The sequence below is a fragment of the Lissotriton helveticus genome, chromosome 5_2, assembly GCF_964261635.1.
Source record: "Lissotriton helveticus chromosome 5_2, aLisHel1.1, whole genome shotgun sequence".
Classification (NCBI taxonomy): domain Eukaryota; kingdom Metazoa; phylum Chordata; class Amphibia; order Caudata; family Salamandridae; genus Lissotriton; species Lissotriton helveticus.
The window spans coordinates 1,517,801-1,573,422 of NC_136066.1; the positions used below are offsets into that span (position 1 = coordinate 1,517,801).

At 47.1% G+C, this 55,622-nt stretch overlaps 1 protein-coding gene across 1 annotated transcript; it reads left to right on the top strand.

Annotated features, from left to right (window-relative positions):
- Positions 1-372: 372 nt before the first annotated feature.
- Positions 373-35,539, top strand: ZDHHC12 (zDHHC palmitoyltransferase 12). Its single transcript, XM_078646572.1, has 5 exons — positions 373-521; positions 22,218-22,354; positions 25,365-25,454; positions 32,656-32,822; positions 34,571-35,539. Exons 1-5 carry the CDS (start codon positions 422-424, stop codon positions 34,884-34,886), a joined length of 810 nt encoding a protein of 269 aa, XP_078502698.1. The 5' UTR covers positions 373-421; the 3' UTR covers positions 34,887-35,539.
- Positions 35,540-55,622: the final 20,083 nt, after the last annotated feature.

Sequence of the window (55,622 nt, forward strand, 5' to 3'; positions counted from 1 at the left end):
GGGGACAAAACTTTTTTTATTCTCCCATCCAGCCTACGCAGGCCTCTACTTGCAAGATGGCGGCTGCCGCTTGCCCCTTGTTTATGAATTGTATTTACAGAGAGACATACTAGTATTTTCAAGACCTCCCTCTTCCGCCACAGGACTTACCAATAAACGAGGACAGATCAATGGACTCAGCCTATAAAATCACTTAACCAATCAGGGATTAGTCCTCCTCACCAACGACTACGCTTTTGAGCTAGAGCCCGCCTTTTCACCAATCAGTGCGCGGTCGGTCTCCTGGTTCACCAATGAGCGTTCTTTAAGGTCGAAGGGTGCACAGTTCCACCAATCAGCGCCGGGCGGAGAGGGGGCATGCGGAAGTGTCTGGGTCTCCCCGTGTTGTGGTGTTTCCGCCGCCGCCGCCCCCGCCCCCCGCATGAGCCCCCGCGGCCTCTGCCCCTCCGGGCTCCTGGTGCGGGGCGGGCACACGGCTCTGAGCTGGGGGGTCAGCCTGGTGCTGCTGCAGCACCGCACGGGTGAGGCCCGAGGGGCTGGGGGGGCCGGTCCATACCGAGGAGGCAAGGGGGGGCAGCCTGCTGCAGCCCTCACCGGCGAGGGTGGGGGCTGGGGGCCCAGAGGGTGCTGAGACCCGTGGGGGTGAAGGGAGAGAGGAGGGGTACGGCGGGGGGGTTCACACTGAGGATTGTAGGGGTGAGGTGAGATCACTGAGAGGGGGGCCTCGTGCTGCAGCACCCACCGGCGAGGGTGGGGCCCAGAGGGTGCCGAGACCCTTGGAGTGGTGGTAAAAGGAGAGATGAGGGGTACAGGGGGGCACTGAGGAGTACTGGGCTGAGGGGAGATCACTGAGAGGGGGGGCCTTGTATTTATTTTATTTTATTTATTATTATTTTATTTATTCGATTTTCTATAGCGCGGACTTTACCCGAAGGCGTCGGAGCGCTTCACAATAGGAACAGAAAATTACAAGTGAACAAATTACAAAAGCAAATATTAAGTTACATGAGGTAGAAGTGACAATAGTCAGTCCTGCCAAGCGTCACGCAACACATGTGACGCCCACGCATTTCAGTGCGGTGATCCGCATCACCGCACTGAAATGAAATGTCACGCATTTGGCACCTGCCAGGCGAGCCAACGGCGCCTGTCACTGTGCCCGTCACTCACTGTGGCTCTCTGCTGCTCGAGGTGCCGCCTGTGTCCCAAACAGTAAGTAGCATCCTGTGCAGCTCTCTGAGAGCCGGCGGCGGGCGCTACAAATGTATCGAGTTGCTCAAACAGAATGCGAGCACATGATGACACCGCAGGGGCCGGGCTGCCTCCATAGTGCAGCCAATCATGATCACCGACGTGTCACCAGGGGGCCGGGTCCTAAATCCGGATGTGCGGTACTCCCGCGTCACGTCGTCAGGCCGCCAACAGGAAGTTAGTACGGTCGGCGGGGGAATCTGAGAGTGAGCGTGCGGGCTTCCTCAGTTGCTCACTCTCACAGCCTCGCTGCCTGAGCCTGCGCATACAAAATGTAATATTATTATTTACCGCCCGGCCGCCTAAGTGGTTGGGTGGGACGAGACCCTAACGGAATCATCATCCATTGAGTAACCTACAGTGATTCACTGTGACTGTCCGACCTATGTGCAGATGATTGCGGCGGGTGTCGGCTCATGGCGGGAGCAGCCCTTGATTTTGGTCACCCGTCCTTAGTGAGGGAAAGACGGAGGTTTATTCTGGATGCCTCCCCACACCGGGCAGCTCGAGCTCGTTGCATTGAGGTGCGTGGTTGGACCACCCGAGAGTGTAGAACGGGAGCGGTGGTCGTCGGGTGGGTCCCCAAGCCCTCGAGGTGCTCCTTTTGATGGAATGCACCCGTCCAGCCTTCAAAATAAAGTACGTGTGCCTAAGCGCTTTACTGGCCATGCGCAACTTTTAACAGTTGAAAGATTCCTGTTTTCGGATATGTTGCCTGCCTCATTCCACAGGGCCTCTGACTCTGCAGCACGTGCGCCCTCACTTAGCAAGATACTTCAGCATGCAGCAGAGAGGTGCGCGTCCCGATGGTCTTTGTCGTTTCGGTTTGTAATGAAGGTTTGCTATGCCTTCTTGAATTAAAAGCTTAGTTTTGAAAGTTAAGTGTTATCCAGAAATGCTGTGCTGCCGCCAATAAAATATACTTTCTTCATCGGATGTCTGTTGTGGGAGAAAACGTATGAATGTTTTACCCATGCCTGGAATTTTCTTTGCATTCTAATGTTCGCTGTTATTTATCATACCAAAATGCAAAACAGCAAACCCAGACCAAGTCGAGACACAATGAATAAGTAGAACACACGTTACTCCCACCCATTACAAGGGCACTGGGTTAGTGCCTTTCCAATTGTAGTGCTTTGCAGATGTTTTAAGGTCTTCTTACGAGTTTTTTCGTTGCTCAAATGGGTGTCATTTCTGACATGTATGTTTGTCCCTTGTCTTCATTGCTTGATTTTGCATGTGAGAAAGTGTCACTCATAGTCAAATTATGAAAATGTCACACTTAGCAACCTGAAACCTTAGCAGCTATGGAAACCGTATGAATGTTTTACCCAGGCCTGGAATTTTCTATGCATTCTAATGTTCGCTGTTATTTATCATTCCAAAATGCAAAACAACAATCCCAGACCAAGTCGAGACACAATGAATAAGTAGAACACACGTTACTCCCACCCATTACAAGGGCACTGGGTTAGTGCCTTTCCAATTGCAGTGCTTTGCAGATGTTTTAAGGTCTTCTTACGAGTTTTTTTCCTTGCTCAAATGGGTGCAATTTCTGGCATGTATGTTTGTCCCTCGTCTTCATTGCTCGATTTCGCATGTGAGGAAGTGTCACTCATAGTCGTTGAATTGTCACTCATAATTGCACTGAAATTATGAAAATGTCACACTTCGCAATCTGCAACCTTGGCAGCTATGAATAGTGAGCAACCAAAAAACATGAGGTAGCAAACTGTGCATTACAGGAGGAAAGAGTGATGTGTGCAGGTTACAAAAGTGTACAAAGTACAAGTAGAGGTATGATACTGCAATAAATGGAGGACACTCCAGCACAAGAACAAACGTTACGTAGGCAATGGTGGCACTTGTGCAAGTATCTAAAGCAAAAAAAAAAAATGTGAGAGGTAGCAAACAGTGTGTTACAAGAGAAAAGTGACGTGTGCAAGTTACAAAAGGGTACCATACACAGGAAGAAAGATAATACTGCAATAAATACTCAAACTGCCAGAACACACTGGGAAGGCACTTCCATAGTCATGGACAATAGAATAGCACCCAGCAGTCAGGGGGGGGGGGGCAGAGGGTGCTGAGACACGGGGGAAGCTTGGGGTGCTGAGAGAGGTGAGGTAGAGAGGGGTGGGGGGCACTGAGAGGGCCTCATGCTGCAGCACCCACCGGCGAGGGGGGGCTGTGGGGCCCAGAGAGTGCTGAGACACAGGGTAAAGGGAAACGGGGGTATAGGGAGGTGGGGGTGTGTTTGGGTGAGGGGTGCCTTGTGCTGCAACAGCCCCTCAGTGATGGGGTGGAGTGATTGGAGAGCTGAGAGAGAAGCGGGGGCACCAGGGCACCCACAGAGGAATGGGGGGGTCAAGGAGGATAAGGCTATTATATACCTGGAAAGTACCAGATAGAAAAGAAAAACAAAAGATTAAGAAATCAATCACTGCATTTGTAAAGCGCGCTACTCACCCATGAGGGTCTTAAGGCGTTGGGGGGGCTGCTGCTACTGATCGAAGGACCAGTGTGAGAAGTTGGCCTGGTAGGGGATGTTTCCAATTCTGGAACCACCTACTACCTGACCAAACAATCCCTTATGGTGTCTGGTTGTAAGTCAACCTTATTAGACAAGCTATCCTAGGGGTAGCATGGACTAAGCAGCCTAAAGGCTTAACTTAAGAGGTCGTGTTAAGCGAGCTGTTTTACCACATACAATCCTGTAATACCAAATGAAAGGACACCACACAAGTATATATTATAAAAATATATGTGTTTATTACTAAAAACAATCCCCAGTATTCTTTATGAATAAAGGGGCACAAGCGTTAAATCAAAAGCACTGTTTAAACATACAAGTTGCACAATTATGGATGAGGGCGGGTGGCCACTCAAACCATATACTAAACAAGTGGTATAAGAGATGCCACTCGAGCAGTGGTTAGGCCTAGGGCCTAGGGAATCGCTGGGAGCAGTCAGGACAAGCAATGCTGAAGTCGGGAATGGCCCTCGGGATTCGGGAGGTGTGCGGAAAGCGCACGCATGCACCGATGTTAACCAATGGTGCGTAAAAGTCAAAGAGTTAAAGTTTAAGGACACTTCCGCTGAACCTAGAGGAACAAAACTTAACACACAGACCCTAGAGGTGTGCACCAGTGTGGGAACACCGGCGGAGCAAAGTTACCTCACCCACAGGAAGTGGGTGCACAGGGTCGAAGTGGCGTCGGGTTTTGACACGCAGGCTCTTGGTGCTTGAAGCTGAAAGGGCTGCAGGCGGGTTAAAGATGAAGTGTCCGGTGGAGTCCAAGGGTGGACTCAAGTTGTAGAGTACCTGAAAGCAGAGGGGACAGAGTCTGGGTCACTCAGCAGTGACCAGGGTGGAACCAGGACGGAACCAGGCAATGTCGGGCGCAATCAGGTGGTCGTCGAGGAGCTTCTCTCCGCTGTCACGTGGGCTCTGGGGCATCTGCGACGTCCAGGAGCAGGTCACGATCTGTCCCACGCAGGCTCTCACCGTCGGTGCAGTCGGCTTCAAGTTTGGAGCAAACAAGCCTTGGTAAGAGCAATCCACGCAGGATCGGAAGATTGCTTCTCACTCGGACCAGGAAGGTCAGAGTCGGGGCTCCTTTTCAGGGGAGCTGGTGTGGATCTGGAGCAACCAGAATCACAAGTCTTCTTAGGTAGTTCGTCGGCACAGGGACCACAAGCCAGCTGGCAAGTGACCGGGCCAACGCGTTGAGCCAAATCGTGCCAAAGGGCCCCACGCAACACTCGTCGAGTGTGGAGGGCTGAACTTCGGCTCAGGAGTAGCTCAGGGTGGGGGCTTCTCAAACCCCGGTGCACAGCTTCGAGGATCACTCGTGGGCTGCACGGTCAGCGTCTCGTGGTCACTTCAAGATGGCGTGCCCCACGCTTCCGGTCGCCTCCACGGGTCTCAGCTTTGCAGGGACTGTGGATCGGGCTGTTAGAAGCTGGGCAGGCTTGATCTCGTCGATCTCAGTCGCTCGAGTTCCGGCGGGAACTGCAACTAAGTAGACGTCGAGGGCTGGATGGTGCCTGCGGCTGCAGGGTGGTCACTCCTTGACCACAAGGGAGATTCTTCGGGCTTCCACGTTGAGATGGAGGGCGAAGGGTCCAGAATATCGTTTCAAATGTTTCTTCCAGGAAATCTGATGTGCATTGGCACTGCTCCCACTCTTATTCGAATCTGGTGGGCGTGATTACCTGCTAGGTCCCCTCCTATGGGTGGGACCCAGGAAGTGGGTGGATACACCCCCTTCCTTTGATCCAGGCCGCCCTGGCACGAGGGCTGGAGTGCCCCAGAACCGGTTTGGCCGGATTATGCAAGGGGCAGCCTTGTGCGCCCCAGGCAGTGTCTGGTTTCTTTCAAACCTCCATGCTACAATACACTATCTCCTGTCTGGAGGGCGGTGACACCCTCCTGTGACAGGAAACCCTTTGTCCAGGACCCCCTTGACTGAGTTTCGGTCAGCTCCAGGGGTCCAGACATTTGTCTGTGGCAGAGGCATCCATTTTGTGGATCTTAAGGCCTTTGGAGAAATCAACCGCATTAAAGTGAAGTAACATGTCTTACCCCTCTAGAGGGGTGGAATGCCATCCCCGTCGCCAGAACTGGCGAGGGGATGGTATTCCAAAGCGTATGACACCTTACACGACATGTTTTGATAAAGCTAAACCAAAGTTGCTAAATAACCGCGAGGATTATAAGGCACTTAATAGTATATGGTATGGCATTATCCTGAAACAGCTTAGGGATTTGTTCCCGACGGCTGCAGACAGGCTCAGCTCATGCTAGAGCTCCATCTCACATAAAACCATGCACCCAGCCTCCAGGATTGGTGAGGCCTGACTATAGGAGTGGCTCACAGGTTTACATGTGTCCAGATATAGGTTTAGACATAGGTATACTATATCTAAGCAAGGGGTGTGTACACCACCTTACCCCAGCTGAGTGATCAGCCAGTTGTGTCAATTTAAGAACCAGCCAGGGGTGGCAAAAGATATGCTGCAGCCCCTGGTAGGCCTTAGTGGCTCCTGTGCCCTGTGCACCTATAGTGCATTCTACAGGGGCTGACAAGGAGTCAATTTCCAATTGGTATGTGCCTATAGCACATGTGTCATTAATTTAGTGAGAGAACAGCAGGCTGGGGGTCTGATCAGCAGGCCCACAGCCTCAGTAGTCGAAAACCAGTGAAGCAAAAAGCAAAAATTTGGGGTGACCATAGGATAGCAGACCCTACTCTCCTACACAACCCCCCCCCCCCAAACGCAGGGACATTAAACTAACCTTGACCAGATAAGTCTTCATGTTCTAAGTGGAAGTACCTGGAGAGACCATCTGCATTACCATGGTCAGTCCCTGGGCGGTGCTCCACTGTAAAGTCCATCCCCTGTAGGGAAATGGACCACCTGAGTAGTTTGGGATTTTCACCCTTCATCTGATTAAGCCATAAGAGGGGCTTATGGTCTGTCTGCACCAGGAAGTGAGTTCCAAACAAGTAGGACCTCAACTTCTTTAATGCCCAAACCACAGCAAAGGCCTCCCTCTCAATGGCTGACCAACGTTTCTCTCTGGGAGTTAGCCTCCTGCTAATGAAAGCAATAGGCTGGTCTTGACCATCTTGATTAAGTTGTGAGAGCACAGCTCCCACCCCCAACTCAGAAGCATCTGTCTGAACAATGAACTGTTTGGAGTAGTCAGGACTCTTTAGGATAGGTGCAGAGCACATGGCCTTCTTCAGGTCTTCAAATGCCTTCTGACAGCTAACTGTCCACTGAACCTTTTTTGGCATCTTCTTGGATGTCAAGTCATTTAATGGTGTCACTATAGACCCATAGTTTTTCACAAACTTTCTGTAATACCCAGTCAGGCCCAAGAAGGCTCTGACTTGTGTCTGGGTAACTGGAGGAGCCCAGTCCTGTATGGCCTGGATTTTGCTTTCCAGTGGCTGAACTTGACCTCCACCTACTAGGTGGCCCAGGTATACAACCTTACTCTGCCCTATCTGGCACTTTGTGGCCTTGATAGTTAGGCCTGCCTTTTGCAGGGCCTCCAAAACTTTCTTCAGGTGGATCAGGTGATCCTCCCAGGTGGAGCTAAAGACAGCAATATCATCTAGATAAGCTGCACAAAAGTCATCCAACCCAGTAAGGACTTGGTTCACCAACCTTTGGAAAGTGGCAGGTGCATTCTTCAAACCAAAGGGCATTACCACAAACTGATAATGTCCACTAGGGGTAGAGAATGCTGTTTTGGCTTTTGACTCCTCAGCTAGTCTGATTTGCCAGTAGCCAGCTGTCAGATCAAATGTGCTCAGAAACTTGGCAGAAGCCAATCTGTCAATGAGCTCATCTGCTCTTGGAATGGGGTGAGCATCTGTCCTAGTGACAGCATTGAGACCCCTGTAATCCACGCAAAACCTCATTTCTCTCTTACCATCTTGGGTATGAGGTTTTGGCACCAGGACTACTGGGCTGGCCCATGGGCTCTCTGATGGCTCAATCACTCCAAGCTCCAACATCTTTTGCACCTCAGCCTTGATGCAATCCCTGACATGATCAGGTTGCCTGTAGATCTTATTCTTGACAGGCAGACTGTCACCAGTGTCCACAACATGGGTACACCAGTCAGTTTGGCTGGGTGTGAGTGAAAACATTTGCCTGTGAGCCTGCAAAACTTGTCTGCAGTCCCTCTGTTGTTGGTCAGTGAGGCTGCCTGCCAAGGCTACTCCATCAACTGAACCATCATCAGGGTTCTGAGAAAGCAGGTCTGGGAGAGGGTCACTCTCTTCCTCCTGTTCCCCATCTGTGGCCATGAGCAAGCTCATGTCCTCCCTGTCCACAAATGCTTTCAAGCGGTTCACATGGATTACCCTGTGAGGGCTCCTGGGTGTTCCAAAGTCTACCAAGTAGGTGACTTCCCCTTTCTTCTCAATAATAGGATAGGGTCCACTCCATTTGTCTTGGAGTGCTGCTGGAGCCACTGGCTCCAGTACCCACACCTTCTGTCCTGGTTGGAACTCTACCAGCACAGCCTTTTGGTCATGCCAAGCTTTCTGCAATTCTTGGCTGGCCTCCAGGTTTTTGGATGCTCTTTCCATGTACTCAGCCATCCTGGAGCGGAGACCAAGTACATAGTCCACTATGTCTAGTTTGGGCTTTTTGAGAGGTAACTCCCATCCTTCCTTCACCAAACACAATGGACCTCTCACAGGGTGGCCAAACAAAAGTTCAAAAGGGCTGTAGCCAACCCCCTTCTGTGGGACCTCTCTGTAAGCAAAGAGCAGGCAGGGTAAAAGAATGTCCCATTTCCGCCTGAGCTTCTCTGGTAATCCTTTTATCATGCCTTTAAGGGTCTTGTTAAATCTCTCCACAAGCCCATTGCATTGTGGATGATATGGGGTGGTAAACTTATAGTTTACTCCACATTCCTTCCACATTGCTTTTAGATAGCTGGACATAAAATTCGTCCCTCTATCTGATAGTACCTCCTTAGGAAAGCCCACTCTTGAGAAAACTGCAATGAGGGCTTTTGCCACCACAGGTGCTGTGGTGGTCCTTAGGGGAATAGCCTCTGGATACCTGGTGGCATGATCCACTACCACCAGTATGAATCTGTTCCCAGATGCTGTTTGGGGGTCCATTGGACCCACAATATCAATTCCAACTCTCTCAAAGGGGACCCCCACCACAGGTAGTGGTATTAGGGGGGCCTTTGTTGTGCCACCTGACTTACCACTGGCTTGGCAAGTGACACAGGAGCGACAAAACTCCTTGACATCCTCTGACATGTGAGGCCAGTGAAAGTGTGGAACAAGCCTGTCCCACGTCTTGTTCTGGCCTAAGTGTCCTGCAAGGGGAATATCATGGGCCAAGGTAAGAAGGAACCCCCTAAACTGCAGAGGTATGACCAACCTCCTGGTCATGCCAGGCTTGGGGTCTCTAGCCTCTGAGTAAAGGAGTCCCTCATCCCAATACACAGTATGGGTACCTTTAGCATCCCCAGCAGCCTCAGCAGCAGCCTGCTGTCTGAGGGGTTCAAGGGAAGGGCAATCTAATTGAGCCTGCCTCAGGTCTGCCCTTGAGGGTCCCCCTGTCCCCAGAAACTCAACCTGGTCAGGTTCAAGTTCCTCTGAGACAGTCTCCTCTTGGACTGCAGAATCAGTTTCCTCTGAAACTTGATCCTCAACCTGGGGCAAGGTGGAAGGCTGGGCCTTTCCTCTCTTTCTCCTTCTCTTGGGTTGTGGCTGGTCTATTGTCTCAAGATCCACCACTGGTCCAGGAAGGCACTTCTTAGCCTGAGCCCTTGTCATGGCAAGGACATGCTCTGAAATCCCTAGCATTTCTGCATGAGTCCTGTACTCCACTTCTGACCATGCTGAGCTTTCAAGGTCATTGCCTAACAGACAGTCTACTGGTAGGTCTGCACTCACCACAACTTTCTTTAGGCCATCAACCCCTCCCCAGGAGAAGTTCACAACTGCCACACTATGGGAGGTAGTGGAGTTGCTGGCGTTGGTTACTAGGTAGCTCTCTCCTAGTACAATCTGTCCAGGGTCCACAAAGTCAGGTGTCACCATGGTGACACTGGCACATGTGTCCCTGTATGCTTGAGCCAGTTTCTCATTAATTAAGGGAGTCTGCCTGTATTTGCCCAGGTTAGTGGGACTTACTGCAGTGGGCAACTCAATGTCCACATCATACAGGAGAACTGCCTGTGTAGGGACTCTGACTAGGCCAGATCCTACTTCAATACCCAGGGTCAACCCAGCTACACCCTTGGACTGTGTTCCACCACTGCTTACTGTACTTGGGTTTGCAGTTGCTTTAGGAGCTGTAGTGGTGGGAACTGGATTTGCCTTGGTGCACTCACTGCCCCAGTGTGAAACTGATTTGCAGGTATTACACCAAGGTGTCTTTGGACCTTTGTTCTTCTTCTTCTTGTTACCATTTTGGGAACCACCCTCCTTACTATTAGTTTGGGGGCCTGAAGACTTCTGGTCTTTTTCTTTATCTTTCTGATTCTGATTACCACCCTTCTGGTCTGTTTTCTTCTGGTCACCACCTTGGTTCTGGGGTTTCTGCTTAATCCTTGTTCTGACCCATTTGTCTGCCTTCTTTCCCAATTCTTGGGGAGAGGTCAGATCAGAGTCAATAAGGTATTGATGCAACAGCTGGTTTGTACAGTTATTAAGGATCTGTTCTCTCATCATAAGATTGTACAATCCTGTATAGTCTGAAACTTTACTTCCCTGTAACCAACCCTCCAAAGCCTTAGTGGCACACTCCACAAAATCAGTCCAGTCTTGAGTCTGTGCTTTCTGGGTGTCTCTGAACAACAACCTGTATTGCTCAGTGGTTAGGCCATACCCTTCAATGAGAGCACTCTTCAAAACAGAGTAGTTTTTGGCATCCTCAGGTCTAACTGTGAGGAGCCTGTCCCTCCCTTTCTCAGAAAAGGAGTACCACAAAATTGCAGCCCACTGATTCTCAGGAACCTGCTGTACCATGCAGGCTCTCTCAAGAGCAGTCATCCATTTGTGGATGTCATCCCCTTCTTTAAAGGGGGGCACAATCTTGGTCAGGTTTCTATTGTCATAGGCCCTGTCTTTTTCTCTTGGAAAATTGCTGCCACCAGTGACATCTAAGCCACTTAATTTCTGCTCTCTTGCCAAGGCAAGTTTAGCTTGAGCTAAGGTAAGCTTAGCTTGACTCAGGGCTACCTCCTCTCTATCTGGAGTCTGACAGCCCTCATTCTAGCCCTATGCTCAGCTTTCTGAGAAGCACTCATGCCTCTCTCTGATTCTCTGGAGGCACTAGAAAGATGAGAGTCCCCTGAGGGAGATCTCACTCTTCTGTTGCCTGGGAGAATCACATGTTGGGTTCTGGGGAGGTGCTGGCCCTCTCCATTCCCCAGTAGGTCCAAGTTGGCCTGGCTAAGCCTACCAACTGGAACCTGGCTACCCTGATCCTGTACTTCTAAGTCCTCAACATCTGAGTCCTCATCCAAGTCATCATCATCCTCCTCTTCAGGGGGATCAACTACAGGGGGGTTCTCTCCATTTCCTGTGTCTAGGGAAGCTGCTTTTGCTTTCTCTAAGTCATCCTGTTCTAGGATTTCCACCAGGATTAGGCAGGTGGGGCTTCTGCCCCTTTTTAACCCTCTTGCTTTGCACAAGGCAATCAAGTCTCTGCGGGTTAGTTTGTCATATCCAAAAGTTGCCTGGGTAGGGTCAACTGTCACAGGAGCAGACCCTGAGGCTTTTCCTGTGTCAGACATGGTTACTAGTGAGGTGTAAGTGGTGCACTTACCTACACTAAGTGTTTTCCTACTGTACCTTGCTAGTTAGTTGTAGTCAGGGTGTGCTAATCCCTTCAACCTACAACTACTAAGTTCAGTAGAACTTAATATGCTAAGCTTTTGATTTTATATGTACCTAGAGGTACTTGATGTGATCTTTCAATTTGATATAAAGATTGCAATGGTAAAACAACAGCAAGCTCAAATCCGCACCGCTGCTCACCAATGTGAGAAGTTGGCCTGGTAGGGGATGTTTCCAATTCTGGAACCACCTACTACCTGACCAAACAATCCCTTATGGTGTCTGGTTGTAAGTCAACCTTATTAGACAAGCTATCCTAGGGGTAGCATGGACTAAGCAGCCTAAAGGCTTAACTTAAGAGGTCGTGTTAAGCGAGCTGTTTTACCACATACAATCCTGTAATACCAAATGAAAGGACACCACACAAGTATATATTATAAAAATATATGTGTTTATTACTAAAAACAATCCCCAGTATTCTTTATGAATAAAGGGGCACAAGCGTTAAATCAAAAGCACTGTTTAAACATACAAGTTGCACAATTATGGATGAGGGCGGGTGGCCACTCAAACCATATACTAAACAAGTGGTATAAGAGATGCCACTCGAGCAGTGGTTAGGCCTAGGGCCTAGGGAATCGCTGGGAGCAGTCAGGACAAGCAATGCTGAAGTCGGGAATGGCCCTCGGGATTCGGGAGGTGTGCGGAAAGCGCACGCATGCACCAATGTTAACCAATGGTGCGTAAAAGTCAAAGAGTTAAAGTTTAAGGACACTTCCGCTGAACCTAGAGGAACAAAACTTAACACACAGACCCTAGAGGTGTGCACCAGTGTGGGAACACCGGCGGAGCAAAGTTACCTCACCCACAGGAAGTGGGTGCACAGGGTCGAAGTGGCGTCGGGTTTTGACACGCAGGCTCTTGGTGCTTGAAGCTGAAAGGGCTGCAGGCGGGTTAAAGATGAAGTGTCCGGTGGAGTCCAAGGGTGGACTCAAGTTGTAGAGTACCTGAAAGCAGAGGGGACAGAGTCTGGGTCACTCAGCAGTGACCAGGGTGGAACCAGGACGGAACCAGGCAATGTCGGGCGCAATCAGGTGGTCGTCGAGGAGCTTCTCTCCGCTGTCACGTGGGCTCTGGGGCATCTGCGACGTCCAGGAGCAGGTCACGATCTGTCCCACGCAGGCTCTCACCGTCGGTGCAGTCGGCTTCAAGTTTGGAGCAAACAAGCCTTGGTAAGAGCAATCCACGCAGGATCGGAAGATTGCTTCTCACTCGGACCAGGAAGGTCAGAGTCGGGGCTCCTTTTCAGGGGAGCTGGTGTGGATCTGGAGCAACCAGAATCACAAGTCTTCTTAGGTAGTTCGTCGGCACAGGGACCACAAGCCAGCTGGCAAGTGACCGGGCCAACGCGTTGAGCCAAATCGTGCCAAAGGGCCCCACGCAACACTCGTCGAGTGTGGAGGGCTGAACTTCGGCTCAGGAGTAGCTCAGGGTGGGGGCTTCTCAAACCCCGGTGCACAGCTTCGAGGATCACTCGTGGGCTGCACGGTCAGCGTCTCGTGGTCACTTCAAGATGGCGTGCCCCACGCTTCCGGTCGCCTCCACGGGTCTCAGCTTTGCAGGGACTGTGGATCGGGCTGTTAGAAGCTGGGCAGGCTTGATCTCGTCGATCTCAGTCGCTCGAGTTCCGGCGGGAACTGCAACTAAGTAGACGTCGAGGGCTGGATGGTGCCTGCGGCTGCAGGGTGGTCACTCCTTGACCACAAGGGAGATTCTTCGGGCTTCCACGTTGAGATGGAGGGCGAAGGGTCCAGAATATCGTTTCAAATGTTTCTTCCAGGAAATCTGATGTGCATTGGCACTACTCCCACTCTTATTCGAATCTGGTGGGCGTGATTACCTGCTAGGTCCCCTCCTATGGGTGGGACCCAGGAAGTGGGTGGATACACCCCCTTCCTTTGATCCAGGCCGCCCTGGCACGAGGGCTGGAGTGCCCCAGAACCGGTTTGGCCGGATTATGCAAGGGGCAGCCTTGTGCGCCCCAGGCAGTGTCTGGTTTCTTTCAAACCTCCCTGCTACAATACACTATCTCCTGTCTGGAGGGCGGTGACACCCTCCTGTGACAGGAAACCCTTTGTCCAGGACCCCCTTGACTGAGTTTCGGTCAGCTCCAGGGGTCCAGACATTTGTCTGTGGCAGAGGCATCCATTTTGTGGATCTTAAGGCCTTTGGAGAAATCAACCGCATTAAAGTGAAGTAACATGTCTTACCCCTCTAGAGGGGTGGAATGCCATCCCCGTCGCCAGAACTGGCGAGGGGATGGTATTCCAAAGCGTATGACACCTTACACGACATGTTTTGATAAAGCCAAACCAAAGTTGCTAAATAACCGCGAGGATTATAAGGCACTTAATAGTATATGGTATGGCATTATCCTGAAACAGCTTAGGGATTTGTTCCCGACGGCTGCAGACAGGCTCAGCTCATGCTAGAGCTCCATCTCACATAAAACCATGCACCCAGCCTCCAGGATTGGTGAGGCCTGACTATAGGAGTGGCTCACAGGTTTACATGTGTCCAGATATAGGTTTAGACATAGGTATACTATATCTAAGCAAGGGGTGTGTACACCACCTTACCCCAGCTGAGTGATCAGCCAGTTGTGTCAATTTAAGAACCAGCCAGGGGTGGCAAAAGATATGCTGCAGCCCCTGGTAGGCCTTAGTGGCTCCTGTGCCCTGTGCACCTATAGTGCATTCTACAGGGGCTGACAAGGAGTCCATTTCCAATTGGTATGTGCCTATAGCACATGTGTCATTAATTTAGTGAGAGAACAGCAGGCTGGGGGTCTGATCAGCAGGCCCACAGCCTCAGTAGTCGAAAACCAGTGAAGCAAAAAGCAAAAATTTGGGGTGACCATAGGATAGCAGACCCTACTTTCCTACAACCAGGTCTTGAGAAGTCTTCTGAAGGCCAGTAGGTCCTGGGTCCCTGTCGTAGGTGAGTAGGGAGAGCGTTCCAGGTCTTGGCGGCGAGGTAGGAACAGGATCTGCCGCCGGCAGTGGTTTTCTGGATGCGAGGGACTGTGGCGAGGGTGGCAGAGCGGAGGTTGCGGGAGGGGAAGTGGAAGCTGAGCCGGTTGTTGAGGTATGTGGGTCAATTGCAATCCAGACTTTGTGGTCTATTACTTAATATGCCCGTGTGGAAAAAAATATGTGAGCAGCACAGTCCATGTCGCTAACAAACGGGTCTTGGAGCACACCAGGGTGATCGGGAACAGGGACAACACCTGTCCAACAGCGAGACACTTCTCTGAACATCATCAAAGCAGGAGTGATAGATTAAGGTTTTTTGTATAGATCAAGTAACACACTTGCAGCGGGGCGGCCGCCGAGTGAGATTGTTGAGACAATTGGAGTCCAGGTATATAATTGAAATGGGAGCCAAGGTACCAATAGGGCTCAACAGTGAAGAGGAATTATAGGTACATAGAGGATGAATTCAGGCTGTGGTGAAAGTGAAATAAGTAACCATCAGGAGGTTATTCAGTAAAATATTAAATCCAGATATACATTTGTGATATATCAGGAATCAACAACAGAAACCGCGTTTATGGGGAAGAATCAAGAACAGGCATTTATAGAGAACAGATGGCATACCGTCTTTGACTGGATGGTGTCCATACTGATAGGAGGCTATGGCTGTTTTTCCTTATATTGGAAGTTTATGTTATACGCTTCATATTGCCTTATTGACCATTGGGATCCCTTTATCATGAGTTGGGAAGATCTTTAGCTTTATCAAATTGAATTTTTGAAGCCCTGAAGAAGCCAACTAATTTTGCGAAACACGTGTTGGCTGGCTTGGCTGTTTGTACCACTACTATGTGAAGATAACTTTGTAATCAAGCACATGATGTACTTTGAATGTGACGTCTACCAAAGTTGAAGGCAACTCGTCTCTTGTCTGAATAAGGACGGACAATAATAAAATAATTTTTGCATGGACACTTAAGATGTAAAGAGTGTGTTTTCTCAGTGCATAACCTAATACCGTCTTTTTACATACTCAGTTGTATAACCCTAGAGAAGAGGTATTCTTAGCCCATACAGGGAGTCATATCTAAACTTTCAATTAAAGCACTATTTGACATGGCCATCGCTAAGCCCATTCAGGGCCTTCTGGTTAATTTAATTTTTTATTTTTTTTTAAGTTTATGCACCAGACGGAGCTACAGCATAACCAAAAACAAACAAGAACCCTACATGTCTACGGGTGATATAAACAGTGCCTATAAGGGTCACTAAATAATTAGAACATCGCTAGGCTAATACATCAAACATTTTCCCAAAACAAAAATGGAAGGATTTATTTTACAAAATATATGAATGTTTTATTATTTTTAGCATTTATATAGCTTTGTCATAATTTGCAAAACAGTGACGGACATAAATATAATCGTGCAAACAAGACATACAAATATGGTCCCACATTCATACGCTCATAACAAGCACACATCCACAAATACATACATACTCAGACATTCAAACCACTCGGGAGCAATTTATCAATGAATAAAAAACAACATTTTACAACACTAAAGGGTCCTATACGAGAGATTAATGTTGACAAAAAGACTCTTGTGCGTTCTCTTGGTGGGAGGTTGTAGATAGATCAGGAGGCACAAGGTTATTCAGCGCCAGCGCGCGTTTCGGTGTCTAACCCAATGTGGGTCACAACTTCGTCAGGGCAACCAGATACAGATGTGGGACACAAGAGAAGAACCACCTTAATGGGGGGGGAATCCAATCAAATAAACGGAAAAATGACGGTAGGGTTGAGACCAGCTCAACAAAAGGTATCAAAACGAAAATGAGGGAGTGATGAATAAGTGGGCTCCTCAGGCTCCAGCAAATAGTAGATAAAAATCAACGGACACTCGGGTCCAAGGTCCGCGGGCGGGGTGCTCACATGCACAAAGTCAGATCAGTCCATTTCCATCTTTTCACGGAATAGCAGGCGCGGAGGCAAAAGTCCTTCAGGCAACGGGCGGGGCAGTCGGCTCCCAAAAAACAGACCATGTTCTTGCTCCCCTGCCAATCCTGTCTATTATTCGCTTTCAGGGGCCCTCTTTGTTAGTGGAGCTGCGGCATAAGACTTTTTTAAGATACCCAGAGTAATGTACTTCTCTCTCCTATACAATCCTCTTCATGATATGTGCTAAAACAATGAATTAGAAGGCATAATCAATGTGAATGATTGACAAGAAATTATATAGTATTTGTTTCAAGATTGCCACCGTGTTTACTATAGGACTGGCTGGCCCCTTTTTATTAGGTCTTGTGGCGTTAAACCGCGTGAAAGCTTGGTCTCGCCAGAGACCTATTGTGAGCGACTCAGCTTTCCAGGAGACAAGAGATGGCCACGCGCATGGGATCGGAGCGGGCCACGCGCGCGCGCTGTGGCCATCTCCTGTCTCCTGGGAAGCGCAAAGATACACAGGCACACCTCCCCCTGCTTACGCATGCGCACACACAGAGACACACACACGAACGCACATGCACGCACACATACAGAGACCCCCCCGCCGTCGCGCACACACACACACACAGGCTCACACACACACACAGTTTGTGTGTTCCGAAATAAATGCCTCCATGTTTCCCCGTTTGTGGTCTCTTCTTCTTTCTTGGGAGAAGTTTGTTGGACATATGTGTATATATATATATTCACTCACTCTGTCTCAAAGGCATCCTGTGGGGACTATTTCATAACGTAAATACATCAGTAGGGTAGCCAAGGGGTTAAAGACGCATCAGAAATGCTGACTCCTAATCAAAAGTAGCTACTGTGTAATATTTTGCTGCCCTTTAAGCTCACCAGTTAAAAACATCCTTCATCTTCTAACTTCTTCTTCAGATAACAGCTTCATTCTGCTAATGCAGTCTGTTAAACAAAGTGACCTGACTTCCAACCTCCGCATTGTTTTAGTCCAGTATGTTTTTTTCATTAACAGATTTTCTCTCTAGGGCAGCTGGGGCAAAGACACTCAAAAGAATCCACCTATTACTTAGCACGTCCCCTAACCAGAAGCCAGCCACTATGGCTATGTCAGTGCTTGGTTGTTCTTTCCTCCTCTCTTTTTAAGTATTCATTTAAGGTTTGGCCTAGCTACAGCCACCCTTGTTCAAAACTGAGACGCTGTTCCAAGAACGAAAATGTATTCTAGTGAGACTTTCTAGTGGTCGAGACTCACACCCAATGTGAAAAACTGTTCAGGAAAGGGGGAGACCTGCAGCTAATGTAGAATTCGCCCAAATGAGTGAAGTTGCGGTTCAAAAAGTGATTGTGAGTTTGTGTGACTCTGGTATTACATTTGTGAGGCTGTATTTCAAAGAGCCTGCTAGAGCTCATCTGAAGAAGTGCTGTGAAGCTTACAGTTGTTTTTGCGGTTTTATAAGGTTGGTCTTGGGTACCTGAAGTGGTTGGTCTTGGGTACCTGAAGTGGTTGGTCTTGGGTACTTGAGGTGGTAAAAATGCAGCATTGCTTAATTTAGACACTAAGGGCCATATGTAGGTAGCCTAATTGCACTCGCAAATGCTGAAATTCGCAGAATTTCAGCATTTGCGATCGCAATTAGGGCAGTGTGCTATGTAGCACACAAAAACCCACATGCAAAATAAGGAATCGCAAAATTAGCGATTACTTATTTTGCTATTGCATTTAAGGAATCGCAAATTGTGATTGCTTAACCACTTGAATGCTATGGGAATTCCCCTGCTGTGCTGGGATTCCGTGATCCTCATACATTCATGACGAGCTGGGCTCGTCATCAGTGTAGCAGCAGGCTACTTCATGACGAGCCCAGCTCGTCATGAGCGTGGAAGGGGTTAAATACAATGTAGGAAGCACCCAAGTTGTGTGAATATTGGCTTAAGGAATCGCAAAATACCACCAACTTCAGGTTGGTGGTATTTTGCGATTTCTTTGAAGAATGCACTTTTTGGCAGTTTTCAAAGTGCCATGTGGGTCACATACATGCTTAGGGCATGTATGTGGGCCACATGTGCACACATGTTAATTTCAGGGGTGCAAAGGGTGTCCTATTGACACCCTTACAACCCTGAAATTGCATTCTCACTTTGCGATTCTCTAATTGAGAATGTCTTCCCATTAATTCCTATGGGCCTCTAGCCCATAGGAATGAATGAAAAGTTATTCCTTATTTGCGAATCTCAATTTGCGATTCGCAAATAAGGATTAAGTGGGATTCGCAAAAAAAAATTTGCTAATCCTATCTATATTTCGTTTTGCGATTCTCTAATTGCAATTCCCTAAAAATCGCAATTTGAGAATCGCAAAACGAAAATTACCTACATATGCCCCAAAGTCCTGGGCATGGCTCTAAGTGAAGTGGCAGCAGAGGTCTGCACACATCGGGGCAGATTGTTTCCCATAGCATGTGTGAACATTGCCTGCCCACTTTTATACCGGGGATCCACAGTACCCCGAGAGCTGGCCTGACCTCTGCAGTGTTGTAATCTCTACAGAGCTCCTCATTCTCGTGCTTTGTATCTGTTCCTGGTCGGCTCGTCTCCAGCTGATCTGTGCTGTCCCTTGGTCTCCGCAGAGCTCCTGTTTTACATGCTTCGTCCTTGTTTGAGTTGGCTCTTCTCCAGAAGTTTTCTTCTGATCTTTGCTGTCCTTTTGTCTCTGCTGAGCACCTCTTTCTTGTGCTCTGTCTCTGTCCCTGGATGGCTCTTCTCCAGGTGGCCTCTTATCCTTGCTGTTCCCTGGCCTCTAGAGAGCTCCTTTTCCCTGTGCTTTGTCTCTGTTCCTGGAGGGCTCTTCTCCAGGTGGCCTCTTATCCTTGCTGTTCCCTGGCCTCTACAGAGCTCCCTTTTCCTGTGCTTTGTATCTGTTCCTGATCGGCTCTTTCCCATGTCTCATCGCTGTTCCTGGTCTGCTCTTCTTCAGCTGATTGTTGCTGTCCCTTTGGTGTCTGCAGAGCTCCTGTTGTGTGTGCTTTATCTTAGTTTGGGTTGTGTCTTCACGAGAAGTCCTTCTCTGATGTTTGCTGTCCCTTAGTCTCTGCCCAGAGCCTCTTTTCAGTGCTCTGTATCTGTTCCTGGACAGCTCTTCTCCACTTGATATCCTCTGATCTGTGCTGTCCTCCAGTCTCTGCTGAGCTCCTCTTTTCTGTGCGCGGTCTTTGCTCCTGGCTGGCTCTTCTCCAGGTGATGCCCTCTGATCTTTGCTGTCCTCTGGTCTTTGCAGAGCTCCTCTTGTCTGTGCTTTGTCTTTGCTCCTGGCTGGCTCTTCTACCCTCTGATCCTTCATATCCTCTGGTCTTTGCAGAGCTCCTCTTTTCTGTGCTTTGTCTTTGCTCCTGGCTGGCTCTTCTGCCCTCTGATCCTTGATATCCTCTGGTCTTTACAGAGCTCCTCCTTTCTATGCTTTGTCTTTGCTCCTGGCTGGCTCTTCTGCCCTCTGATCTCTGCTGAGCACCTCTTTTCTGTGCGTTGTCTTTGCTCCTGGCTGGCTCTTCTGCCCTCTGATCCTTGATATCCTCTGGTCTCTGCTGAGCTCCTCTTTTCTGTGCTTTGTCTTTGCTCCTGGCTGGCTCTTCTGCCCTCTGATCCTTGATATCCTCTGGTCTCTGCTGAGCTCCTCTTTTCTGTGCTTTTTCTTTGCTCCTGGCTGGCTCTTCTACCCTCTGATCCTTCATATCCTCTGGTCTTTGCAGAGCTCCTCTTGTCTGTGCTTTGTCTTTGCTCCTGGCTGGCTCTTCTGCCCTCTGATCTCTGCTGAGCACCTCTTTTCTGTGCTTTGTCTTTGCTCCTGGCTGGCTCTTCTGCCCTCTGATCCTTGATATCCTCTGGTCTCTGCTGAGCTCCTCTTTTCTGTGCTTTGTCTTTGCTCCTGGCTGGCTCTTCTACCCTCTGATCCTTCATATCCTCTGGTCTTTGCAGAGCTCCTCTTGTCTGTGCTTTGTCTTTGCTCCTGGCTGGCTCTTCTACCCTCTGATCCTTGATATCCTCTGGTCTCTGCTGAGCTCCTCTTTTCTGTGCTTTGTCTTTGCTCCTGGCTGGCTCTTCTGCCCTCTGATCCTTGATATCCTCTGGTCTCTGCTGAGCTCCTCTTTTCTGTGCTTTGTCTTTGCTCCTGGCTGGCTCTTCTACCCTCGGATCCTTCATATCCTCTGGTCTTTGCAGAGCTCCTCTTGTCTGTGCTTTGTCTTTGCTCCTGGCTGGCTCTTCTGCCCTCTGATCTCTGCTGAGCACCTCTTTTCTGTGCTTTGTCTTTGCTCCTGGCTGGCTCTTCTGCCCTCTGATCCTTGATATCCTCTGGTCTCTGCTGAGCTCCTCTTTTCTGTGCTTTGTCTTTGCTCCTGGCTGGCTCTTCTACCCTCTGATCCTTCATATCCTCTGGTCTTTGCAGAGCTCCTCTTGTCTGTGCTTTGTCTTTGCTCCTGGCTGGCTCTTCTGCCCTCTGATCCTTGATATCCTCTGGTCTTTGCTGAGCTCCTCTTGTCTGTGCTTTGTCTTTGCTCCTGGCTGGCTCTTCTGCCCTCTGATCCTTCATATCCTCTGGTCTTTGCTGAGCTCCTCTTGTCTGTGCTTTGTCTTTGCTCCTGGCTGGCTCTTCTACCCTCTGATCCTTGATATCCTCCAGTCTCTGCTGAGCACCTCTTTTCTGTGCTTTGTCTTTGCTCCTGGCTGGCTCTTCTGCCCTCTGATCCTTGATATTCTCCAGTCTCTGCTGAGCACCTCTTTTCTGTGCTTTGTCTTTGCTCCTGGCTGGCTCTTCTACCCTCTGATCCTTGATATCCTCCAGTCTCTGCTGAGCACCTCTTTTCTGTGCTTTGTCTTTGCTCCTGGCTGGCTCTTCTGCCCTCTGATCCTTGATATCCTCTGGTCTCTGCTGAGCTCCTCTTTTCTGTGCTTTGTCTTTGCTCCTGGCTGGCTCTTCTACCCTCTGATCCTTCATATCCTCTGGTCTTTGCAGAGCTCCTCTTGTCTGTGCTTTGTCTTTGCTCCTGGCTGGCTCTTCTGCCCTCTGATCCTTGATATCCTCTGGTCTTTGCTGAGCTCCTCTTGTCTGTGCTTTGTCTTTGCTCCTGGCTGGCTCTTCTGCCCTCTGATCCTTCATATCCTCTGGTCTTTGCTGAGCTCCTCTTGTCTGTGCTTTGTCTTTGCTCCTGGCTGGCTCTTCTACCCTCTGATCCTTGATATCCTCCAGTCTCTACTGAGCACCTCTTTTCTGTGCTTTGTCTTTGCTCCTGGCTGGCTCTTCTGCCCTCTGATCCTTGATATTCTCCAGTCTCTGCTGAGCACCTCTTTTCTGTGCTTTGTCTTTGCTCCTGGCTGGCTCTTCTACCCTCTGATCCTTGATATCCTCCAGTCTCTGCTGAGCACCTCTTTTCTGTGCTTTGTCTTTGGTCCTGGCTGGCTCTTCTGCCCTCTGATCCTTGCTTTCTCTCGATGTCTGCTTAGCTCATCCTCATCATGCTCGCTTTTGGTTCCTTGTGAGCTTGCACAAATCCCCCTCCCCCTGGCGCCCTGCTGGATTTTAAGCTTGATGGGCCTGCCCTGAGTTCTCCACTGAGGCACTCTCTTCCTTTGCAGATCTGCGGTCTCAGGAGGAGCGCGGAGAGCTGTTGCAGCCGCTGGCCTTCCTTCTTCTGGTGCTGTGCTCGGTCATGCTTTACTTTGCTGTCTCTCTCATGGATCCAGGATATGTTTTGTCCGACTCAGAGGGGCAGGTATACTAAGACACTATTTACATCTTTGAATCATGTAAGTGGGATTGTACCAAAGGTGGTATGGGGAAGAGGGTCTGGCAGTGTGTGCTGGACAGCTCCTACATCTGGCTGGGTCCAAACTGGCAGATGGCATGGTGGGCAAAGGAACGATGGATTGGGATGCTACCCGCGTGAGTGCCAGTGGTTAGATGTATTGCAAGCATCCTGCTATCACTGTTGTGTGTTTGATTCCAAGTACCCTTCGCCACCAATCCATTTGTAATTAATTCTGAGAAATTGCAGAAGCTTTGCTTCTTATAGCGGAGCGAGCCATTACGATTATAAGGGTGAAAAAGATATGGTACAATGCTCAGGGTTAAAAACACTTTGTGAATCAGGAGGATGTGTTTCAATTCAAACCTCAATTTCACTGCCAACTGAGTGGAGACCCCTACGTGCCTGAGAAACCTTGTTAACCACCTTCACGTGGCAGGTCGGTTTCAATGCTGTATTTTCCACCTTTGGATTTTTGTCGCTGCATGTACAGCCAGTCCTTAATAGAGACTTGTAGCCATTGAGCCTCTGCAAGATATAGGAGGTTACAACCAAGGCATATTGGTCTTTTTTTAGGGTGGGGTGTGAGAATAAGCAGGGTAAAAAAAGCACACTTCATTCATTTGGGCGTTCAGTGTGGAATTTTCATCAGCGAAGATCCTAGACATTTGTCCTTTGATAATGGAAGGAGCAACTCCATACAAAGACACCAAAAGGCCTGTCCCAGTGCTTGTTATTTCTGCGAAAAGTCGGCGGTAATCTTCACAACAGTTTAATGGTTGTCTATCCAGCGGCAGCCTTTCTCGACATAGAACAGTGCTCTGCACACCAATGACCAGATGCTATGAGAAAGAGGCTGGACAAAATGATTAGCAGGCATTGGCACACTGTCCAGCCTCTGGGTCCTCTGGAACAGGAGGACCCACATTGGTGTCGCTCTACTTGAACCTTGTCAGTAGGGTGGAGCTTGAGTCTGATGGCACAGCGAGCACATGAGTCAGTACCCTGAAACCGGTCCCAGGATGCTTGTGTCTGGTTCAGGAGAGACCTGGCTTGCAGTTCGGGCCGGCCTGTTCCCATGAGGTTCAGGGTCAAGGCTGATTTGCATATGGCCATGTCTGAACTGAGGTGGTGAAGTGAGCTAAAGAATGGTGATGGATTCAACCCAGGTCTGTGACTGGGGGTGAGTGTCTGAAAAGTTTCAGCGCTCCGTCCATTATCTCCTTGTGGGTGATGGTGACAGGCATGGGTGGGCCCTCAGTATAATGGCGGTGGGACCCTCTGATGATGACGGGCATGGGTGGACTCAGTATAATGGCGGTGGGACCCTCTGATGATGACGGGCATGGGTGGGCTCTCAGTATAATGGCGGTGGGATGGTGAGACCCTCTGATAATGATGATGACAGGCATGGGTGGGCTCTCAGTATAATGGCGGTGGGACGGTGAGACCCTCTGATAATGATGATGACAGGCATGGGTGGGCTCTCAGTATAATGGCGGTGGGACGGTGAGACCCTCTGATAATGATGATGACAGGCATGGGTGGGCTCTCAGTATAATGGCGGTGAGACGGTGAGACCCTCTGATAATGATGATGACAGGCATGGGTGGGCTCTCAGTATAATGGCGGTGGGATGGTGAGACCCTCTGATGATAATGATGATGATGACAGGCATGGGTGGGCTCTCAGTATAATGGCGGTGGGACGGTGAGACCCTCTGATGATAATGATGATGATGACAGGCATGGGTGGGCTCTCAGTATAATGGCGGTGGGATGGTGAGACCCTCTGATGATAATGATGATGACAGGCATGGGTGGGCTCTCAGTATAATGGCGGTGGGACGGTGAGACCCTCTGATGATGATGATGACAGGCATGGGTGGGCTCTCAGTATAATGGCGGTGGGACGGTGAGACCCTCTGATAATGATGATGACAGGCATGGGTGGGCTCTCAGTATAATGGCGGTGAGACGGTGAGACCCTCTGATAATGATGATGACAGGCATGGGTGGGCTCTCAGTATAATGGCGGTGGGATGGTGAGACCCTCTGATGATAATGATGATGATGACAGGCATGGGTGGGCTCTCAGTATAATGGCGGTGGGACGGTGAGACCCTCTGATGATAATGATGATGATGACAGGCATGGGTGGGCTCTCAGTATAATGGCGGTGGGATGGTGAGACCCTCTGATGATAATGATGATGACAGGCATGGGTGGGCTCTCAGTATAATGGCGGTGGGACGGTGAGACCCTCTGATGATGATGATGACAGGCATGGGTGGGCTCTCAGTATAATGGCGGTGGGACGGTGAGACCCTCTGATAATGATGATGACAGGCATGGGTGGGCTCTCAGTATAATGGCGGTGGGATGGTGAGACCCTCTGATGATAATGATGATGATGACAGGCATGGGTGGGCTCTCAGTATAATGGCGGTGGGACGGTGAGACCCTCTGATGATAATGATGATGATGACAGGCATGGGTGGGCTCTCAGTATAATGGCGGTGGGATGGTGAGACCCTCTGATGATAATGATGATGACAGGCATGGGTGGGCTCTCAGTATAATGGCGGTGGGACGGTGAGACCCTCTGATGATGATGATGACAGGCATGGGTGGGCTCTCAGTATAATGGCGGTGGGACGGTGAGACCCTCTGATAATGATGATGATGACAGGCATGGGTGGGCTCTCAGTATAATGGCGGTGGGATGGTGAGACCCTCTGATAATGATGATGACAGGCATGGGTGGGCTCTCAGTATAATGGCGGTGGGACGGTGAGACCCTCTGATGATGATGATGATGACAGGCAAGGGTGAGCTGTTAGTATACTGGTGGTGGGACGTTGAGGCCATTTGAATGATGATGGCAAGGAGGCGGTAGACAAACGACTGGATAAAGAGGCCACTTTCTGTTGCACAGCCTACTGATCTATCCTCATTCTTCATGTACTTTTTTCTAGAATTTGGTGTACAATAATATTCAAGAGGACTTGACCAAACAGCCTTCAAAACCATTGCACCTCCGTCGGTGTGGATACTGCCTGCTGCAGGTAGCTATGATTCCCCAACTTGAGCCTACTTCTTGAAACCTGGGATAGTTCTGTAAGCACGCAGGCCTAGGTACGTGACTGCTCTGTACTCCTACCTGCACAGACCTGTTCCCAGAAGTATTCTTGCATGAGTTCCTTTAACAGTACTTTTTTTTAAATGTGCATACTATGTTAATTATGAGGCGATGGCAGAGTCTGACCCATCCTTGCACTAGGCGTCATTTGGCACATTGTTAAAAATTCCCAAGGCGGCTTCATGTCCTTCTGTCCTCAGCCACAAATTCACCATTAGCTATGGGTGTGGCTTGCCTCCTGGGGTCAATCTACTGAGATGGACCTGCTGGGCAACACGCCTGAACCTGCTACTCGCCCACTGATGTTAACGTTCATGAGAATGACAAACGTGACCAATAGCCCAGCTTGAAGGTCTCTCTTGGTGACTTGTTCCCCTCTGAGCCAGAGACCACAGCTGGTTGTACTTGCCTCTCAAAACCGCAGCACCACTTAAGCCAAAACACGCTGAAGTCCTAATAACAGTCGTGCACTGATTGCATTTGTAACTGAACTGGGAACTAGGGAAGCAGTTTTGAAAAGTAGATGCCTTTAGAAATCCTTAATAGTACATGTAAAAATAACAAAACCCCTCCAGGTCTTCCTCCCTATCTAGAAATTTCACTTGTGTGCCCTGTGTTAAAACAATGGCCTGAATTGCTCAAGTGCCTAACGAGAGGCGTTTTGAGACTGTTCCGAAACTATTCTAGCTGAAAAATCTACTTTCCTACGGTAACGCTGTGTCGAGTGGATACTCTAGCTAACTGTAGATTCCTCACCTTGTGAAAATGCCCATGCACCAGCATGGATATGTAGATTTTTCTCAGCAATCCCTTGTGTGTTGTTAACTGGCGTTTGACACCTTGTTGGGTCTGTCCTGCTCTGGATGTGATGTGGGGCTCTTACACGAGAGCCACCTCCTCGCACTAATGCTTTTTTCTTCTGACATCCATCCGCGCCTTCGAACGCAGATCCCTTAGTGATCAGATTGTGCCAGTGTGCAGGTTTTTTAGGTGGAACCTTGGTGTTATCATGATTGTGGTCTAGATCAGTCAATTCCACAGAATGGGGAGAAGGGTGGGTCGATGAGGATTCTGCGGGCAGCTATAGTATCCACCAGAAAGAGTGTTACCGAAGATGAGTAACTTTTTCTTCTGCTGGCTACTTCTAATGGCAGATTCATCACCTTGTAGGTAGATACCAAAACAGTACCAGTTGTTGGGTCTGTGGAGCAGTTTAGACTAGGAAAATCTGCAGAGACCAGGGCAAAGTGGCTCTCCCACTGGCCCGAGCTATCCAGCAGTGGACTGACGCCCATGTAGCAGCCTGGCAACTGTCGAAGACTGGCACACAGCGCCCCAGTGCAGTGGTAGCAGCCTTTGCTGTGGTGAAACAAGCACAAAGACCGTGTTGGGTGTGTTTCTTGGCCGGTCCATAACAGATCTTGATACAAAAGAAATTCCTCTGGAGATGGTCTCTTTCTGTAAGGCTTTCTCCCTTTTTTGCCCCAGAGAAATCCATGAAGAGCTCGTCCTCCAAGCGATCTTCTCTGGTGCGATCGGTGTAGAAGGTAAGAGCTCTCTTGGGATGAAGTCTTACATCCTATTTAGATGGATGAGGTGGGTGCGAAGTAAGATAGCATGGTGATAGACTGCCCTATATGCAAAGGCATGACAGCCTTTGAGAGAGGCCGCACTGCTCAGAGAAGCAGCTTGTCTGGAAAGAAGGTGATCCAAGATGGCTGAACAGACAGTGCTTGTAACTCACTCATGCGATGAGCTGACATGAACTTTATGAGGACTTTGTCTTCAGTGTAAGGAGGTGTCGAGAACAGCTGTGCATTGGCTCACATGGGGCACACATGAGGAAAGTAAGGACCAAATTAAGGTCCCAATGCTGCATCACAAATGGTGTTGGCAGGAACATATTGGTCAGCCCTTTCATAAAACACATTGCACCAGGTGATTGAAATCAAGATGGGTGATCAGTGAATGCAGGAAGGCATAAATGACAGATAAATAACCTTTAACTGTTGCCATAGCAAGGCCTAGTTGAGGTAGAGGAAGGCAGAAGAACAGTATTTCAGAGAACTGTGGCTGTAGTGGGTTGGATATTTCAGGAGGAAACACCAGCCAACAAACATCTTACTGTGTTCTGCGTAAACTGTTTAAGGGAAGGGGTGCCTGACTGCCAAGTCGACACCTACTTACAGAACTGAGCTAGAGAGGCAGAGGCTGGAAGGTACAGAAGCCCCAAAGCTCCAATCTAAGCAAAAGACATCTCTAAGCAGGAGCTGCCTTCTGAACTTCAACACGCCAAAACTTTGACTCTGTGCGACCTCGGTGATAGTGAAAAGATCTAGTCAGGTTTTCCCCTTTCCTGGGAGATGCTTTGGGCCATCTCCACATGTAGCCGCTATTTGTGATCTGCTAGGCCCTGTTGGTTGATTTTGTCTGCACTAGTACTATGGTCCCCATCCCTTCCAGGTGTGCTCCTCAACCCAGAGCCCGCATATGCCACCTGGCCGGGTTGACAAGCAGGACGCAGGAGGCCAATTGTCTAAGAAGAAGTCTGAGTCCCCTTCCTTGAGGACCTGGACTGAGGTTGAAACATCTGGATCAAAGCCTGAATGTCATACTCTCTGATCCGGAAGAAGGTCCGGTAACGCACTGTATCCTCCATGGCTTCTATGAAGGGGGTCCTCTGCGAATTAGTCAGGTGACTTAGGCACGTTTATCTATAACTGGCATCTATCTGGAAAAAATGTAAATGTATGTATACTTGTAAAGCGCACTGTTACCCCATCTCAGGGCGTCCTGGCGCTGTATACCGCTGGGGAACCCGTCCTTGCTTTCCCTGTGAGATGGTCCCTCCTGGGCACCCCCAAGGTGAAGCCAGGCATCCCCAGCGCTGATAGGGCCGTTGTGGAGATTAAGCAAGCTATTGCCCAGAGTTGCAGAGTGGGACCCATGGTTAGCTTAGGCACCTAGGCGAGAATTATCGAGTCCGCGGACATTGACCCAAGACCCTGCCGCGTCGGGAATTGAACCCTGGTCCCGGGCCGACCTCTGCTTTAGGGTCTGCCGCTTCTAACCAGTGAGCCACACCACTCCACGAAAACCCCTGTTGTTCAACCGATCCTCAAGAAGGAGAATGCCGATCCTGCAATCCTGCACATTTTCAGACCTATCTCCCTTCTGCCAGCAGCAGCTAAGATTCTTGAAAAAGAAGTGCAGAAACAACTATCCAAGTTTTTTAATCCAATAAATTACTCCATAACTCTCAGTCTGGATTCAGAGCGGGATACAGCACTGAGACAGCTCTACTCGAAGTAGCAGAAACTGTCCAGGAGACAATGGATAAGGGGAACTATGCAATGCTGGTGCTATTGGACCTGTCGGCGGCATTCAACACAGTGTCCCATAAGATCCTCTTAGAAAGCTGGGAGTGATAGGGACCACCTTAGCCTGGTTCAGCTCCTTCCTTGAAGGCCGCTCCCAGAGAATTTAATTGCATCCATGCACTTCCACTTCTCGCCCCTTTATCTGTGGAGCCCGACCCTTTTTAATGTCTACTTTGCCCATTCGCCCCTTTAGTAAACAACACAGTGTCGAGGTTATCTCATATGCCGATGACACGCGGCTTGTGTTTTCTTTCCAACATTGCTCTGAGAACGCATTTTCAAACTTTAGGCAGTGTCTTATGGACTTATGGATTTCAGCATGGATGACAGCTAATTGCCTAAAGTTGAATACGAATAAAAGAGAAGTACTGTTGTTTAATCCGTGCTCCACTCTCCGCTACACCCGACCTCTGGTTGCCCGCAGAGCTCAATCCCCTCCCAGTTCTGTCTGCAAGGAATCTGGGTTTCAAACTGGATACCAACTTGTCATGCAAGACCCAAATAGGCCATGTCTCGTCGTCCTGTTTTTGGAAGATGAAGGCACTACGGAGATTCCTTCACTTCCTACCTATGGACTGCAGGAAAACAATAGCCAAGGCGTTGATCACGTCACAGCTTGACTACGCAAACAGTCTGTATTTAGGTCTGCCAGCCTACCTGTTCAGGAAACTGCAAATTGTGCAGAACGCGGCAGCCAGGCTTATCAGAATCGCTGAGGCATCACATTTCCCCTCATCTACGTAGCCTCCATTGGCTGCCTGGAAGAAGGAGAGCTGAATTCAAGGCACTGACGCTGGCCTACAGGGCACTCAACGATATCGGCACTCAATACCTAAAGAAGAGAGTCCGTAAATACGTTTAGTCTAGAACCCTAAGATCAAACCATCTTGAACCCCTGGCCACCCCATGTTTTTCAAGGTCCAGAATAGGAGGACGGTCCTTCTCCATCAAAACCGCGACCATGTTGACCTCCATGCCTGAAGACATCAGAAAGGCCAAATCGGAACCCATCTTCCGGAAGGCTTTGAAGACCTGGCTCTTCAGCGTCCCTTAGCATCCTGTGGCTCGATAACTCTAACTCACCCTCACCTTCTTCTGACTCTGCTAGCGCCGGGACACCTCAGTTGGGCGTTGCTGCGTGCTTTAAAAAAATAAACAAAAAAATTATGAACCCAAGCAATATTCGGATGTTTGCTGTCGTCTGTTGGTTGCCAATGCCTGAGCCGATCCCACCCTCAACAGCCAGCCATCGATGTAGAAGACTGGTTTGCTCCAACTCCAAAGGTATGCTGCCATCAGTTTGCGAACACCCGAAGGCCCCCCGTGAAGCCAAAAAGGAGCATGGCAACTGAATATACTCATGGTCCATGTTGAACTGAAAGTAGCAACTGCTGGCCCACAAGATGGGAACATGGAAATGGTTGTCCTGTAGGTCCAGCGCTACCATCTGGGTTTTGGGATTCAGGACAATTGGAACCCGGGCCAACATCAGGATCTTGAATTTGTCCTTCAGTAGAAAGAAATGTAGTGGTCGAAAATCTAAAATAAGACTAAGGCATCCACCCTTCTTCAGTACAAAGAAATAACTGGAGTAACCTCAAGTTCAGGTTTCAGAGGCTAGGATTCTCTGCTTCTTTTACCAAAAGAGCCTAAACCTCCTGCAGTAGGTGGTCCCCCGAAAGCCACTCTGAAGGCCCCCCGCCCCCTCTTCCATAAGGTGGAAGAGGCGTCGGGATAGTAAGGAATTGCACAGTGTATCCTTGTTGAACCTTTTGCAGAACCCTCTTGTGTTTGTATTTATGTAGCGCACTTCTACCCAGAGGTCTTGTAGCGCTGTATTCATACCGCTGTGGAACCCATCCTGGCTTTCCTGTGAGGTGTCCACTCCTGGGCACCCCCAAGGTGGAGGCCAGGCATCCTTAGCGTTGTGGGGGCCGTTGTGGAGATTAAGCAAGCTATTGCCAGAGTCACAGAGTGGGACCCATGATTAGAATAGGCACCGAGGCGATAATTATCAGGTCCGGGGAAATTGAGTCCAAGACCCGCCGAGGTGGGAATTGAACCCTGGTCCCGGGCCAGACCTCTGCATCAGGGTCTGCCGCTCTAACCATTGAGCCACACATCTCTTGTTGAATGTTCTGGTTTGCCACCAGTGGAGAAAATGGCTGATCCTCGTGTGCCGCTCCTTGTAAACTAAAGCGGCTTGGAGGATGCTGCTGGAGTACAGGGACTGGGAAGTTTATCGCCCCTCTAGGTCCGGGCGCTTTCGGTTGGATCGCCCACCCTGTAAGGACTGCGGCACCTACCCAGCCAACTGCTGAAGCTCCTCTCCTAACTATGATCTGAAACCTGGCGATTTTACAGGATCTGATTGTCGGGTTTATCTTATGTTTTGAAAACCAGGAGGAGGCTCAGAGACGCATAGTCGATCTTAAGATAAAACATCACGGCTGCAAATGTGTCGGCTATTGGTTATATATATGCAGAACTATAAAAACAGCTCATATAATAAGCGATGATGTTACTGCAGCATCCATACTAAAAACAATAAGATGTCAGCCTAGACAGTGAGTGGACATCATGCTAACCTTTCTAACCATGAATGAAGAAACCTCACACGTTCTATAATGAAAAGAAACAAAAGGAGTCTGAGAACAAGTGATGAAACTAGAAGAGTGAAGCGAGACAAATGATTGAAAAAGTAGAATCTGAAAAAGAATGGTCAGTGTTCGCGACATCCCCAGAATAACTCCAGAACTAAACCGTAAACATGGCTGGTCCAAGTGTTCCTACAGCTACTGGTTGAACGTTTCTAAATTTTTTCATAATCAATCACACACTATCATATTGAAATAAAAAAAGGTTCCTGCTTTAAAAAACACTGTGATGACAACAGGAACGTCCGACGGACAAAGAACGTAGCGCTAAGTAGTGATACATTGGATTTTATAAACAAACACTACAGAGTGACTCAGACCGTAACCTATATTATTTATTCGCCATGCCAGAAGGTGACAGCATATCTATATCATTGTCCGATATGTAAACGATAAGAATGATTTCAGGAAGAAGGCTGCACACGAGAATAGAGTTGCACAAGGTATGGTCACTTAGATGGTCTTTCGCTAACTGACCTGGATTAATTCAGAGAACATTTGCACTGAGGCAAGTGGTTCTGTTATTCATTTATTATTTTAGAAAACACCATTGATCAAGTACTGAGTTATGCCTATGCATTAGGTGTTTTTCTCACTTTAAGATATTTTGTGATTTCTTTGTGATTGTTCTTTAGGTACATGCCTTACTTAGCTCTGAAAGAAGCACACTTAGCGTCATTACCACGCAAAGAATGTATGGTCATGGAATACTGTCAAGCTAGTGGTGTGTGAATGTTTTTAAAGATTGAAAAATAACTACAAAATGTCTTGAAACATTTTCAAATGCAAGTTTTTTTTTAGCTTATTGGTGGAAAATCTATCACAATTCCTCCAAAATATTCTTCACAAGACCACGGTGTTATGTGGGCGAGTGCGTGATGGAATTCAAGTAGATGCACTTGGTTCACATTGGGGCAGTTTGTAAAGGTGCTATAGTATCGAGGCGCTTCATTACGTTACTGAAGAACTCGTGACCATGAAAACAAATGACTAGGTTTGAACCTCAAGGGCGCATTATTAAAACTCTAATGTTTGGTCTGTGCTAGGTAATGTCAAGTGTCTCTACATGTCCTTTCATCTCTTCTAACAGCAGCCGATGCGGGCCCGGCACTGCCAGTCCTGCCAGCACTGTGTACGCCGCTTTGACCACCACTGCCCATGGATTCAGAACTGTGTGGGTGAGAGGAATCACCCCCTCTTCATCCTGTACCTGGCCGTGCAGCTGATGGCATTGCTCTGGGCTCTGCAGATAGCCTGGTGAGTGTAGCCTGGAGACAGGTGGCCTCTCAGAGAGGGGTTGCTAGGGAGCCTCTGATTTGCTTTTAGCCAGCCTTACTCCTCAGTTTATATCCATAAAAGAAAAGTTGTCTGCATCTTCCTCTTCCTCCTCCTCCACAACCTCAGCCGCGTCCTCTACTCTCTTCACTACCACCACATCATTCACATGATGAACCAGGAGACATTACGCCACAGGGGTCTCCACGGTCTTCTACTGATGATGGGCGGGATGATTCTTATCCACAGCCCACATATCCTTGGGATAATTAAGATATTGATCCCTCGGGTAACACTGACCCAGATCTCTATCTGGCCCAATCATCACCCCTGAGAATGCTCATTCTTATCAAGACCTCATTGCTAGAGCAGCAGCATATCACCAGGTCCTATTACACCAAGACCCAATCAAGAGTGCCTGGCGCTCCAATGGTCTCAATCACAAGGTCAGCTACAAGATCTAGTGTTGGTAGACAGCCGCACACATCACTCTCTGCAGTGTTGCAACACACAAAAGCTATCAATGGGGCGGCCACTCCTTGAACCTTTTTCCCTGATCAGTCTTACACCGGATGCATCCCTTACAGGCTAGGGCGCTCACCTACAGGATCTCACAGTTCAGGGTCTCTGGGAAACCAAACACCAGGGTCTCCACATCAGCTACCTTGAGTTCAAGCTGTTCACCTAGCATTTAAAGCATTTCTAACTCACCTGGCAGGCAGTTGCCTTGGTCCTGTCGGACAACATGACAGCCATGTATTATTTACAAAAACAGGGGTAGACACACCCACTACAGAAATCACGCCTATCTCTGACGATTTGGCGTTGGGCAATACATCATAACACCCACCTGCTAGCCAAACACCTCCCAGGGATGGACAACCACTGCGCCAACCTTCTCAGCAGGATGTGGCAACTAGTCCACGAGTGGGAACTCCACCCCCAAGTTCACCTCCCATACTTCCACAAGTGGTGGTTTCCACAGATAGACTTGTTCGCAACTTCAAACAATCCAAAATGCCCAAACCTCGCCACAAAGTTCCCACACCCACTATAATGTATGGATGAATTGATCAAGGATTTTGCCGATGCTTCCCGCCTCTCCCTCTTCTTCTGTTTGTGGTTTAGAAGCTCAGGCAAATGTCTCTCACCCTCGTTCTAGAATTTCCCACTTAGGCTCGCCAACCATGGTTCACTACACTACTCAAACTCTCTGTAGTTCCCCACGAGAAGCTTCCCCTCAATCCGGACCTTCTCACTCAAAACCATGGAGAAAACAGGCACCCGAAACCAGGGGAGCTTAACTTTGCGATTTGGCTCCTGAGGTCATAGAATTAGTTTACCTTAATCTCCCACCTGCATGTATGACCATTCTTAAAGAAGCTGGTAGGCCTACAACTAGAGCATGTTACTTAGTAAAGTGAAAAAGATTTGTCTTCTACTGTCGTAGTAAACACATTGATCCATTTGATGTGACTGGGCAAAACATTGTTTGCTACCTTCTTCATTTACAGCCCTCAGGCCTGGATTACACTTCCATATGTCTGCATTTAGCTGCAGCTATTGGCAACACTTAAGTTTGTTCAAAGTACCAGTTATCGAGGCGTTTATGGAAGGCTTTAAAAGAGTAATTTCAAGACTAGGAAGGGTAGCTGAATAGGGTGGGTATCAAATGCACATTAATGACTGTATGTAGAGGTCTGACATCTCTCCTTTACTTTGCTTTTCAGGTCCGGTTTCCAAGGAAAGGAGACTACGCAGGACTGGTTGCGCCACAATGCTATCTTGCTTGCGGCCTTCATTACCGTTGTTATTTCCACAATAGTGATGATACTTCTGCTGGGCTCACAACTGTATTTGATCTCGTGCAATGTGACCACCTGGGAGTTCATGTCCCATCACCGGATCTCGTACCTGAAGTACTATGACGTGGACTCCAACCCCTTCGACAAGGGTGTGCCCTGCAACCTGTGGGACTTCTTCTGTCGCTGTCACTCTGTCCTCTGGGAGAGTATCTACTTCCAGGATAGGAAGGGCCTTGTGTGAGCTCTCCGCATCCTCTTGAAGGACAGAAGGGGATCTGTCTGACAACATATTTGTGTCACCTCTGGGCTCTTCCAGGACAGCAGGGGCTTGTGTGAGCACTCAGCATCCTCTTCAAGGACAGAAGGGGATGTTTCTAACTGTCGACATCTCAATGTCTGCTCTGGGCTCTACCAGGGAGAAAGTGGGCCTCTGTAAACAGTTAAGTTTATGACAAAGACAGAATTTGTAGGCTTATGCAACTTATGTCAGAAACATAAGTTGCATCTTTTTATTATACTAGGGGATCCTTCTCACACATATTTTAACAATGCAAAATGTAACTGCACCTCCGTTGTTCTAATCAACTCCGGGGGATCCTCCAATAAAATGGCAAAAATGGCGTAAAGTTTATGAAAGATATGCCAGAGTTTGTGGATCCTCCCTAAGTGCAGAGAGAAAAACGGCTTTGCTATTACATTGCCTGGGTTCAGAAGGTCAAGAGGTTTTTGACCATCTTCCGGATTTTGATGATCATAACCTCAATGAATATGAAATATGCATTACTAAGCTTGATAAACACTATTTACCTAAAGTTAGTACAATTCTTGAAAGATACCACTTTGGTTGCAGGTCACAGTTGGATGATGAAACTGTTGAAAATTATGTAACCAGTCTCAGAACGTTTACAAAAAGATGGGATTATTAAAGAAGTGGAGGGAACTTGTTGGCTTGCTCCGGTGGTCACCGCGAAAATAGCTGATGGCTCTCTTCGGCTCTCTTCGGTTATGTGTGGACCTTAGAGAGTTAAATAAAAATGTTGTGCTTGATAAATATCCCCTTCCCAAAATTGCTGATATGCTGATGCTTTTAAAAGTGGCAAAGGTTTTTAGCACTATAGACTTCAAATCTGCGTACCATCAGATCAGATTAGATGAGGATTCAAAGGACTTGACAGCTTTCGTAACCCCTTTTGGCACATTTTGTTTTTGTAGGCAACCTTTTGCTTTGGTTTCGGCAGCCTCAGTTTTCCAGAGAGCATTAGAAACTGTTCTAAAGGGGCTACATGGGGTAAGAGTATATCAAGATGATATCTTAATATTTGGTGAGGATGACAAGGAACATGCATTGAGGCTGATGTGTGTTTTGAGTAAGTTAAATTAATTTGGATTAATAGTCAAAATTGAGAAGTGCATATTTAAAAGAAAGTCTATTGATTATTTAGGACATACGATTGGGGAAAATGGTGTTTCACAAAAGGAAAACTTGGTTGTTGCAATACTAAATAACAAAATATGCCTTCTCCTAATAACAAAGAAGAATTGTTAAGCTTTTTAGGAATGGCTGAATTTTATAGTATATTCATTCAAAACTTAGCTTCAGTGTGTGTTTCTATGCGAGCTCTGTTACACAGAGGTCAAGAGTTTGTTTGGGATGAAAAATGTGAACGTGAGTTTTGCTTTCTAAAAGAAAGATTACGTTTGGCACCCAAATTGAGCAGCTTTGATCCTGAAAAGAAATCTTTGTTAATAACCGATGCTAGTATGAAAGGCTTAGGAGCAGTTCTTTTACAAAAAAACAATGGACATGAAGAGGTCATACTATAGTTTAAGAGGAGCTGAGACTTGCTACTCACTGATTGAAAGAGAAGCTCTTGCTGTCTATTGGTCAATCAGGAAATTAAAGAATTTGTTGGGGGGTGGTGTTTTTGAGGTTAGGATGGACCACAAACCTTTATGGGAAATCTTTTTTTAAAAAAAGGTATTAATGCGGCTTCCAGTAGGATAACAAAGTGGGCTGTGGCTCTTCAAGAGTATAATTTTGAAATTAAGTACTTGGGATACAGAACAAAGTAGCCGATGCCTTATCCCGCCGGGTTGATGATGATGACAGTGGAACCAATGATGATTGTGAAGAGGATGGTGAAATGGTGTGTTTCATTGAGGGAAGCATCATTGACAAAGAGAAATGGTCAAAAGCCTTAAGTGCAGATAGTGTTCTTTTGAAGAGCCTTGTGCATATCAAAAATGGTTGGAATTTTAGACATAAGGAAGATGAACAAGTTATTAAATTTTGGCATGTAAGAGATCAGTTGTCGGAACAGAATGGGTTGCTTTTCAGAGGTATGAGACTTATTCCCCCTACTTCTCTTAGAGAAGAACTTATTTCATTAGCACACTGTGGTATCTTGGTTTACATGCTATGTATCTTCCCCGCTTACCTGTCGTGCTGCTCAGCCATTGTGTGGATGAATAGTGGAATGTTAGTATGTGTGATGTAATGATAGAATGTGGGGAATGCCTGGTGGATGGATTTCAGTTGAGAGATTGGGCTGAGCAGCAAAGGAGCTGCTCCTGGTGGGGCTTTCTATATTCCTTACTTAAGACCTGATTCTTCATGTAATCCTATACTGAAGATCTAATAAACCTATTTAATCAACTTACCTTCGGCTACATCTGTACTTATTACATTTGGCGACGATTGGATTGAACCTACACTTCAAGAAACTTCAAGATTAAGATCTACAAGCAAGATTAAAGAATTTTTCAAAAGCAACTCAAGCTTACTGGCACCCCGACCAAGCCTCACCAGTGACCTTCCACCGATCGCCCTCAACTTTGGATGTGCCAGTCCCTGCCTGTGCATGCTTCTTCCTGCCTGCCTTGAATTTCCATTGAGGGCACTACCTGTTTAGTGCGGAAGAACGGCAGGGTCTACTGCAATTTCTACTCTGCCCACAGTTACTGCCTGCATACAATTTAAGTGTGCCTGTTCCTGCTTGCTCGCAACATTACATTTCTTCCTGCATGCCTCGACTTGCCTTTGAAGGATTTTCCTGTTTCAATGTGCAAGAGCGTCAAGGACTACTACTGCTTACAGTCCTACTTATACTTCGTACCTACATGCCAGTATGCCAGCTTCTACCTGGTCTATTTTGAGTACCTGTCTTTATTTTATTGGCATGGATTCTTTCACTCCTGCCTTACTGCCATTGGACACTTTGGCCAATCAGTTCTTTGGAATTTCTCTGTCCACTGCACCAGAGTCTCATGTGCCTACTCCGGTCTTCATGGAGCGGACCCCTACGTTGTTACACGCTACCAAAGCAACTTCTCGAGTGTGCTGCGGCATCTCTGATAAACCGGCATATTGCCCCAGAGCACTAAGTTCTCATTTTCTACAGTATCTGATCGGGGGCATTTTATTTTCATATTTAGTTCTTTTACTCACTTGCCTTCGCACCATGGCAGTTGAACCGTCCCCCGTCTTCAAATCCTTGCTCGAGCCTTCGTCTCGTGGATCTCCTTCCATGACAATTTTTCAAGACGTCACCTAGCCTTCAGCAATCTTGGGAGCATCCCGCTGCCGTGAGCCACCCGGCTCACCGTCAAAAACGTGCCGCCATCTTACATATGAGGCACCTGATATTTATTTATTTATTTTTCTTGTTTCTTCCGGTTCCCTTTTCAGCTACTCATTTCAGTGACACGCACGCTAATTAAGTCCAGCGCGTCTTTCTTCAGCGATGCACAGGCTTTATTCATACGCTCATTTTTATAACGCGTCTCATTTCAGCGACGCGCATGCTAATCAAACACTTAATTAAGCCCAGCGCTTCTTTCTTCAGCGATGCGCACGCTATATTCATTCACTCATTTTTCGGCAGCTTGAATCCTGGTTTTCAATCTTTGCCTAATCCTTGCCTCATAAGTACTTCTACGTATTTTCATGTCTACTATTTCTGCAGTTCATGAATCAATTTCAATTAAACACCGGTAACAGTTTACAAGGAGTTTGATCAGCCTCCTGTTCCTGTGCACAATTCACCTTGTTTTCGGACCACGGTGTCTACTTTATTAATTTTAATTTATTGTTTTCTGAGGGACAGTATTTTTACTTTTCTACTTATGGTACGTCATTTTATAGAAACCTAATTGTACACGGGAGTCAGATTACTTTTTCTTACTGCAGCTTTCTTTATGTATTTTCCACAGGCTTGATACTGCGAGCATCCTGTTTTAAAATACATTTGCATTAGCAGGCTGACGCAATTATAGGAAGTTTGGGAGTTTTTACTTCTTTGCATATTTAATACGTACAGTTGAAATGTTATTTTAGCATTTTAAAGGTAATTGTTCTACTGTTTTGAAATATACGTTTGATAGCCTTTGTCCTTTGTTCCTCTTAAACATGGATACATCACCTACATATTACTGAAAATTACTTAACTGTGTGATATAGTTGTTCACACTGTTTTCTTATGAGTTTCAGTAGGTGAACTTTTATTAATTTAGATATTGCCTACTGGCTATGTGACCTTTAGTGCATGATGTTAATTTAATTTAATTTACAGTGCTATGCATTAGCATTTGAGCATCTGACCATCCACCTTTCTTCAATTTAGTGCCCGTGGATTTGTCACCCATTTGTTTTCTACATGTTATTTTTCTATAGTACTTTGCATGTGACTTTCCACTTTTACTTAAATTACTGCCCATGGATTAGTCACCTACATGATTCCTACATGTATTTAACTTACAGTACTTGGTTTACTAGTTTATTTGTAGCAATTGTTTTTAAGTTAAGTATGTGTATAAGTTGCAATTTTCTAATAGGTGTTTACCTACTTACTTTCTACCTATGGATTTATTTTAATGAGAGTACCTCCTTCTGCTTTCCGCTATTCCTTTTTAAATAGTTGACATCTCTGGTACCATCACCATGCTGGTCTGGCCAACTAGTATGTCCTGTTGGTGACATAGAATTTCTTGTATTTTTAAAAAAAAGTTTTAGTGCAAGATTTACGTATTGAAACAATAGTTTGACTTTTGCATTTCTTTATTTGGTTTGTAAAGGGGGAAGAGGTGGTCATGTGTTATTTCATTCTTTGTTAATTTGTATTGTACTCATTTATTGATTTATTGTAAGTTTCAATTTTACAATGACCATGCTCTATGCTTGTATTATTCATTTTTTTGCATTCCTTTAAGGGGGGAAGGTGTGTGGTATCTTGGTTTAGGTGCTATGTATCTTCCCCGCTTACCTGTCTTGCTGCTCAGCCAGTGTGGATGAATAGTGGAATGTTGGTATGTGTGATGTAATGATAGAATGTGGAAGGAAGTTGGTTTTGATATTGTTGGTTTAATTCGCTCTTCTGGTGCTAAATGGTACATACTGGTTCTTGTTGATTTTTTCTCAAGGTGGCCAGAAATAGCGATAACTTTAGGAATTGAAACTAAACATGTCAAAGCTTTTCTTGAAAAACTTATTGCCAGAGAAGGTATACCTAATGTTATTCTCACAGATAATGGTGTACAGCTGGTCTCAAGGGAAATGGAGGATTTATTGTCTGCACAGGGCATTAAATATCCAGAGACCAACAGTTTAGTTGAGCGCTTTAATCGTGTGCTCAAAGAAACAATTGAAATGTCCAAATCTGCAAATATGGATTGGCGTACTGAAGTGTTTAAGAAAAGAAAAGTTTATAGGTTGTCTCCCCATGCGGTAACAAAAAGAACTCCTTTTGAGTTGTTCAGAGGAAGGTGTGCTAATACACTGGTAACTTCTACTTGGGTGAATGATTTACAACCTAATAAGCTTGTGGAACGTGAAAAGGGTGATTGGAAGTTGGCAGAGTCAAAAAAAATTGATGATAAAAAGAAACATCCTGATATAAAGAAATGTGTAACGAAAACCATTGCAAAAGTTGGTGACTGGGTTTTAATTAAAAACCCTTGCAAGAGTAAGTATTCTGATGCATTTTTGAAACCTACTCGAGTCATTAAAGTTTTTAATAATGCTTTTAGGACTGCAGATCACCGTATTTGGAATTTGAACAGAGTTGTTGTTAGAAAAGATTTTGTATGTGCATCTAAAAAATCCTCTGAATCTTCTAATGAGCTAGGTCATGCTTCTGATGTTCCACATAACGTATTGAAGTCTTCTAAAAAATCTTCGGAAGAGTTGGACTCTAGTTCTGACGTTGCACAAGACTTACGGAAATCTTCAAGAATTTCAGTTCCGCTAAGCTACTTAAAAGACTTTGCTAAGTAGTTTCTTTTATGTGTTTATAGTTTCTTTACTTCATGTTTCAGTTAACATCTTACTTTAATTGGTTTTGTTACGTTGTAAAGGAGGGAGATGTGTGGCATCCCTGGATTCTATGTGTTGCCAGGTGATGTAGAAAGTTATTACGTGAAGGTCCTAAGACTGTGGGCTTCTGTTAGAGCCTTGATGAGATGCTGATTGTAGGACATTCGTGGATGGGAGCCTTTTCTAAGAATAAACCTACTTTGACCTCTTTCAATGAATATCCTCATTCTTACAAAGACGTATTTCTTCCTCTCCATATTCGAAATACCCCAGAACATACTCTCCTTCTGCAAGGGTAGAACCGTGTTCTCCACCAGCACCATCTTCTCCTCTGCAACCACCTTCTCCAACATCTCCTCAGGCAACAGTCACACCCACACCGAGGCCCAGATCACGTCATCATTCCAGGTGCTATCGTCACTATCCACGACGGTCTCAGTCCAGACATGCCACGGACACATCTTACATTTCGACCAGGCAATACTCTACAACTCTTTCAGACATCCCAACCTCCATGCATATCACCGGTGAATGATATCACCACATGTCAAGAGGTCTTGGTGAGTGGAGCTGCAAAACTCAGTAGTGCTATGTCGACAGCAACTCTCACACCATCAGTAATATTTGAGACATTCAACACAGGTCCGCATTAAGACCTTTGCTGCCACTAGTGCCATGTCTCCTAGGCCTGTCTAGGGACCTTTTCTTAACTCCATCCTCCTTTAAGCCAACTCCATCCGGGCCTCAGACGAAATATCGCCTTTTGGTGCAAGAGCCAGCTTTTCTCCGTACTGACCCAGCACCAGACTCCGTTATTGTAGTAGTAGCAGCAGCAAAGAAACACCATGCCACTACTCCCACTTCTTCAGTACTTCCTGATAAGGAGAGTCGAAAGTTGGACTCCGTGGGTCTAAGGTTTGCAGTACGGCGGCAACCACGATTAAAGCAGCTAGTGCAACCAACCTTCCAGGCAGGAATGATGGAACACTAAAGGAATCCATGCACTAGGGTGCAGAACATCTCCCCAGAGATTAAAGGGAAGACTTTACAGAAATCCTAAACAAAGAATTAATGGTTGCCAACCAGATAATTAGTACTGTTTGCAGATTCATCTCTACTAGTGGCACATAAGTACTGCCACAACATTGCTTTTAGAAGACACTCTTGGCTCCGCCTCACATCCCTCAAGCCATACTCTCAACAGAGGATCTAAACCTTCCATTTTCCGGTACTGCCTTCTTCGGAAGCCTCACAGATGATGAGGTGGCATGAATGAAAGCATAAATGGAGACTGTGAAGGCAGTCAGTTTAGAAAGACCAAGAAAGCAAAGAAAATCTTTCCGGCCCTACCAACGCTGTTTCTATTTGCAGAGAGTTCAAACCTCTCCGTGATGTCAAGGGCGCCAACAAGGCAGTGGACAGCACCAGCAACCTTATCAGCCTTACCAACAGACTCAGACTAGGAGGCGATCCATCACGAACCTGCTCAAGGAGCAAACAACCATCTGGATCAAAACCCTGAATTATTAATTCCCCTCTCTTCTGTTACCCACTATGGTGGGAGGAAACGTATCTCATTATCTGACAAAGTGGCAAAACATTACCCAAGACGCCTGATTTCTGAATATAGTTAAAAGTGGATATTGTTTCTGGTTCACCAGTGCACCATCCATACCAGCGAAACAGTCCAGTTTTCAGCTCCCTTTGTTAGGATAGTAGGTCAACATCCACTTACAAAAGCAGGTAGTGAAACCCGTTCCTTTCAAACAACGAGGGACAGGCATTTATTCCAGGTACTTTCTGGTTAAAAAGAAAGACACAAATGAATTCAGACCCATAGTCTACCTCAAAACAACCAAAAAGTGGATTAGGTGAGAAAAATTCCAGATGCTGGTGTTACTGCAAATCTAACCCTGAATGTACCAGGGGGGTTGGCCCTGTTCCATTGACCTTCAAGATGCGTACTTTCTTATTCCAATCAACAGAAAGCATTGAACGTTCTTGAGGTTCATAGTGGGGCAAGACAATTATCAGAACCAAGTACTTCCATTTGGCCTGAAGTCAGCACCCAGAACATTCTCTAAGTGCATGACAGTGGTTGCTGCCATCTCAGGAAGCACAAAATATTTGTTTACCCATACCTAGACGATTGGCTAATCAAGGCGTCAATGTCTTAGGAAATTCAGCTTCACTACAACTGGACTTGTAGTCCCCTTCAAAGGTTAGGCCTTCAGGTCAGCCTCTTTCCCGTTTCAAAATGTACATTATTTGAGAGTCTCCATCGGCACAATACAGGCAAGAGTGTGTCCTTTGGAGGAGAGACTCCTATCGATCCTTTGGAATGGTCATTCTCTCATGAAAGACTCCCATCCAATGGTGAGAACAGTATCCTCTCTGCGGCTCGATGGCCTTCTGCATCTTCCTCACACCGAATGACTGTCTCTACACGCGACATCTGGGGTAAGAAGGAAATAAAATGCACCGGGTTTTGTGCTGGTTATTTTGACGAGAGAGAAAACTAGAAACTAATGACCCACTCACACTGTGATAATATTAATATATTCTATTATTTTATTTCTTGTTTTATCAGCTTTTTTTTATAGAAAGTATTTTTCTTATCTTATAAATTATTACATACAAAAAAACAATACATGTGATATAATATGTGAAAATAATGCTAAACAGTCCATTTAAATTTATAAAATACAGAAGTGCATTCCCATTTCAACGCGTTTCGGCGTGAGCCTTCTTCAGGAAGTCTGTATTCATGCACAATTTGTATAAACTGATAGAGGGACTATATAGGTCCAATAGATGAGGCAACCCCTCTTGGAAGGAAGTAAGAATAGAGAAACGATGAGGCGCCCTTTCAAATTTACTTAAAATATATGTATTCCGAATGAATCTAATATTTTGATGAACGTAAAGATGACTGAAAATCGTCGATAATGTCCTTTACTCCATTTTGAAGCAGATAGCTCGGGTCAACGAGCGGGCGTCCTGCCGCAGATCCTCGTACGCTTTCTACATGCGACATCTGCAGGAATGTCTCGAGGACAAGTGGGATCAACTATTAGGCAATTGGGAAGAAAGGATAAAACTATCCTTTCATGCAAAGCTGTCCCTGAAACTATGGTGCTTTCCGACCAACCTGCTTTGAGGTATGCCATTTTATCAGGAGGTTCCTCCACAAACAATAGTGACGGATGCCTCACTAGTGAGGTGGGGCGCCCACAGGGGTCACCTCCAAATTCAGGGCAAGTGCTCACAGTGAGAGACGAAATATATCAATCTTCGCGAGCTACGTGCAGTCCATCTAGCGCAGAAAGTGTTTCACCCATTCTGATCCCACTTTCTGCTTGTTCAGACGTGCAGTACTATCACCATCTACTACCTCAACGAGCAGGGAGAGACGAGGTCCAGGCCCTTGTCACACGAGGCCCAAACAATCTGGAAATGGATCATAGCCATGGACCTGACAATCACCAAAGCTCACCTTCCAGGTGTCCAAAATGCTCAGACAGACTCTCTCCCTATACCTCTACAAGAAAACCACAAGAAACACATTCAAACAGTGTGGCACCCCAGCCATCGACTTGTTCGCCACAGCAGAAAACCAAAAAATGCCAAAGCTTCCCCTCGAGGTACTTCCAACCAGGGATACTGATGAATTCCCTATTGATCAACTGGTCCAGCAAATTTCTTTCTGCCGATTCCCCTGATCCCAACAGTCCTCATCAAGCTGTCCCACTCGAGAGCCTGGTTGATCCTATTCGCTCAGGAGTGGCCACGCCACCGTTCCGAGAGTCAACATCTCAAGCTGCAATACAAACCTGCTAATGAAGTTCGGAGGCCAGATGGTACACCCCAATCTCTCCTCTTTAAATTTGGTAGCATGGCTCCTGAGCTAGTGCAGTACGTACAGATTGCATATGCATTCAAATGGAAGATTATTTGCATATGGTGTTCCGCTAAGAACGTGGACCCTACATTGTGACAGGAAGATGTCATTCTTCCATACTTACTGCATGTGGCAACATTTGGCTTGCAATTCTCTTCTTTAACACCTTCGGTGCTCATGACGAGCTTGGCTCATCATGAGGCACAGTGGCGCTGTGCTCATGACGAGCTGAGCTCGTCATGACCGCCGCGGCGCACCCACGCGGGGATATTTTCCCTGCTGTGCTGAGCGTTCTAAAGAAACGGGTGTGGTCATGACGAGCTCAGCTCGGCATGAGCACAGCGCCACCGTGCAGCGTGACGAGCTCAGCTCAGCTCAGCAAGGTTCATCTGGCAGCTCTTACTGCATAAAGAAAATGTCCGTCACAAACCTCTTTATTCAAAATCCCCGTAAACAAGGATTTTCTGGAAGGGTGGAAGAAGGTTTTTGGTCCCATTAGGCGTCCTTCACCTCCTTGGGAACTTAATGTAGTCCTTTCACGGATTATGCATGACCCTTTCAGGCCCATACGCAAGGCATCTCTACAAGATCTGTAATAGAAAACCTCTTTTCTTTGGGTGATCACATCAGACCGCAGGGTTAGCAAGATCCAACCATTATGCTCTCGTGAACCATACACTATTTTTCACTCAAGCAAAGTGGTTATGAGAACTCACCTGATATTCCTCCCTAAGGTTATTTCAGATTTCCATGTTATTCAGACCATAACATTACCAACTTTCTTTTAGAATCCCTCTAGTCCAGCTGAAAGATCTCTTCATTTTCTAGATATGAGAAGGGTCTTGAAGTTTTATCTTGATAAGATGCGTGACATCCACAGATCGAACCAAATGTTTTTCGACTATGGTCCGGTCTGTACGAGATTAGCCACTTCCAAGCAGTCCATTTCCCGATGGATAGTTTCCTGTAACGTATTCTACCATCAAAAAGCTGACAAGACACTATCAGCTAAACTAAAAATGCACTCCGCTAGTGGTAAAGCAGCTACTGCTGCTTTAATGATAAATATACCTTTAGCAGATATTTTTAAAGCAGCCTCCTGGAGCTCGGTTCACACATTCACCAAGCCGTATTGCCTAGATTCTGATGCTAGAGCGTATTCTCAAGTGGGGCAGACCTCCATCAGAAATCTGTTTGCTTAAATCACAATCGTAGCTCACCCTCGTCTTCTCCACTGCTCTAAGTAGGGATGGGCTTGCTTCTCAATTCAGTGCATATGACTATCAATGGAATTTCACTGCGAAAGAAGGAATAGCATCTTACCTGTAATTCCAGTTCTCTCGTAGGGGAATTTCCATAATAGACATAAGCAACTCTACTTTCCTCCCTGGTGGAGTGGACAGTGGTAACTGTTGGACCTAAATATCATCACACATCGCCTCAAAAAGAACTGAAGCAACTGCCCCCTGCTCCGTATCATAGGATACTGGTGGTCCCTGGGTTCCTTAAGGCACAGCCTCTATTTTTTAACTTGTATATGTTTGTGAAAGAGCTATATGCTGTTGTATTAAAACATCATGACATACACTTATATCATTCTCTTGGACACTTTTATAAGTTCAAGATGAAGAATTTGTCCATTGGAGCCTATTCCTACAGGCTGCATAATCTTTTTATTTCTTAAGTGACATCAGGTCTTCCTGAAGAAAGGCAAACATCTACACTCAAGAAGATATTTTGTGAAAAAGTGCTCCAGGGTCCCCACGTGTGGGCAGGACTATTCAGTGCTTATGACTATAATGGAAATTCCCCTACGAGAGAACTGGAGTTACAGGTAAGAAATATTTTCGTACTTACCTGTAGCTACATATTCTTAGCACGTTTGACTGTAGTTACAAATACTGTCATACTGGGAAACATCCTTTACGACGCAACTTCTACCACGCAGTGCCTTTACAATGCAGGTTTTTCAACACAAGTCATTACAACGAATTGCACTGGGGGGCGCTCTAGGATAGGTAATAGTTTAATTTACTATCCAACACCTTCCCTACTATCCACGGGGACTGGAGTTGGAATAGTAAATTAAACTATTCACTATCCAGCATCCCCCAACGCAAGTCGTTCTAACGACTTGCGTTGAAAAACCTGTGTTGTAAAGACCTGTGTAGTAAAAGCATGCATTGTAACAACGTACATCCGTCATACTCCTACCTTCTATTGTGGGGCCCCAATTTTTTCAACTTGTTTCAATTCGAAGTTGTTTTGAGTCACTAAGCCTGTTGTGACTCCACTTTCAGACCACAAAGCACCACGACACAGACTCCACCTCAAATTGATTTCTTCCGCCATTGGGTTCTAGTGCTCGAGTGCCAGCTCTGAGACTGATGTGCGCATCACCCGATGCTTTAGAGCCGGCCGTTGCCTCTTCAAACGCAGTAACTCCTGATGCATCACAACCAGAGACTGCCATCAACAACCACCATTGGTGGGATTTCGATAAACTTCCGGTTGTACTCTGGAAAATGAGACTGTGTAGGGGTTGGTGTTCTGGAACGCTTACCTTTCCATTTCTGCCCTGTGTGCACCTCCAAGGTCCAGATTCTTAAGGTGTCATTGAACGCAGCACAGAAGGCACAAATGCTGCACTGTGTTGTGTGACAGCGAAAGAGCAGTAGAGCACCGTATTCAGAGAGATATGCCTCTCTCCTCCCCTCTCCCTAGCGCTGATTTCAGCTGCAGTGTGCCAGACACACACCTTTGCGCCATAGTGCCAGGGTGCGTGCCGGAGTGCACCGTAGGTTTTGTACTGGAAGTGTACTCTTCTTGTACAATATACTATGGCTAGAAACGTTTAAAATCTTTTCCTACATTGTTTTTGTGCTGCAGAGTGCAGCATGTATGCATGCAAAGAAGGAGCAGAAAGGAGAAATGAAAACATTTCTCCTTGTAACGCCTGCTTACCAGCAGCGTTAATTTATGGCACTAAACCCCGTCTACTAATGTTAGTAGATTGGGTTTAGCGTCTCAAAGCATGGATGGTTGCATTAGAACGCCCATGTACCACTCATGTAACACTCCCTTGATGCAAAGTAATGCAGAGCTGCGTTTTGTGCTGCTTTCTGTTACTTTTCCATAGGAGCCAGCACTTATACTAATTAGCATTGGTTTTTAATCCCCAATTAGGTCTAGCATTGGGTTAGCGTTACAGAAGTAACACTAGCTCGATGCTAAACCTTTGGGAATCTGAGCCCAAGTACCCATAGACCAACACAGCATTTTTCTCACCAAAGCTGAATGACACCTGTGATGCCTGCCTCGCAGGTCCGTGAAAGAAGACCCTCTGGCACCGAAGAGACTTATTCAGGAAGACCTTTTCAGCACAGAGTAAGACACAGGAACCTGTGGCTTTTCAACCACAGAAGCTGGCTCTATATACACTATACCAAAGTAAGGTCTAGTGTGCACAGCGTCCAGGGAGTCCCCAGAGGTATAGCAGAGACTAAATTAGGTAAGTACTAACAGCTCTTTGTGGAAGTGTGGGCGAGCAGCTAGGCTTATCCAGAGGGTGTGTTAAGCATCCATTGTATTCACTCAATTAAGGACTGATTACATATACTCAGAGACAGATTCAGACCACTTGGGCAAGTATAAAAAAGGACATACTTATGTTTCATTTCTAGAACCAAGCAGGACTTGCTACAGGTAGGTAAAATGTACTTTCAATTGAAAACCTTTGCACAGAAATGCAATTGTGAATGGATTTGCAATTGTTACAGGTTGTATGGTTTGAAAAAGCAGGTTAAATTACACAGTAATTACTTTTAGAATACTTTTCGATTACTTCCAGATGGCAGTGACTACTGGGGATGGTGCGCCTAGATATCCCACCTAGGGATCTCACAATACAAGGTAAGTTGGTTTTAGTTATAGTGCCTTTTTTCCTGCATACAAAACAACAGTTCAACACTGCCCAAAATCTCATAACACGGGTTCCTATGAGAGAAAAATGGTTATCGGTTTCACCGGTGAGTAAATGTCTCACAAATGGGAGTTTTGGGGTTAGGACTGAGGTTCCCCAAGGTCTAGATATGCACTCAATTTGCACCATCAGTTAACCCTTGGAACTCCAACTTCTGGCCGTCCGAACTAGGAGCCCCTCCACTACCAGCATGCTCAACTGAAACCTGGGCATCCCCATTAGCAGTGACCTGTCGGTGAAAGCCCAGATTGGGACAGTGGTCTCTTCCTGCTTCTTCCAGTTACGTAGGATCAGGAGGATTAGTAGATGCTTTACCACTGAAGCCCTGACTCGAGTTGTGCTGGCCTTAGTCATCTCTCATATTGACTACGCCAATTCGCTGTACGTGGGCATATTGGTATACCAACTTAAACATCTGCAATTAGTGCAAAATCAGGCAGCCAGACTGATTTTCCATCAGCCTAAACGGTACCACGTTGCGCCATTAAGGGTCAGACTTCATTGGCTTCCAGTAGCCAAACAATGCACATTTAAGCTGGGCTGCATCATTTTTAAGGCTCTCCATGGCAACAGTCCAGCATTCATATCCCCCCGGATTCAGCACTATGATCCTGTCCGGGACCTTATTTTTATTTTGACGGTTTTGTATAGCGCGAACAAGACCCTTGCGGGTATCAGAGCACTTTACAGGGCAAATATAGGATGACAAATACATATAAAATACAGAATTATGAGAGTACAGTACTGATAACTATTAAAAATTATCATGTATCTACAAGAATGTAACAGTTCAAGTAAATTTAGACATGAGTATCGATTTCACTTCTTTTTTTACAGAGGCCGCGGACGGATTAGTCCTGTTTCTGGGGGTAAAGCGTTCCAGCTCCTGGGAGCCATTCCTGAGAAGGTGTGATTATGTTTTTTTCTTGGAAAAATGCTGTATTTAAAGTAGAAGATTATCTGAACTCCTGGTAGATCTGTTACCACCCGCTAGTACTAGTTACTCCGGTAGGTAACTCGGGGGTTTGTGATGCAATGCCTTATGAGTCATACAGGCGGATTCTGGCCTCAAAATGTAACCAATTGAGGGCCTGCAGGTCAGGTGAGATGTGGCAGCTTCTTTTGCCAGTAACTAGTCTAGCAGCTGTATTGACTGCGGCTCTTAGCGGAGCGGTCGTTGATTTAGGAAGTCCGCAGAGAGCGACACTCCCATAATCAATTCTGGGACTTACTAGAGTTTGGACTGCCTGTTTAAAGTCATTTGCGGGTATGAAGTGTTTCTGTTTTCCCAGGGTATGTATTTGAAAATTTGCTTCTTTAGTTGCAGCGCTGATATGCTTTTGCATATTTAGTTTATTGTCCAGGGTTATTTCTAGGGATTTGGCGGAATCGATGATGAGAGGTTGACCGTCAAGTGCAGTTAGGTGCTACATCCAATCGCGGATGATGGTTGTTTGGTTGGGGTGAGCGATTGAGAGGAATTCTGTCTTTAGTGTGTTTAGTTTTAAATGGTTCCTGGCTAGCGATGTTTGTGTCTTTTGGAGCGTAGAGTTAAGGGACTTGATGTCTTCGAGAGAATGGACCTCAAAGTAGAGCTGTGTGTCGTCGGCGTACATGTGGAAATTGATATTTGCAGAGTTGAGAAGCTCAGTGAGTGGTTCCATGAATAAATTGAAGAGTGTTTTACGGAGAAGGAAGATCCCTGGGGTACTCCCAAAGTGACTGGGGTGGGGTTCGATAGGGATTGGTTAATCTTGAATCTTTGTGTTCTATTTTGGAGGAAGGAGGTGAACCAGTTTAACACCGGAACAGATAGTACCATCGTTTGCTTCAAGAGATCCAGTAGGTTGCCGTGTTTGACTGTATCGAAGGCTGAGGATAAGTCCAGTAAGATTAGCAAGCAGGCTTTGATTTGATCCAGTATTTGTAGTGCGTCATCTATGATGTGGGTCATGGCTGATTCGGTATTGTGCCCAGCACGAAAGCCTGATTGAAATTGATCAAGAAGGTTGAAATGGTCTATGTGGTTGCTATGCTGCATGTACACACATTTTTCGAGTAGTTTGGCCAGGGTTGAGATGTTAGATATTGGGCGATTGTTGTTCAAGTCTGAGGGGTCTGCTGTTACTTTCTTTAGGATCGGGGAAACCTGACTGGCTTTGAGGATGTCTGGGATGGTTCCTTGCAGAAGAGAGGTATTTATAACCTTAGGTCTTCCCATCTGAATTTGTTGGTCATTTCATTCCTCCAAACTGAAGAAATATGGAGGACTAAGATTTTCGGTCGTGGCTCCCCAATTCTGGAATTCTCTCCCTTTGGAGATTCGTTCTTTGACCTCACTTGCTCCATTTAGGAAACAGTTAAGGACCTGGTTGTTCCAAAAAGCATATGGCTAAAATCTCTGTTGCTTCAGTTTCTCCTGGACCCCAGCGCCATGAAACCACTTGGTGTACGTGCGCAATATAAAAACCTTTAACATAACACCGGTGGCACTGGGGCAGCCGGGTGCAAAGTGCAGGGGCCCAGTGTTGACCAATGGGGCTAAGGGGGCCGTCCGGTTAGGGACTGTTTACTAGCAGGCCACTCGGGTGTGGGAGCAAAGCTCCTGGGGTTAAGGTCAGCACTGCAGGGGCCAAGGGTCAGGACAGGAGCTGCACCACGAGCAGCACAGGGGCGGCTGGGTGCCAAGAAGTCATCGTATACCCTGTGGTTTCCAATGGAGACCTTCGGTTCAGTTGCAACATGCTCGAGCAGGGTGACTTCCTGAAGACGACTACCACCAGCTGGGGAAGTAAGTTGGGGTCTTACAGGATGCCTGGACACTGTAGGTGGGGCACCCAAGGCCGGGGGCAATGAGTGCAGGGGTGTCTTCTGGCGTCAGGTTTCTTTACCAGCTCCAGTCACGGCCAGGGGATCTCTTCAGGTTGAGATTGCAGGCGTCAGCTTGAGGGAGGTTGGGGATCACCAGATCCCAGGTCAGGATCGCTTCAAAGACCTCCTCTTTGTGCTGGGCCACTCAAAGTTACGCTGTGGACGTTGAGTGCAAAGCAGTGCAGAATCGCTGAGCCACCTGGGTCTGGATTCTGTGGTTGAGTCTTGGCTTGAGTAAATCCGGTGCTCATGGGGGAAAGAGTCTAAGGTGAGTGCAGGGGAGGTCCTACTGGCTCTGGGGGGGCTGCTGGACATGCCGAGATCTTCGCTGTAGGCAGGTTGGCGTCTGGACAGGCCGGTAGGGCTGGGGCCAAAGCAGTTGGTGTCCTATTCTTCCTGGGTAAGCACTGCTCTTTGGTCCTTCTTTCCTCCTCAAATGTGAAGAGGCAAGGTTCAGGGTTTCCCCTGAATACTACATTTAGGGGTGTTAAAGGGGTGTGTAGGTCCCTTCCTTGGGAAGGGTACACCCCTTACTATACCACCCTCCAGTGGGAGGAGGCATGAGCCTCTCCCTAATTGGCTGGGTCCCCTCATCTCCAAGATGGAGGAGACTGAGATGTGTGCTTCACCTCGGCTCCCCCACTTGACGGGTGGGTTTGGCAAAGGTGGGCACACCTCTCCTCCTAGCTTGGTTTTCCCACCGATTCTCTCACCCAAATTCGGGAGCAGAACTGGTGGGAGCCAGTTGCTTGAGGCAGCAAAATGCAGGGGCAGCTTCCAATGACGGCAGGCCTTTGAAGCTTCCCCTTCCTGGACTCAGCCCATTCTGGGGGAGGAGGCTTGACACCTCTGCCCAGGATGGGCTGTGTTTCTGGACCCAGAGAGTCAAAGCTCTCTACCAAGGTCCAGAAACCTGTCTGGTGGAGGCAAATGGTGGGCAGCCATTCAGGAACCAAACCAGGCTGGTCGTTTTTCAGGGGGCATCTCTAAGATGGACTCTGTGTATATTTTACATTAAATCCCACACTGGCATCAGTGTGGGTTTAATGTGCTGAGATGTTTGCTACTAAACATAGCAATTTTCAGTAAAGCCATTATGCAGCTGTGGAGTTCGTACTGACCAACTCCCAGACCATCTACTCGTGATGGCTTAAGTACATATACAATGTCTAAGAATGGTCTTAGATACTATAGGGGTGCGGGGCTCAGGCAATGTACCCTCACCAGAGGGCTAGTGCACCCTGCTAGAGGGGTGGCTTACCTAGGCCCCAGGCAGTGGGTTGTAGGCATTGCACACAGGGATGTGTGCCATGTAGACTCTTCACTTTACCCTGCATCTAAACACGCAGCCTGCAATGGCAGTGTTAGTGTGTGTGTTTAGGTGCAGGACCTCTAAGGGTGGCAAATAGGTGATGTAGCCCTTAGAGGCTTCCCTGCTTACAGTGCCCTTGGTACCCATGGTACCTTTTACAAGGGGCATCCTGTGGCCAGAGATTTGCCTATTGTGGGCTTAAAGGGTCCGTATTGGTAAAGAACACATTCCCTGGGAACCTGATTGGCAGGGACACAGGGCACATCAAGTCAAGTTGCATCAGATGTCAGGCAAAATTTTTTTTTTTTGTGGGGGTTGGGGGGGGGGGGGGGGGTGGGGGTAGTAACCATGCAAAATGGGGCACTTTCCTTCAACCCACACTTCAAAAGCCCTCAGAACTTAGGACCAGGTCCATGCCCAGTGTCCCAGCACCTCTACTGGCGCAGGAAAGTCACTCACAGCCATCTCATCCTCTGAAATTGTCCCCAGCGTTGGGCTTTAAGCCCCGAGTTAAGCTGGAAAAAGCATCGACCTTGGGTCCAGCACTACTGGCGGAAACCTTTTAACCTGAAGAACCACGCTTTTTCCGGTGGATACAGTATCTGCCTGTGGATTCCTCACCTTTTCCACAGAAACTTTCCCCCCATAGCTCTCCCACGACGAAGAGGATGTCACAATGGAATGGCTCTGCTCGCTGCCCCTCGCAACGTCATTGGAGCCATAAGAAGACCTCGTTGGTGTGCTGACGTCAGTTCCACTCATTTTTTCTGTGACTTCGAGGCGAACAGGTGAACTGACAATATTTTACAAGTATACCCAGCATGCAACATTGCCTCAAGTATACGCAGTATACGACTTAAAGAAGAAAAGAAACTGGCCATTCTAAAATATGGACATTTCCTAGTGACAAGCATCACATTATTTCGATTAACAATGAAATACATGAATTTCATGTTAAAAGAATTTTCGGTATAAGTAGGCAGGCAACGGGGAGGCGGGTGGGTCAGTGAGGAATTCACAGGCAGATACTGTATCCACCAGGAAAAGTGTTCCCGAAGGTAACTTGTTCTTCTGATGGATACATCTGCCAGTGGATTCTTCGCCTTTTGAATTGAATCCCCAAGCAGTCCCGCTCCCGAAGGAGGGTGCCCGCCTACCTATACTAAAAAATCTGACAGCACTGAACTTGCAAAGTGGCCGGCCCTGCTCACCTCTAAATCTAAGCAGTAATGCTTCACAAAAGTGTGTACGGAGGCCCAAGTTCCCACCTTGCAGATGTCTACAACAGGGACACCTATAGTCAAAGCGAAGAAGAGAACTTAGCTCTGGTGGAATGAGCTTGAATACCTTCAGGAGGCTCCTTCTTGGTTAAGGCGTAGCAGATCTTGATGCAGAGGATAGTCCACCTGGACAGCATTGGTTACGTGGGAAAAAGGAAGGGCCATGCTGTCCACAATAAAAGGAAGAGCTGGTCGCCCAGTCTGAAGTCTTTTGTCCTGTCCAGGGAGAAGCTGACCGCCCTCTTAGGGTCCAGGCGATGAAGTCTCTCCTCCTCCTTAGAAGGATGAGGATAGAAAGTGGATAAAGTGGTAGATTGCCTTAGGTGGAAACAAGTAATGACCTTAGGAAGGAAAGCAGTTCTGGTCGTAAGAACCATCTTATCCGCATGAATTGAGGTAAAAGGAGGCTTAGAGCTAAGAGCCTGTATGTACCTCACTAACCCTCCTCGCAGAAGTAATCGCAATCAGATAAACTGTCTCAAGAAATCTCAATGGACAACTTTGCAGTGGCACAAATGGGGACCCCATCAAGAGAGTAAGAACTAAATTCAAATCCCATTGATGCATGATACATTGAGTGGGAGGAAACCTGTTGTGAGACCATAAATGAATCTCATGACTATGGGAGACTTAATCAAAGAGGGTTGATCTTGTAAGCAAAGAATAGCCGACAAGTAGACTAACAATTGCTGCTGCACAACCCTGTTGAGCCAAGGAAAGATAGAAACTCAGATTATCAGACAAACGGGTCTGGAAAGGATCAATTGTGTTCTCTCCACACAATTTAACAAACCTGGCCCACCTACCAGAATAGATAGATTTGGTGAAGTGTCTTGTGGCCGATAATATAACATCCACCACATCCGGTGGGAGAGAGAAAGGACTCCGGTTGCCCCATTCAATCTCCAGGCATGAAGGTGCAGGATCTGGAGGGGGGGGGTGTAGAACCTGCCCCTGCAAGAGGAGGTCTCCCTTGAACGTGAGACAGAGCGGAGGGTGCAATGAGAGGTGAAGGAGGTCTGTGTACCACACACTTCTTGGCCAATCTGGGGTAATCAATATGACTTGGGCCTCTCCCTCAGAACCAGAGGAATCAAGGGTAAGGGGGCACCTCCTCATTTCAAGGCCTTCTTATCCATCGGCCACCGGGCCCGAGAGCGGCCTCTTCTCAAGCCCTTCAGACCCTACTAGAGTCTTGTCTTGACTTTCCCTCACTTACCATACTGGGTGATTTTAACTACCACCTAGAGCTAAGTACAAACTTAGACACTGCTAGAATTCTGGACAATCTAGCAGCATATGGTATCACTCAATTAGTGTC

Coding starts and splice junctions, on each gene's coding strand:
- ZDHHC12 (XM_078646572.1), top strand. CDS start 422: ATGAGCCCCCGCGGCCTCTGCCCCTCCGGGCTCCTGGTGCGGGGCGGG. Junction 22,355..25,364: donor TGTCCGACTCAGAGGGGCAG/GTATACTAAGAC, acceptor ACTTTTTTCTAG/AATTTGGTGTACAATAATAT. Junction 32,823..34,570: donor TGGGCTCTGCAGATAGCCTG/GTGAGTGTAGCC, acceptor TTTGCTTTTCAG/GTCCGGTTTCCAAGGAAAGG.